The 72,089-nt window shown below is 34.4% G+C and overlaps 1 protein-coding gene across 1 annotated transcript; it reads left to right on the top strand.

The window, feature by feature from the left end:
• The first annotated feature begins 44,102 nt into the window (after window positions 1-44,102).
• Window positions 44,103-66,807, top strand: Rgs18 (regulator of G protein signaling 18). The gene is made up of 5 exons (XM_051185933.1): window positions 44,103-44,379; window positions 44,830-44,931; window positions 46,134-46,195; window positions 63,442-63,608; window positions 65,461-66,807. The coding sequence occupies exons 1-5, from the start codon at window positions 44,261-44,263 to the stop codon at window positions 65,716-65,718; spliced, it is 708 nt and encodes a 235-aa protein (XP_051041890.1). The 5' UTR covers window positions 44,103-44,260; the 3' UTR covers window positions 65,719-66,807.
• Window positions 66,808-72,089: the final 5,282 nt, after the last annotated feature.

Raw genomic sequence — 72,089 nt, 5'->3', positions numbered from 1 at the left:
TTTCAATAATTTTTAGAAATTTTATATTATGTGGAACCTAATTGTCTATTTTGTGTTTATCTCAAAGATTCAATATTAAGGTCTTTAATTTATGATCAATTTATATGAACATCAGACATCCTCTTACCAACTTTCAACTCATTATGCCAATAATTAAATGATCAAGAAAGACTTGGATTAAGTGACTCCTGGGGAATTGAAAGTAATGGTCTATCAGGCATAGTTGTATCTAATTACTTGCTATTAATTTTTGCAATAGACCAGAACTTCAGCTTGGATGCATACAGTGCTATGGGGATATTAAAGAAGAGTCTATAAACTAAGTAGGCTTGTATAATGTTGTACTAAGTAGCATTTTATTGTGGTTATATAAGAAAATAACATATTGTTATTGCTATTAGTGCAGTTATCTTGCAGATACAGACTTCTGAAATAAACCCTGATGGGGTGATCTCTAACTGATGTTCACACTTTGCTCTCAGCAATACATACTTACAAACAAAGCAGCATATATTTGCTATGACCCTAGGGAAACATCAGTTTCCTGCAGATAAATTGACCAACACATATAAAAGGCCCGCAATTCCAAACTAATCAAACATAAAACAACTTAAATAACTGGCATTCAGGAAATGAGCATAATAAAAAGACTGCAGAATCATGTCCTTATCTTGAGTTCCCTTTACAATAGCTTCAAGTGTTAGAATGATGACTATTGCTGGCACAAGTGCTTGAGTGGCTTTGGCTCAAGCTGTTCACTGCCTTTAGACATTGGTATCAAACAGAAAACTGTTCTACAGTGGATTCTTCTTATCCAGCTTTTGAGTGCTATCTCTGAGTGGGTATAGTATAGAAGTAACACACAAAGCCTATAAGAAACCTGTTAAACTTTGTTTAAAAGCTGATGAAAAAACATCCACTTGTCATATTACCCATGTACAAAACAAGATCAAACAGTAAGATGTAACTGACTCCCAACTCAGGTTCTGATTCTCCCTACTTTGTTTCAACCAAGACCACATTTGTTCTTGTGCCTTAAACTTACTCTCTGTTTTCTAATTAGGAAAACCAACCTTGCAGATTTTGTAGTAGTCAGTCAATCTAAGAAGTTAGAGCTTTTCAAGACAGGTTACACAGTGATATCAGTGTCATTGCCTCCATTTTGTTTTTGATAGCTCTTACAGAATATAATAAATATGGGAAATGTATTTGGTTAGGATATAATATGTTTACTCTTGATCATCCAAAATTGTAATGAAGAAAAAGATACCTGTTGATAAATGTGCTGATTCTGTCTTCAGAGAGTTACGAATAACCCCAAGGAAATGATTCTCTTTGGTCTCAAAGAAAATATTGTTTAGGAGAGTATGAGGTGATCCTACATTCAAAACAGCTGGACAAAGCAGCCTTACAGACTACAGCCAGGATTTCTGAATCTTCTTCGAATCCCCCATGACAGCGCCCCTTACCAGCAGGAAGCTGTTTGGAAAGAACAAAGCCCAAATTCCCAAATATTGTCTATAAATGTTTGTTTTCATTAAATGGACTTTGTTATATAAAATAAATTTAAAAAAAATAAAATTGTACCTATTTTATAAGCATTTATTTTTCATTAAGTCAAAAATTATCATTTGTAGCCTGATTGTGGGTGACATATCTCCCCAGAAAATTATACAGAATAACTGCTGATTGTGCAAACTATTCTCAGGTTTAAAGTCACACAAGAAAGCAGGTTATGCCACTGTCTGTATAAAAAATAACATATAATCTACATAAAATATTCAGAAACACCTAGAGTGTAAAATGAATGAGAATTAATACTTAGGGATGGTAAGTTTGTATGTACTCTGAAGGATATTTCAGTCATGTAACACATGTGCATAAAAATATTCTTCTGAGCATTGAAAAGGTTACAGTAAATTGTGTGAAAATATGTTAAATTCATATATGTTGAAATGCACAAAGTATTTCAAAACATCCAATTTTTGCAAAAAGAATCTTATACTGATATTTCTTTTCCTTTTTTTGTATATTTTACAATTATAAAACTAAGATCAATGAAATAAAAACTTTGCAAACTTAGTTCTCCCACTACTATCCTGTATACATTATTGGCTGCAGGGTACCTATGCTAATCATCATTTGCCTAATACCATTTCAGATTTATTCATGTATTCCTTTGATGTCTTTCTCTGATATTTCTTTCATTCCCTTAGAAACGTCTCTTGAATTCCAGCCACACATTACCTTGTAAAGCCTTTCTTTTTCTTGAGTAAAAGAAAGGACTAATTACCATTACATCATTGTGAAAAGCAAGGAACTGTGCCAAAGTGAACATTGATAGAGCCACACCATCCATCAGGAAAGGAAGGCAAGAAAAGAGTAGATTATGGAGGAGTATACTAATATACAAAGTGTCACTGAGCAGCATGTTAATTGGTCTCTCTGGCTCACAGTGCTCCAGAAAAACATTAGTTTTTGCTGTGCTTGTGTCTATCAATGTGGTACTTTGACTAGGACTGCTCCCCATAGGATTTTATATTTTTAAAACTTTGTCATTATGGAGTGCTACTACTTAAGAGAGATCGCAGGGTTTGGGATTTGGGGTTTCCAAAGTTCAAGCTAAGCCCAGTGTCGCTCTCTTCTTGCTTCCTCTGGATACAAATGTAGAACTCTTGACTCTCTTCTCCAACATGCTACCCACCATGACAATAATAAACTAAACCTCAGAAACTGTAAGCAAGTCCCAGTTAAATGTTTTTGTTGCTGTAGTTATTGTTGTTGTTTGTTTGCTTGTTTGTTTGTTTTTAAGTGCTACTATGGTCATGGATTTTCTTTATAGCAACAGAAAATTGACTAAGACATGGGGCTTTCTGTAGCCATGCCTACCAGATAATGGCAGCAGTATGTCTTAAGAGTTGTGAAGTTTTGTAGGTTGTACAAAGCAACAGAGCCTTAAAGCACTGAAGATTTTATGTGGATGCTTTCATGTAACTAGATTTTTTTTTTAGTTTTTTGAGTTTTGTGCTGGCAGATTATTTGAAATAATATATTTCCCAGCTAAAGGGAAGGAGAAGAAACAGAGAGAGAGTTGGGGAAAATAAATACACAGGGGCCAATACCCGAGGGCCACTTACACTTAATTTCAATAACACTAGAGGATAAGAAAAATTAGCTTTATCTCTGAAATCTATTAGTACCTAACAGGTCTAACACAGTCACAACATGTTTCAAGATGATTTTTTTTTTGTACCCTAAGTCACAAATGTAGAACAAAAGTAGGACAGGAAGAGTTAACCTAAGGCTGAGTAGTAAAGAGGTCTTAAAAAGTCACTGGTAAATGCTACAACATCTCCAAGGAGCTGGAGACATTGAAAACATGAAAATCGCTGTAAAATTGTCATTGTGCTTGCTTATTTGGTCAACTTTGTGGATACATTTGTTTGGTGATATACATAAATCTTTTTATCACTTTAGGCACTATAATTTCACTTGTCTTCTAGAAAAAAATTTAATTATTTCTTTAGGAATTACACACACACGCACACGTGTGTGTGTATTTTATAGTTATATATTTAAAATATATATTTAAAATAAAGGGAAAAATGAAGACATTTAATTTTATCATGGGGTTGGTTCTTTTACAAAGACCCACCACAAATTAAAAGTCTGTTTCTAAAGATAGTGACACAAATTTAATATACACTAGACATTCTAAAATTTTAAGCTTTGCTAAAGAGTGATTGCCTTCTAGAGCATGTGACTGATTCTCCCACACGTTGCCTGTCCAAATATAAGAGAAACAGTTCAGAGAACTGGGTAAGGAAAAGTTAAAATTTCAAAATTAAGAAGAGTTTCTAGTATGGATTTACCATCTTAAAGAGGAAAAAAGTAATAATTAAAACAACTTGCAAGTCCATGACATCAAGTATTTTTCTTGTGTTTAGATATAATCCTCAATGCTCACTTAGATTATACTCTGTGAAAGCTGTAGGATGCCAAATCTTGGGAACAACATAAAATAAAAGAAACAGTATTTTTCTATTGGACTATGCTATTAATGACTCAACCAGGACTTAGGTATGTAACTATGTCAGTAAACTATGTCAGACATGAGTGAACATATCTTTACATTTTCACAATGTCAAAATTTGTTGTGTAATAATAAATTCAAAAGTTTTATCAGGTTTGATGGCAATAATTCAATAGAGAATTTCAATAGTAAGCAGATTTCTTCAATCAAACACTACTTACTAATTTTAACTCTTCTTCCACATAGCATATAATAACTATATCTTTACATATATGTACACATATGTATGTATATGTATGTGTGTATGTATATGGTTTATAAAATTTATAGAATTTAAAGAGGCTAAAGGAGAGAAAAAGGGGTTTTAGAAATGAACAGTCAAAGGATTCTTTAATGATAAGATTACAAACTACAAACTACTCAAGAGTTTGAAGAGGCCTACTGCTTGAGCTGCTAGAATCAGGTTTTGGAATGAACCCTAGAGCCCAGTGTGAGGTAAAATGCTAAAGTGGGGTAAAAGAGCAAAGTGGTGGATTGTGGTTCATTCCAGACATGTGAGAGGTAGATGATTAAGAAAGAACCTCACTCAGCTTAAGCTTTAGCAACAGTCCAGGACTCATCAGTTAGTCAGTCCTTGACAACCACACAGTAAGGAACAGATACTAGGTTGCCATAAAGCTGTTCCATTGAACTGTTATGTGCCCCTCACTCTACATGGTCCTGGTGAGGGAGAGTTTTGTATGATCTGGCATGGCTATTAAGTTCTTAGGCCTTGTTTATTTTGTATCATTTCAATATGCTAATGTGCCTCTACAACTTATATTGTAACTTCCCATTCATACTGGCAGGAATAGGTCATTAATTAGTCAACTTTGGGTTGCAGAGAGATGTTGTGTTGTGGATGTGTTTAGGTGATGCAAACATATTCTCCCATCACTTTGAAATTTAAAGATGCTAGTGAAATGCAATCTCACAGGGAAACATATAGATGTGAAATTCCTGTTTTATATAATATGGAATAAGTTACAATAGGGCTTAGCCTGAACTCAGCATAGCCAGATTTGCAAGTGAAATATGTTACTGGTATTAATAATCCCTTGTATAGGGTAGAAGTTTCCCAGTCTTTTTCTTATATGTAGTTCATTTTTATTATTGCTGTTTGTTCAGGTCATTTTTAGGCAGTGATGTTGATAAGATTTTATGGGTATAGCTTTTGACATTCCTTTAAGACTCAATCTACAACAAACTCCTATATTTGGCCTCATATTTTGCAGTGACCCTGATCTTAGGACTGGGGTTGTTTTGCATATGTTTTAGTTGTTACTAGGCTTTAAAACTCTGCATTTTGATTGACTATGGTCTTTTAATTGTCCTTATATGTTGAAAAATAAAGTTACCTCGATGGGAGTAAAGACTATTTTATATGTTGGTGTAAGGATAAGCATGTAAAATGCAGTTAGAGATTATGCTGGTTTAGCAAAATTTCAGTTGAAGGTTTTCCTCCAGAATGTATGACTTCACTAGTCCTAGGAAATTGGCTAGGTTTCTGTTACCCACTGAAAAGCAGAGCAATTATCCAATACCAAATGGTTTTATCTTTAAGCATATATTGAAGTAACACAGTATAGACTCAGTGGACTGTGTTTGTGCATTTAGGAATACATAAATATAAACATATACATAGGCATATACATGCATATATATTCACATATGTAGCTCTATATCTCAGGTGATAGCAATTAATGAAAAAAAGAAGTAATGAATTTGAGAAAGAGAAAGGAAGAGTATATGGGAGGGTTTTGAGGGTAGAAGAAGAATGGGAAATTATGTAATTGAGCTGTTACTTCAAAAAAAAATAAAATTTTAAAAAGTGTTCATGGTATTTCTCTACCTTCACTATATGAAGTCCCAAAAGGTCTCCATCAAATAAAACTGAAAAGACACATGATGCATAGTATAGATGATAGATTTTATTATAGACCTTAGGAATAAAAAGCAGAATTTAATAAAGTGAAGCACTTTCAAGGAAGACAAAGGGCAATGGCCAAAGGGCCATTGCACAGATTTATAACATAAGTGGATTTGTGAGCTATATATTGAAGTTTCTGATGCAGCATCTTGTGGGTCAGTTTTTCTGGATTACAGCTTTAGTTGAATCCATCGCTGAGGGAAGAGAAATAACAAGTAATGCTTTAAAGGTTAGTGCCCATTATATAGCCATGTATCCAATACATGAAGCCAGAGGCAGAGCTAGAGCTCAGATTTCATTCCCTTGGCTAGAAGGAAGTAGCCTTATGTTAATCAACTCCAACAAAATTCTTACACCTCAACACTTCAATCTTTTTACACTACAGTTTAAATTTTGGCGATAATGGCAGTTTTACTATACTTAGTGTTTATGAGAAATTAGGAAATAGGGTATTATCCCTATTGGCCATCCATGCTTAATAATATGTGCCTAGTCATCTAACAAAAAGAACAACTATAATTCATACAGGATTAGTTGAACTACATAAGCTTTCTCATTGTAGGAAATCAGTGGTCTATACAGTAAAATGTTCTACATTTGTGTTTGTGTGTGCTTCCCTATGGCTTACATCTCTAGAGGGAGGTTGATGGGATCCACATTATTTTGATATAGATTATAAAAGAGGAGAGAATGAAAGAGAGGAAAGCAATGAAGGGAGGGAGGGAATGAGGTAGAGGGGAGAAAGGGGAGGGAAAGGGGAGAGAGGGGAAATAATTAATGATATATTGCTATCAGAATGTTGGAATTTTCTTGGATACAGCATTGTTCATGTTTTACTAATAGAGAGTCACCCTTAGTGCTAAAGCTTAGAAGAGGAAGATATTTGTTTCCCTGTTGTAAACATATGTTAAGAACTCATGTGTGTTTTTGTCTCTGTCTCTTTTAATTTTTTTTTTTTGAGGTCAGAAAGGAAAGGAATGAATGTTATCAGAATCATTGAAAAGAAAAGGATAATTTTTTTTGGATGTGAGGTACACCAGAAATGAAAGAAAAAGTTATCAGCATCTTTGTAGGTAAAGAAAGCACTGCCCCGATACTCCAGTGAAGCCTTGTCAGAGTATGCATCTATCTGGAATACAAAGGCATGCCAAGAGCTCCCCAAACAAGCTTGTCTAGATGTAAATGGTTAAACATAGTCATTTTCTTACTGTTCTGGTAATAGCTAGGATGTCAGTAGGGTAAGCATTTTCTGAGGTTTCTATGACCATCTTCTCTATCCATATCTGTCTGAACCTCTCCATCACAATCTCTTCTTCTAATAACTAAAGTAGTCACATTACATCTGCATCCATCTGTAAAATGCCACTTAAATGAAGGTAAAAGATCAAGCTGGTCAAATGTGTACTGGGGGAGCCCAAGGCAACAGTTCTGGGAATTTCCTTGGTGGGGCTAAAGTTATTTGTTCTTCTTATCCCTGACCAGGTTCCCATTCCTTCTGAAGGGGAATGAGGAGATCAAGAGATAGAAACTTTAATGATAGAGCAGGGGCCCCAAAGCAGCAGTTCTGAGAATGGATTTGTTAGAAGCCAGAAATCCCAAAGGGGAATTTCTTATCTTTTAAGCAAGGGCTTCTGCTTAGAGACTCTGTGATTGACTACTTCACTGAAACTGAGAATGGCATCTGAACATCTATCTAGGTAGATCTATGGAACTAACCAGTCATCCACTTTCCCAAACCACACCAGGTTCTGAAAAAACTTAAGACTACCAGCTCTATTGTACCATAATTCCTGGGACCACTCACTTTCTATTGCTATAGAACTCTCTCTCTCTCTCTCTCTCTCTCTCTCTCTCTCTCTCTCTCTCACCACACACTCACATGCACAAGCATGTGCGCACACAGACACTGTTTTTTTTAATATGACTGATTAAATCAATATTCATTTCTCTTTTTTATTAGAGAACTTATTTCTATTACCAAAGAATAAAATTTGCCATAACATCAACCTTCCATAATTTTAAAATGATGTCATATCACGTAGAACTGACAGTTATTCTCATTAGAGAAAACAAAGCCAATATATTTAATCTCTGATGGGAAAATATCCATTGATACCAAAATCATATGTAGCTGAGTGTAGTGGTTCTTGTAGATTATACCAAAAATGGCAGTTACAAGAGCACATTTGGGGAAACAGAAGGTTACAAATAACTGTTAACTGCAATAGGTAGAGTGGGATATAGCGGCAAGAGGCAGATAGAAAACTGGGAAGGGACTAACAAACAACCCTGAACACAATGATTCAGCATATAAACTTTATTAAGAAAACTGTTTTATTTTCTAAAATTAAATGCAAATTTCATTGATTCATAATCAATGAACATATTAAAGTATTTATTAAAGTCTTTATAGCTGACACCATAAGTAAAAAATACTATCACATTTTAAAATCTTCAAGTTCTTATAACATAAAATTATCCATAAATACCACATTTGCATTAGAAATACTTGAGTTAAATTATTTTACTTTTATAAGCAGAAGATACTAAAAGAAGCAAGATATTTATAATGCACTACAGAGTTATAATTTTCAAAGTTCAAGTTAAGACAAAATTAGTTGAGGGAAAATCTTTAGTGTTTTACAGTGTTTAACAGGAAATTTAGAAGGTAAGATACCACATGATATGTGATAAATTCAGACTGAGAATCAAATCAGACTATGGAGGTTACAACTTTGTTCGTAAGGTATTTATGACCCTACTTTATTCCCTGTGAGTGAAATGCTTCTGAGTTCATATCTTCATTTCTGAATTACCAAAGGGTTTTTCAGAGCAATCATTCTCTGACAGCCCTGAAATGTCGAGGTTCTTCTGTTTTTGCATCTTCATCCACTGGCTTCATCCACACTTCATTTATTTCAACAGAATGCTGACATTTGTCTAATATTACTTCTAGGTTATCCCTCCCAGACTTTTGACCTTTATCCTCCAATCTTAAATGTCCTTTTCATAGGTCATCCCTTTTATAATAGAAAAATCTCCATCCAGTAGAATCCTCCCTTCCACACACTTTCTTCAGTAGGACAGTGGAACGTTAGCATTCTCCGTGAGTTTACCAACTCACTGAATAAAGTGCTTGCATGTAAATGAACAGTTGCCTTTATGGTTAAAAGGTTTTACAGAAAGTTAAAGAAAAATTATTCCAGCACTTGTCAACAGTGTAAAGAATGTGCTATTAAAATGTCAAGCATAAGATAACCAAGCTTGTTACAACAGGGGAGAGAGACAGAGCTATATTATATCAGGAAGTGGAGATTCATAGCAAGTACAGAGAAGTAAGCCAGTGCTAAGAAGGGAAACCAATGGTAGAAGGACTTAAATCAGTTAGACCAGTTATCAGCACACTTATAACAGAGAACAACACATTAAGGGTAATGAAAAGCTCACTCACCTGAGCAAGCAAGATTCATAAAATTCAGTCAGTCTGGTGAAAGACAGGCACAAAGATGAAGTCCAGGTTAAAGTGGGCTGAAAGGAGCCTGATTAAAGTTAGACAAAAAAAAAAAAATCTATGTCAGTAACCTCTACCCATCCTTTTCTCTGAACTGAGTCATTTGTCAATTTTATCATCAAGCCTTTGGTGAAAACTCTTTCTCACCTGATGCAAAGTGAAATTAGGAACATTAGATTGAAATCTTATCCAAGTAGCTGATAACAATTTCAGATACAACCTTTGCATATTTATCATTTGGAACTAGTTTTTCACTTCTGTATACTCACCTCTGCCAAAAAATATGTGTGAATCTGTTCATTTACACTTGTTTCTTTTTCTTGAATTTTTAGTTTTTCCCATCTAAACATTGTTTCCCTTAACTCTTTATGCAGTTTCTCTGGCATATCCATATATATCTTAGCTCCTCAGATCTCAGTGAAATTCATGGCTTAGCTTTTTCATCTTCAGCTGATACCTCATACACATATCTTTGCTTATGGAGTATGTCCCTAAATTAAATGGGTAGATTTTGTGCGGGCAGCCCAGCTTCAAACTTCTTGCTATTTAAAATCCTTTCCTTATCACTTTCCTTTTTCTAAATATATATATATATATATATATATATATATATTGTTTTTATTATTTTACATATAGATCCCAGTTCCCTCTCCCTTCCTCCTTCCCATGTCACCGCCCCTCCCCTTCCCTCCCATTCCCCCAACCACTCCACAGGGAAGGTGATACCTTCCAGGAAGGATCAACAATGTCTGTCAAGTCATTTACCTTACCAGTTTCTGTCTAAATACAGGAAATAGTCTTTCTGTGCAATACAACTTTTTAAAAGCACTTTATTCCTAGCAAAGGATATTTTATGTAATTAAAAGAAAAATGGTTTGCCTGACCAAAAGCACATACTTTCCACAAAATTAAAAAATAAAAAAAAACCCAAAAAACATTCTACGCATACTTTCTGTCATTATTTTACTCCTGAAATTCAGCAAAAAAAAAGTAATCTGCAATTTTCTTTCTTTGTGCTATGCCACTAGGTTTGGTAAAGCCTGACCTATAATAGTCATGTTAAGCTATGTGGGAAAACTTCCATAAACATTTTCTAAATCAATGTTGCATAGTGTCAGAGACTATAGTTGAATACCCTTCCTTTACTTTTACAAAATGTCACTGTTAACACATTTTGCATCACTCTGTTGGCCATCTCTTCTTCGGCCTATATATCATGAAATCAGTAGGAAACATTTTGGGAAACCCCTAAAACTCTTTTGTTCATAAGAAAGTCCATTAGATAAAGAAGCTCCCTGCCCTTTCTTTTTCTTTCAAAGCTTGTCAGAGTGTTTGGTCATTTCTCCTTAGTCTGCTAATACAAGTGTTACTTCACCTACATATTTCTTTTAGCTATTGTAATCCAGCCTTCCATTAATTTCCAGGAATCACGAAAAAGTTGTTTTCCACTTCCCTTCCCTTCCTGTTAGAATCATGGTTAAATACATGAGCCACTAACAAAAAAAAAAAAAAATTAACTATAAATTTTCAATCGCTATTAAATGTAAATTCAGAAATGATCAGATGAAAATTATGTGGAACCAAGACTATGTTGTCAGAATTCTACAAAATTACAAAATTAAAGTTAGCTTCCTTCTAAGATCTTTTAGTGTTGTGGGTTCCCTTTTATTAGAAATCTGTTGAGTATCTTCTCAGTAGCTCTATATGGGGACTGGGTAATGTCTTATGCTTCTGACATTTGTACTCATAATTTCAGACCTTCCCACTATCCCTAACCCTGAAATTGTGCTTGAAATCTTTTGTTTCAACTCCAAAAGCTTTAATCCTTTACTCGCTTTGGTGCTTCTTAGTATCTTAGGAACACCAGAAATTTGGAGCTTGTTTCTGCATAGGATGTGACAATCTGTGAAGCTCTCCTTAGCACAACAATTTTCTTCACTAGTTGATACTCCATTAGTACTTTGAACACAGTTAACATAACAAATATGGAAGTTTACTAAGAAGAAAGACTTGGAAAGTTTGTGAATGAATATGAATGAGAAAATGGAGAAAAGGGGGAAATGAGGGACAGCTAAAAATGGATGAAGGAAAGAAATGAGGGAAGGGAATTGAAAAAAGGAAGGAGGAAGACAAAAGTAGGAAGGGAAACAGAAAAGGTAAATTGGCTATAGACTACTATGTAGAGAATATGGTTAGTCTATTTGGAGCAATCTACATACTTTCACCACAGACATTTTGCAAAAATGAAACACCCATGAGTGTAAATTCTCTACTCAATCTTCTCCCTCTTCTCATTCTTTGTGTTCTGTTTCCTCTTAATCCCACTTCAGGTCATTTGGAGTTTTCTTCTGTAACCTCTTCTGAAATGTCCTTTATTCTGTAATTTACAGCTTAAGTATCATTCACTTGCCTATCAAAACTTCATTGAGTTTGAATAAAAAGTGAAAAAAAAAGACACAACATCAGAATCTGCCTAATGAAAATATTATGAAGAGATTATCTGTAAATTCCTACAAAGAAGCAATAGATGAGCTCTTAGATATTCTAATGATGCATCATTTATTATGAAAATATGAGCAAGCCAAACACAAAACAATGCCAGTATAAAAAATGATAATAAGGGCTGGACAGATGACTCAATGGTTAAAAATATGTATTTTTCTTGCAGAGGACCTGAGTTCAATTCCCAGAACCCACATCACACAACTTTCATCTGCTTGTAACTTCATTTCCAGGGCAACACTCTAACCTCAGGTCATAAACATATATAAATATGTTCACATACAAACAAATATGTTCATATACAAACATGTACACAGAAATACCTACAATAAAGGTATTTTCATGAATATTAATAAAATATCAGAATAGAAATTATAGAACTGTTGGTGAAAAGTTACAATAGTGAAAATGTCTTTCAAAAGAAAAAAATCATAAACATTTATCCAATCTAAACAAAGTAAATTCAGAAAGAACATAAATAATAAGACTAGGAATAAAAACATAAATATTAAATAATTCAATAGAAACCTTTGAAATTAACTGGCTGACTAGGACACACTTTGTAAGCCTTACTCTTGTTAATTGGAAAATCTTTCCTTTCTGACTTTATTTCTTTTCTTATTTTTTTATTTTCTTTTTTAAATAGGATATTCACAAAGCAAAACTACCCTTAGTAGATATCAAGATCACACAGACCTTCTTATATCCAATGATTTCCAATGAAATAAAATTAACTAAAGCATCTGTCAGGGCACCAGAATAGTCATACTGGGTGTACATATACCCTAATTCCTGTTTCTAGTCTTTTGTTTCTTTTGTTTCCTTTGTTTATCACATACTTCTCAAATATATAAAATCAAATAACTTACTTATTTGCTTTAGATTCATTGTAGTTTCATCCACGTGGCTGTTTTCAGATGCTGAGTCTGCCTTTGATTTTATTATTTTGATTTTAATTCTTCATCTGGTTCCAGTTTGATTGTAAAACCATTTATTAATATTTACTGCTCAATCCACATTGAAATATTGCTATAATTGTATATTTTATTTTAAACAACTTTCATATACATAGGAAAATTATTTACATGTTACCCCATACCCATTAGTTACAAACCCTGGTAAGGGACTCATGTTCGTAATGTTGTCCCCCAAAACCACATAGAGGCCCAGTATCCATGTCCCCTATGAATGTGAAGAGTAATAAGGTTACTTTTGAGGTTACATCAGTGACTCTATACACACAGTTGAGAATGGGGGGACATGGAAGGCTTCTGTTGCCCCTCTCAACATTCGCCCAAAAGTAAAAGCCTAAACAGAAAGCATCAAGAGAAATCTTAAAAGTTATGATGGGAATGCTGAAGTGTACCTCTCCACAATTTATGGCTTCTATGCAGGAGAGAAGGACTAAGATCTGTTTAACGGACAGACCATTGACCACGATTCACTGAGTATACAGATAACAAAATTTGGGTGTTTCTCCTTAACTTATTTTTGAGATATGACAAAAGTGGGGGATTACATGATAAGTTGGTAGGGCTTGGAAGTAAAAATGATTCCTAGAGAATCAATAAAAATGTTATTTAGAAAAAAATGTAGCAGGGGATGGCATAAGGTAAGGCAAGAAACGTCTGCTATAAAAAGTTCACTTTAAGTCACTACCCTTCCATTGATAAATCATCCTGAATTAATTCACTAAATGATGAGCAATCCAATAATATCTCAATGGTATTTCATTTAAATACTATTAACATATAAGCACACAAAATTTGGGGAATGCATTTGTGCTGGCTAATTTTTTTTTTATTTTCTCTTCAAAATGTTTATTAAGTAGCCTATTAGTTGAAATTCATGAACAAAGATATACATGTCAGTTTTATTTCAAACAGATGAAATGTCAAGTCATTATGAGCCCCTGTCTGTGATGGATAGAGAGCTCAGGGGACACAACCAGATCCCAACTAATGAGTACAGGTGACAGCATTTGCATTTAAGGAGATGACAATGTGGGTCTCTGACTTCTCTTACTCCACAGAACAAAGCTTTGTCACATGACCTAACTCACCTGGTGAGAAACTCATTTCCCTGGTTGGCTGCACATGAAAATACAGAAAAAGCCATGGGAGCCATTTCTGAAAGAAAAAGCCAAGGTATAAAGGACTGTGTGTGTGTGTGTGTGTGTGTGTGTGAGAGAGAGAGAGAGAGAGAGAGAGAGAGAGAGAGAGAGAGAGAGAGAGAAACAGTATTACCTGATGGAATGGACTAGTGTGCTGGCTAATTTTATATCAACTTGACACATGGTAGTCTTCTAAAAGGAGAGAGCCTCATTTGAGAAAATGCCTGTATAACAGCAGGCTGTAGGACATTTTCTTAATTAGTGATTCTATCCACCACAATATGGGTGGTGCTATTCTTGGGACGGAGATCCTAGAGTTTGTAAGAAAGCAGGCTGACACTTTGGAATCGGTATGGTGGTTTCTTAGAAAATTGGGAATCAGTCTACCCCAAGACCCAGCTATTACAATTTTAGGCATATACCCAAAGGATGTGCAATCATACCACAAGGACACTTGCCCAACTATGATCGTAGCAGCATTATTTGTTATAGTCCAAACCTGGAAACAACCTAAATTTCTCTCAACTGAATAATGGATGAGGAAAATGTGGTATATTTACATAATGGAGTATAACTCAGCTTTAAAAAATAATGACCTCATGAAATTTGTAGGCAAATAGATGAAACTAGAAAAAAAAATCATTCTGAGTGAGGTAACCCAGACACAGAAAGACAAAAATGGTATGTGGTTATTAGGAGTAATGTATAGGATAACCAACCTTCATTACACAGCTAGAGGGAGGGTGTGTAACAAAGAGAGCCCAAAGAGGGATGCATGGTTCTCCCATGGAAGGGGAAGTAGAAAAGATTGCCTATGTAAGCCAGGGATGGCTCTAGGAGGGATAGAGGGACTGGAAATAGACGGTGCTGGTTGGGCAGGCTGTGTACACAAGGAAAGTTGACAGCAGGATGGAGCCGGAGAAAAACCAAAGACACTTTTTGATTGGGGGAGGGGGGTATAAGGAGAAACCTGGTGCCAGGGAAATCCCAAAGAACCCACAAGGATAATGCCAACTAAGACTCCTAGCAATAGTAGAGAGGGTGCCTTAACTGGCCCTCTACTATAAGCTATAAGCAAATTGGTAACTTCCCTAATTGTCATCAGAGATACTCTATCCAGTTACTGATGAAACCAGAGTCAGAGATTCACAGACACGCACTGTGCTGAGTTCCAAAAGTGTTGCAGAATAAAGGGAGGAGGGATAGTAGCAATGGCGTGGGTGGGGGTAGTCATGATAGAGGAACCCACAGAGACAGCTGACCCGAGCTGGAGAGAGCTCATGGACACTAGACCAACTGCCAGGGAGTCCGCATGAGAGAAACCTAGGCCCTCTGCATGTGTGTGATAATCACTATCTTAAGCTCTCTTAGTAAGGCTTCTTAAAGTATTTCCTTTGCTGGATTACCTGGCCCCATCTGGACTTAAAGGAAGTAGCTTGGTCATGCCTCAACTTGATGTGCCATGCTTTGTGCAAGCTCAAGGGAGGCCTGCCATTTTCTGAATGGAGACTGAAGAGGAATGGAAGGGAAGGGGAGCAGGGGAAAGGTGAGGGGACAGGACAAGAGCAGGGAGGAGAAACTGGTTGGTATATAAAATAAATGAAAAATATGTTATTTAAATGAAAAGAAGAAAGAGAGAGACAAAGAAAAAAGGAAAGAAGGAAGGGAGAAAGGAAGAAAGAAAGAACGAAAAACAAAGAAAGAAAGAAAGAAAGAAAGAAAGGAAGGAAGGAAGGAAGGAAGGAAGGAAGAAAGAAAGAAAGAAAGAAAGAAAGAAAGAAAGAAAGAAAGAAGCTGAATTTACCATGGGAAGCAAACGAGTAAGCACTGTTCTTTCATGGCTTCAGCATCAGATTCCACCTCCAGGTTCCTACCTAATTTGAGTGCCTTCCCTGATTTCATTCAGTGATGGTTTATCATGTAGAAGTGTAAGCCAAGCAAACCACTTTAATTCCAAATTAGTTTTAGTCATGGTATTTTAACAAAGCAATAGATACCTTAAGTAAGACAAATTATGGCAACATTCTAAGGCCTCCTTTTTATTTTCGTTTTTTTTTTTTTTTTCTTTTTTGGTTGTTCTTTGATTATATTGTAAATGGGCACTGGATATGTGACTTTCTTAGAAATTATTCGGTTATTAGTGATATCTTCATGAAATTAGGAACTCAACAGTTAAATTTAAAAAAATAAATTACAAATGTTGTTAATTAAGCATCTTTGCTCTTCTGCCAGTGTAATTCTTTTAAAATGAGATATTCATGTCTATTTAATTATAGGCAGTCCAATGGACCATAAGTTAAACTCAAAATTGATAGTGAAATCTACCTCTGCCTTAGTTCAACTATGATACTTGTGGAATTTGAATGGGGTTGCATCCCAGTAATCTTTTAAGCATCTGAATATATTATGAATAGAAAGGTATTTTAATTATTCTTCTTTCATTTCTGTTGATGTGATAAAATAATCTCACAAAAGATAACATGGAAAGAAATTGGTTTACTTCAGTTTACAATTCCATAAGTTACAGCAGCAGGAGTTTGAAAAATCTGATCACATCACATCCGCAATCAAGAGCAAAGAGATGTGAATATATTCAGCCTTTGTATTCAGGTAGCTTGCACTTAGCTCAGTTTCTTCAGCGAGACAGTTCAAGACTGCCTGCTTATAGAATGGTGCCACTTACAGGTGTGTGGGTTTTCCTATGTCAATTAATTTAATTTGAAATTCTCCTGTAGTCATTGATTCTCCATTTAGATTATCTTCCCAAGAGTCTCTAAGTTATCTGTAGCTTAAAATTAAAGCTAATAATCATTATTATCTAATAAATATAAAAAGGCTTGTGAACATAGTGCATTTGCATTTGTTGTTTCCCTTTTTGTAATTTGTAATTGTGCGGGTGACTGTCAACCATTTCCCTTTAACACTGACCATGGCACAAAACTGAGATTATAAAAGAGTCTATAAAGCTTTTCTGGGAGAAAGAAAAACTTGAAATACAGCTCGTACTGAACATCTTTTTTACACCATTGTAAAGTCAAAACACTGTTTCAACAAATCATCAGAAATCATATAATAGCTATTTAAATACCTTGATATCACAGGCTTAAGGAAAAAATCTATATTCTTCAACTACTAATCCCCATTTCTTCAACATCTTTATCCATTCAAATGTATCTACTTCTTATTACTGGGACTAAAAGGCAGTTTTCACTTCTGTTGTACCTGTTATAATATGTGATCAGTGATATTGGTATTATAATGCTAATTGTTTAGATTAGTCACCACCAAGATATATGTAAAATAGTAAAGTTTACTGGAAAATGTATGTGGTTAGGCTATTCACAACTTACCTGCTCCTTCATACCTTTACTTCCCTTTGGGCCACCTTGGTTCTTGAGACACAATAACGATATAGAAATAGAAAAGATAACAACCATGAAATAGTATCTAAGTATGGAAAGAAGAAGTTACACATATCTCATGTAAAATCAAAAGTGTCAGTGGTTAAGCATTATGCTGAAGGCATATCAAATCTGAGATAACCTGAAACAGAGATTGTGGAGGTCAAGCAAGTTATGAATGCAACAGAAATATTCTGGGAAGAAGCTAAGAGTGTACTCCATTCAATATATGAATTATAAGAAGATTAAAAGAGACTTGTTAATGATACAAAGAAACATTCAATAGTCTGTTTAGTTGATCAAAATAGTCTTAGAATCTCCACTAAGTAAAAATATAATCAAAAGCAAGTTCTTAACAGTTTAAATTTCTCTAAAACTGGAAAATATGAAGACACCAAAGAAAAGAAATTAAAACTAGCAAGTGATTCTATTGAAGGTGTTTTCTACCCGTGTTTAGAAATGACAGAGATTTAACACAGTTTATGTACTTATTTTGTAAAATATCAATTTTGAGAGAGTTGATACCAAATTTATAAGAAGCCCTGCTGTGAATGAAATGCTACTTTGTTGCATGCTATTAAGCAATAAATAATAATAATAATAATTCATAAAAGGCACATGAATTGCTGCAGAAAATTTCATTGTCATCTCATCCTAAAATCTTTTAAAGTCCACCATCCACTTTCATAAGGTGCTACCTTGATAGTCTATATTGATTAACATGAACACTAGGAACTTTACCTGACAAAATTAGGACTCACTACAGCCTCACATTACTCTTAGAAATACAGTTCAAACCTGACTCTTGCCATTGTCCTTGGGGGCATTATTACCTCAGCAGCATGATTCACTCACCTGATGTCTCATTTCTTAGCCTTATCAGCCTCAGAGACCATGCTTTCTGCTTGAGTTCTAATAGTCATCATATGTCTGTCTTGATCATTTAAAGGGTTTGTTCCTTAAACTTATTGAACTTTTTATTTGCCTATTAAATATCACAATGTTTCCTCCTAGCACTTTTCTTTCAACTTATAGTCCTCCAAAATATGTAGGTCTTTATTCTTTTCACTATTCACTCTCTGTATATATTTGGCCACTGAAAAATGCATAAATAGTTTCCTCTTAGGTGTTAAAAGAAGTTTCTTGTGCTCATTTTTCTGATTAAGTTTTTAACAGTTTTCAAAATCTAAATTATTTATATTTCACATTTGTGTCCTATAAAAGATGAAGTATTTTAATGTCATGTATTCCCACTATCACATACAAAAGTAGAAAACAACATATCTTGAATAAAAATTGATAAACATACCAAGTAAATGCACTATTTCTTGATTATTAATGTATTCACAGAAAAATTAATCAGCCAATAAAACATTAAAATATTTAAACAGAAGATGAAAGCTCTGTTTTCTGAAAAATTATACTAAAATTCCATATACATACTTACTGATAAAACAAGCAATTAAATAGAAGATATTTCTTTAATGAAAATTTTTATCAACAACGTTTTCTTTTTGAATCACCACCCAATTTAAGCTCTGTTATCTTCAAAATAAAATTACATAACATCATTGACATACATATTGTACATATTTGAGGCAGAATGTAGTATCATAGGAAAAATTGTTCAGAATTCACTTTTGACATGAAGCAACACTTATGATAGATCATCATCATGTGTGGGGAACATAATAAAGTACAGTGCCATGAAATTTATGCCAGGTGACATACACACTAGTCGATTCATGGTAGTAGAGGGCTCTAAAGAAAATAAGGAGAAACACAGCCCCAGGATGTTGCTAATATGAGAGGTTCTTGTGTTTTCTGAATGGGGAATTTGGAATAAGAGGTTCTTGTGTTTTCTGAATGAGGAATTTGGAATAAAAGACTCACAAAGTTGAAACAAAGAAAAGGAACAAGTGCGTTAAACATAACTTTTCAAATCTAGCACCACAAGAGCCAATTCTATGAATCATATGCATTACTGTACTTTGATTCTTCTATAGACTGCCTTTGTAGGAAGAACAACATTATGGAATTACATAATAACTGACAGTGGTCCAGAGCCTCATAGAAGCCAATATTAAAGTTACAAAGATCATTGTGTGAACAGAAAAGCCCTCATTTTATGTATACTAATGCGATCTTTTAAGTGGCAGGTCCTTTCATTGAGTGAACACTCACCACTCTGAGACATGGCAAGAAAACTAGGGAAAAGGGAGAGAGGTGCAAGTAGTCTGAGTCTTACTTGAGGAAACTACACAGAACAGGCAAGAGGAAAATATAATAACATGGCTGAAAATAAAGTGAAACCAAAATCCAAGCAGTGGTTTTCATAAAAACTAAATGATGGTGAAAATCCAAATCTAGAGCTGAACACAAGACTAAAGAGTTCCATGGTCAGAAAAGAAAAAGAAAAAGGACAAGAATCAAGGTCATTACTTTTTGTGTTATAGAAATGCATAATGCAGTTGTTAAAGTTATAAGATACTATTAAACTGATGAAGAACAATGTGATATTAAGAGAGTTTCATAGATAGACAGAACTTTTACTTTTAATGCTATAGGAAAACACATAGGAGGATATCCCAATATTAAAACTTAGCATTTCAGAGTGGGAAATATGGTGTTTTAAACTTTCATGCTTGAATTTCTTATTTTGCTTTATATTCAGCTTTCTAAACATAAAATTACAATAATTTAATACTGCATTGAACATGTTGGTCCATGTCTATAATCTCAGATATGGGAACAAGAGGTAAGTATATTCCTAGTTTGGGACAACCATGGTGGCTAAAGAAAGAGACTCAATCTCACAAACAAAGAAACAAGCAAATATGATGAAATAATATCTTCACTGTAATAATATTACATGTGATAGAATTATACATTATATCAACTTAATACTTTATTATTAGTTAATAGGATTTATAGTGACACTGGGGGGGGCAATAGCTTGTTTTGATTTCAGTTTTGTTTATTGTGTTGTAATTTTGAGGCAGGGGCTAATGTAGGTATTAGTTTGAAATATACTGAAAATTTAAGTGAATATTATACTTTGTGTACATTGGCATATCAAATCTCTACAATGTTTATTAATGTCAGATACATTCTAATGATTAGTTCAATAATTTACTCAAATAAAAGAATGAGGCAGGGTCTAGCGTCCCCCCCAGCCTCTAGACCATACTACAAATGATCCCTCCTGGAAGGCATCACCCTCTCTATGCTATGTGGGATGGGATGTGATGGGAGGGGTATCAGGAGATATGGGTAGGAGGGAAAGTGAGGGAACTGGGATCAATATGTAAAATAAGAAAAAAAATAATAAAATTTAAAAAGAAGAATGAGGCAGGATATTTGAGATCACTTTTGAATCATGATCTGTATCTATCAAAACCTGACGAATAAAAGTATCTCCTCAATCTTAGGATAATAGCAAGGAGTAATTTTACAATTTTGCTGCAAATAGAGTCTCTACATACTATGTGTGATTTCCTCAGTGTTTCTTACAAAGCCTTTGGAAAGCTTTAAGCAGATATTTTTTCTTCCTTTCATGGGAGGAGGAAAGGGGGAAAAAGTTTCCTTTTCTAAGAAAAGTAGAGCTTAGCTTGATAAATATGATACCCTCTCATTAGTGTAAAAAGATATGTGAGTTTATACAATTTAAAAATACTGCAGGTAATGTTCATGAATATCTTTTAATTCCAAACCATTTAACTTGTATTTAAACATGTCAGCCCTGCGGAATCATACTGGAAATTTCATTGGTAAAATTAAATATAATTAAGTAGTATGAGGTTTAGGAAAAAAAAGATAATTAAATTTATTGCCATTAGAAAAATAGACAATATTACAGCATAAGAAATATACATAGGCTAAAGTTTGTCAATCCCCTTTCTAAATTTAAAGAATTAGGATAGAGAGAAGTCCAGTGATTTTTCCCACTCATTATTCAGTAGATGACTTAGTGCAGGTCACATGGGCAGTCTCACCAGCACTTTGCTCAACTGCATATCAGAATGAGCATCCCATTTTTCCTTATATGATGTTTGTAGCATAAACACTAAAATCTATTGGAGTGATTGGCATCTGCAACATACATGATAGAAGCTACTTGCCTTCCTTAATGTGCATAGTCATCCTGAAATTATTATACGTATTATTAGGTTTGAATAGTTTAAACAATGCTTAAATAGTTAACTTCCAATTAGTTCACTCATTGTTGTTTTTTAATTATGAAACTAATATGAGAGGTAGCTGCACACATGTTTCTATCTTTCTGCTCTCTTGAACAAAGGTTAAATACAGCTAAATAAAAATTTCAATCTCTGACATAATTAAGGAAGGCACATGGTAAGGGTTTATTCCAGATGGGCAAAAGAAAAAAAGCAGTATATTTTCTGAGTTGAATCTTAAAATGAAACAAAAAGTAAGCATGTCTCACCTTTCATTACATGAGTATGAGGACCCTTGTTTCCCATTTATCAAACTACCATGAAGCTTTCTTCTGTACCTCCAATTTGACTGGGTTATGGCTATGAAAAAAACATAATCCCATGTTCAGGGACCATGGAAATTAAACATAGTACTAAAAGTCAATTTGTAAGTGTAGAACATATTTCATGCATATGACCTACTTAAACGGCAGGCCATGGTGGTAGAGATAGAGGCTATCACACACACACACACACAAACACACACACACACACACACACACACACACACACACACTGAGAAGAATTCATCAGCCTGTATAAAATTAGCATACATTGCAATGCTACATTCAATAATCTGTTTGAAAATTGTTGTTTGAGTTGCTGACTTAAATTTCCTTTAAAGTTTTAAAATAAATTTTGGCTTGGATTTAGGAAATATTTACAATAATTCCTAAAATGGTCTTAAGCATACTTCTGGTAATTTGTAATATGTATTTATGTAAAATAGTTTTCTCAGCAAAGATGATCAAAAATGAAAATATTAATCCACTCTAAAAAAAAGCAAATATTGAATATGCCCTACAGCATCATGAAGTATCCAATAGTCATCCAGAAATTAAATAAGCACATTATCTCATTGCTATTCAAATGAGATTTTTGTTTAATAGATTTAAAATTTTATGCAGTTTGAAGAATTGTTCTAAACTCATTTCTTTTATTTCTCTACAGCTTATTATTAATTTGCCTATCAATTATATATATAGATACATATATTTAACATATTTCATATTACACACAGGATATATATACACATATGTATATATATTTATATATGGATCTTTCCAAACTTTCTAATGGAAAATAGGATTATGACTCAAAAAGTTTACAAAGCTTTTAGCCCAGTCTTATATAACTAGTTATAATGTATAATACATCCTAAAGATGTATTGGATAAATGGTTTTTCTGAAGGATTTGGATCCAAGTCAAAATACATCTATTCTCTATAACACCTGGCTTCAGACATTCTCAACCTGCCACCAAAAAAAAAAAAAAAAAAAAAAAACTTACTTGTATTAGAATATTTTAGTCACAGAAGCAACATTTCTTAAAGAACTGAGAGGAAAACCTTAGTGCCCAAGATCAACAACAAAGGAAAGGAATCACAATTTATGTTGTGGTTTTCCTCTGTGTGTCAAAGCAGTTAATATCACTAAATAACACAGTGAAGAAGTCCTGTTATGAGTGATGTTCTAAGTTACCTAACGATAACAGAGAAAGAAGGAAAAGGAAGAATATTTTTAAACTACTTGCACAATTTCAAGTAAGTCTTTTTCCATTTGTTTGTTTTCCGATCAATTTAGCACAGGAAAGTCCTATTGTCAGAGGTCCCTTAGACTGCCCAGGCCATATAACTTAGACCCATGTTCAGGGGTTGGTCCAATGCTGGTTTCCCAGCTATCAATATGGGGGCCCATTAGCTCTTCCTTGTTCAGGTCACCTTTCTCTGTGGGTTTCTGTAGCCTGGTCTTGTCCTCACTCTCTACATCTGGATTCCACTTCAGCTCAGTGTTTAGCTGTGGGTGTCTGCTTCTGTTTCCATTAGGTACTAGATGAGGGCTCTATGATTGTGGATAAGTTAGTCATGAATCTCATTATCAGGGAAGGGCATTTCCACTGTTGCTCAAATTGTTAATTGAGGTCAGTTTTGTATGTCTCTGAACATTTCTGTAGAGTCAGTTTTCTCTTCAAACCTATAATGGCTCCCTCTTTTATTTTATCTTTCTCGTTCTCTTTTTTCTCTCAACTATTCTTTCCCTGACATAATCTTCCCAGTCCCACGAAAATTCCTCTGCTTCCCTTCTCTTTCTCCTAGTTCCCTTTCCACTCACGTCCCCCCCCCACTCTTCTTGTGTTCTGAAGATCTGTGAGGGACCTTATATGAATCTCTTAGAATCCTTCTTGTATCCTAGTTTCTCTGGCAGTGTGAATTATAGGCTGGTCATCCTTTTCTCTATGTCTAAAATTCATATATGAGCGAGTACATACCATGTTTCTCTTTTTGTGAGTGGGTTACTTCATTCAGGATGGGTTCTTCAAGTTCCATCCACTTGCCTGTGAATTTCAAGATTCCATTCCCCCCCCCCAGAGAAGTGTTTCATCGTGTAACTGTGCCACACATATTCTTTATCCATTCATCAGGTGAGGGGCATCTTGGTTGCTTCCATGTTCTTGCTATTACAAATAATGCTGCTATGAACATAGTTGAGCACATGTCTTTATTGCATGGATGTGTATCATTTGGGTATATGCCTAAGAGTGGGATCCTAAGAGTGGGTTTGCTGGGTCCTGTGGTAAACTGATTCCCATTTTCCTGAGGAACTGCCATATTGTTCTGCAAAATGGCTGTAAAACTTTGCACTGCCACCAACAGTGAAGGAGTGTCTCCCTATCTTCACATCTTCTCCAGCATAAGATGCATTGGTGTTTCTAATTTTAGCCATTTAGGCATTAGTAATATGATATCTCAGAATTGTTTTGATTTGGATTTCCCTGATAGCTAATGATGTTGAACAATTTCCTAATTGCCTTTTATCCATTTTAGATTCCTCCATTGAGAATTTTCTATTGAGTTGTGTACCCTACTTTTTAATTGGGATTATTGGATGTTTTGGTAACTAGCTTCTTGAGTTCTTTGAATATTTTAGAGATCTGCCCTCTGTCAGATGTGGGGTTGATGAAGATCTTTTCCTTTTTGTCTTGTTGAATGTGTCCTTTGCCTTACAGAAGCTTCTCAGTTTCAGGAAGTCCTATTTGTTAATTGTCGATCCCAGTGTCTGTGCTACTACTCTTTTGTACAGGAAGCGTTCTCTGTACCAGTTCATTCAAGGGTACCTCCTACTTTCTCGTCTAAAAGGTTCAGTATGGCTGGATATATGTTGTGGTCTTTGATCCATTTTGAGTTAACTTTTGCACATGGTGATAGACATGGATCTATCTGTAGTCTTCAGCACACCAACATCTAGTTATGCCAGTGCCATTTGTTGAAGACGCTTTGCTACTTCCATTGTATAATTTTAGATCTTTTGTCCAAATCCAGGTGATCGTAGATCTGTGGTTAATATAAGGTTTCCAGTTTGATTCCATTGGTCTACCTGTCTATTTCTGTGCCAATATCAAGCTGTTTTTAGGATTACAGCTTTACAGGATGGTGTTACCTCCTGAAATTTTTTTATCGTACAGTGTTGTTTTGGCTATGCTGGTCTTTTGTTTTTCAATATAGAGTTGAATATTATCCTTTCAAGGTCACTGAAAAGTTGTGCAGGGATTTTGATGGCGATTACAATGAATCTGTAGATTGCTTTGGCAAGATTGCCATTGTTACTATCCAAGAGCATGGGAGTTCTTTCCATTTTCTGGTATCTTCTGCTTCTGCAGTTTCTTTCCATAAAGTTGCAAAGTTCTTGCTATATAGGTTTCACTTGTGTGGTTAGTGTTACCCCAAGATGTTTTATGTTGTTTGTGGCTATTAGAAAGAGTGATGTTTCTCTGATTTCTTCTGATTTCTTTCTTAGCTCCTTTACTTTGTCTGTATACAGTAGTGCTACTGAGGTTTTGTTTGTTTGTTTTGTTTGTTTGTTTAGTTAATCTTGTATCCTGCCACTTTGGTGAAGGTGCTTATCAGGTGTAAGAGTTACCTGGTAGAGTTTTTCAGGTCTATCATATCATGAAAATAGTGAAAGTTTGATTTCTTCCTTTCCAATTTGTATCCCCTTGATCTCCATTTGTTGTCTTATTGCTCAAGCTAAAACTTCAAGTATAATATTGAAGAGATATAGAGAGAGTGGGCTGCCTTGTCTTTTCCCTGATTTTAGAGGAATTTTCTTATACTTCTCTCCATTCAGTTTGATATTGGTTGTTTCCTTTGAATTTTCTAATTTTATGGAGTACAGGTTTTCAAAGTATGAACCCAAGAGTCTCTGGATTTCCTCAGTGTCCATTGTTTTGTATCCCTTTTCACTTCTGATTAACATGTTCTCTTTCTGCTTTTTGGTTAGTTTGGATAAAGGATTGTTTATCTTGTTTTCTCAAAAAAAAAAAAAAACTCTTTGTTACATTGATTCTTCGCATTTTTTTTTCAGTTTTTACTTTATTACTTTCAATGATTTCCTGGTGTCTACTCCTCTGGGGTGAGTTTGCTTCTTTTTGTTCTAGGGCTTTCATTTGGGCTGTTAATTCTCTTATGTTACTATCCTCTCTTTTTTTCATATTCAATGTACGTTCTTAGCACTGCTTTCAAAGTGTCCCATAAGTTTGGGAATGTTGTGCAACCTTCTCATTGAATTCTAGGAAGTCTTCCATTTGTCTTTATTTCTTCCTTGACCAAGAAATGGTGCAATTGCACATTGCTCAGTTTCCATAAGCTTGTAGAGTTTCTACAATTTGTGTTGTTGTTGAATTCCAAGTTTAAAGCATGGGGGTCTGATAAGATACTGGGGGCTTTCCCATTTTTTTTTTTTAATCTGTAGAGGTTTGTTAGGTTGCAGAGTATGTAGTCAATTTTATTGAAGGTTCCATGTAGACCTGAAAAGAAGGTATATTCTTTTGTGCTTGGATGGAATGTTCTATAGATGTCTATTAAAATCAATGGAGACATAATTTCTGTTAGTTCTTTTGTTTCTTTGATCAGTTTCTGGTCAAAATTGCTATATTACCTCTCCCTAGCCTCATGACAGCATAGGTAGATGTCTACTATTATTATCACCCTTTTAAAAATCGGGGAACTAAATTGAAATTAGGTCAAGTGACCTCAGCCATTAACTTATGGGTCCAAGACTGAGCAAGGCTAGAATATTCCTCCTTACCTCCTGTCATTGTGTTTCTTGTTTTAAATATTAAATAATAGCATTGGCTGACTTAAAACACAAAAATACTTTATAATTTACTTTGACAACTCATCATCTGATATAAATTCTGTTTTGTGTCCAAAAGGTTTCAATGGATGGAAAATTCTTAAATATACATCATCATTTTTCTATCACAGGGAATAAACTATTTTAATTATGAACTAAATAACTCAGAATTTGCAAGAAACAAAGGAAGACATCCTTCTTAAATATCAGAAAATTACTCTAAAATTGTAGTTAATCCCTCCAAAATAAGATGTCCTGTTTGATTAATATATTTCAGAACATAGTAATCTTTGATAACTGCTACAATTATTTGCAAAGGATGGATGGTAAATATTAAACTCTCAGTATATTGTTTGAGTATGCAAATAAAACCAGAATATAAGGCTTCTAATGTATATCCAATTAATGGGAGGAAAAATTGTTAAATTTCATGGAACATGCCTTCAGTGGTGCTGCAAGCCATGTTTCACACTATGGGCAACATAATTTGTCCTATGGACAGTGGCTATAATAGGCATAAACTAAAATTTATGCACAATAATTCTGTAAATATTCTGTGTCCTTAACCCTTAGCAATTGAAATATGATGGTATGTTAATCTTATTTATTTATTTAGAGTAGTAAACTGTACATTTCTTTCTTTTTTTATTTAATTTAGAAATAATCTTATTTTACATATCAATCCCAGTCCTCCCTCCCATTCTCCTATATCCCCCACAGACCCACTATCCCACCCCCATCCACTTCCCTGGGAGGGTGATACTTTTCATGGGGGATCATCAAAGTCTGTAGCATCATTTGGGCAAAGGCCTAGGTGATCCCCCATGTATCTAGGATGAGAGAGTGTGTAACCCTCCCACATAGAAAATGGGCTCCCAAATTCCTTGCACTAGGGATAAATACTGGTTCCAGTGTCAGAGATCTCATAGACTGCCCAGCCCTCCTAACTGACTCTCACATTCAGAAAGCTAGGTTTGGTCCAATGCTGGTTCCTCAGCTTGGTGCCTGTTGTTGGTGTGCTCTCACTCGGTCAGGTCAGCTGTTTCCAGTGGGTTTTTCCATTATGGTCTTGATACCTTTGCTCATAGCCTCCCTCTCTATAACTGGATTCCAGTAGTTTGCCTTAGTGCTCTAGCTATGGTTCTCTCCTACTTCCATCAGTTACAGGATGAAGGCTCTAGTATGCATATAAAGTATTTATCAATTTCATTGTAGGGGAAGTGAATTTAAGGTAGCCTCTTCAATATTTTTTAGATCCCTAGTTTGGGTCATCCTTGTGGACCTCTGCACATTTCCCCAGTGCCAGATTTCTCTTTAAACCTATAATGTCTCCATCTTTTAAGGTAATTCTTTTCTTGCTCTCCTTCATTCTTCCTGCAACTCAACTTATTGTTCCCGACCCCTCATGTTCTCCTCCACTCTCCTCTTCCCTCTTCTCTTTTACTCCCTCCCTCACTCTCCCTACATGCTTCGAATTTGCTAAGGAGATCTTGTCTCTTTCCCCTTCTCCTGGGGACCATGTATGTTTTTCTTAAGGTTCTCCTTGCTTACTAGCTTCTCTGGAGATTCAGATTGTATGCTGGTAATCCTTTGCTCTATGTATAATATCCATATATGAGTGAGCACAAGCCCTGCTTCTCTTTCTGTAATTGTGTTACCAAACTCAGTTTCTTCTAGTTCCATCCATTTGCCTGCAGGTTTCAAGATTTCATTTTTTTTTTTTTTTAACACTGAGTAGTATTCCATTGTGCAAATGTACCACATCTTCTTTATCCTTTCTTCAACTAAGGGGCATCTAGGTTGCTTCTAGGTTCTGGTTGTTGCAAATAATGCTGCTAAAACCATAGTTGATCAGATATTCTTCTTGTGTGAATGTGTATTCTTTGCATATATGTGTAAGAGTGGAATCTCTAGATATTGAGTTAGACTGATTTCCATTTTCCTGAGAAACCACCATACTGATGTTCAAAGTGGCTTTCCAAGTTTGCCCTCCCTCCAGCAATGATGGAGTGTGATGCTCTTTCCACATCCTTTCTATCATAAACTGCCATTGCTGTTTTGGATTGTAGCCATTCTGACAGATGTAAGACGATTTCTCAGAATTGTTTGATTTGCATTTCCCTGCTAGCTAAGGATGTTGAGCACTTTTTTTTAAGCATCTTTCAGCCATTTTAGATTCCTTTATAGAGAACCTCTATTTAGTAACTGTACCCCACTTGTCATTGGATTATTTGGAGTTTTGGTAAATAGCTTCTTGAGTTTTTTATATATTTTGGAAATCAGCCCTCTGTCAGACATGGGGTTGGTGAAAATCTTTTCCTGTTCTATGGGCTGCCATTATCTTATATAATCTCTCTTCTTACAATAATCTCATATCTCCCTGGGAAATGAAATCTTATTATAATTATCTCATCACATAAGCTTCTAAAACACATCTAAAATATTGTTAAGCACAAGAAGATTGAATAAACCTACAATATAAACTTCTATACTAACTTTAAATAAATTAGCTTCCGGCCAAAACTTAACTACAAGACAAAGTACCTAGAATAATTAGTGAACAGGATAGTAAAATTTATTTTCTTTTTCTTTTCTCTCAATTTTTTTGTTTTTTGGTTTTGAATATACATATTACTTCACACTTATATCAGAGCAATACAGACAAAGAAGCAATGTCCTATGAGCCATAGCCACTAGGGTCACAATGGGGGTACCTGCCTTGTATAGGACCATGACTCGTGATGTCTCAAAATTCCTCTGGATTGAAGTGGAGAGTTCACTAACATTTACTTTCTTCATGTGATTTTTACTTTATACTGTACTAAATTTGGTTACATGGTTTGCTTTCCATATTGTCATGTTGTAACATTTTAACGGGCATATTTTATTTTGTAAATTATAATTTCTTTTGACTTTTCGCTTCTAGTACAGATAATAGTCATTATATTTAACATAACATGGAAATTTGAAGAAAAGTTCATACAAGAAGTGCTGTGGTCATAAATAAAATATACTATTTTGACTGAGTGTAGTGAACTTATGAATTGATTCATAGGAGTTCTTTGTAAGGCTGTTTGCCTGGTAAAGCTCCATGAGCTGCTGCTTCTATCCAGCATAGAGAGCTTGACAAGATTGCTTTTCAGAACTCAGTGATTAGTGTACCATCAGAGATGCTTAGCATCAATTCTCCTTGCCCCAAGAATATCAGTTTATCCCAAATGAGCACATGACATCTTCAAAGCTTAACTCAGAATGATTTTATTTATTAAAATATATTTACATGTATTGATTTAGTTAATTAGTACAGTATGCATGTGCATGTATGTGAGCCTCTGTGCCTCTAAATATGATGCTGCAGAATTCATATGGAGGTCAGAGGACAACTAGTGAGAGTCACTTCTCTCCTTCCACCACATATGCTCTGGGAATGAAACTCAGGTTGTCAGGAATAACACTGAGTACCTGCACACACTAAGATATCTCTCTAAAAAAGAAATGAGAATTTGGCAAAAATGAAATCTTTAAAAAATTTACTAAGAGAGATGCAGCTCAATTATTGACTGATTTTCAATGAATATACTTTATTTCTATAAGTTAAATTAACATAATGCATCTCTTTATGCTAAAGGTATAAATTATCTAAAGATATATCTAACAGTTAGGTAATTATATAAAACATAAATATACTTTAATATTTACTTAGGCTCACATGTAGATTTTAAGAAGTTTACATTGTTTCCTTTTCAGCATAAGTTTCAAACAATTAGGAAATTTTCAAAAACAAAATAATTGTTGATGGGTTAATGTTAATGGGTTAATAGTGTTAATGGGTTAGAATTTTAAGAAGGTAGCTTAAAATCTGATTTACATCAGATTGTTTTTTCAATTCCATATTATTACAGAGGTCTATATACCTGAATTTCTTTATGTACAAAGACATGTGCATAAATAAGTATATCCTATTGTAGCATGCATTAATATATTCTAGTATCTAAAACATATGTATGTTCCATGATGAATTTTGTACACACTCTCTGACAACCATTATTGAAATCACTGCAGTTTTCTCCCAATATATTTCTCACTCAGTGGATGATGCAATTACCACAGCTAAAATGTTATAAAAGCATATTTATTCTGAAGAAAAAATGTGTTCAAAACACAAAAGATCCATTGCTGTGGAGGGCCAGCTGTGATTTGAAAATTATTCAATTCCTCCACTCAGAGTATCTATCACCCATTTGACTGTGACTGGAACTGTAATTTTAAAGCATTATTTTATTACAAAAATAACCATTTTTATATAAGTTGGGAAGACAAAAGCAATAAATGGATTTTTAAAAACCCCAAGCTCCTATTCAATACATAATCACATTTTCATTAGTAGATCAAACTTAATGTGGAGGCATCTCTCAGAGACACCAGGGCAGGTAACTATCTGAACGGTAAAATATGTATGGGCACAAACTCATTCTTAATGGTGACAGGATATGTTGTCATTTAGCCAAACTCTTTAGTATCAGGATGATTTTATTTATAACCAACTGCTTATTTATGTTTTTTTCTGTTATGGTGTATACATGGTAGAAAAATGATACCTTACATATAAACTCATGTTCTAATCTCTAGAAACTTTTAATGTTTTACTTTACATAGTAAAATAGAATTAAAGCAAAAGATGGAACAGAAATAGTTGACCTTATAAAGAGGATATCAACTTGTGTTAGCCTGATGGGGCCAACATAACCACAAAGGCTACAAATATAAAGCAAAGAAGCCAAAAGAAAAAGAAAGAAAAAGTCAGACACTGATAATTCAGGAGTGTGATTTGAACCAAGGAATTCAGACAACTAGTACAAAGGATATATGAATATGATATATATGAATCTGTGTGATTATATGAACATATATATATATATATATATATATATATATATAATCGCCAACACTATCGACAGTTTTATTTTTTATTTCACATTGATGAGGCACATCTTAGAATTTCAGCTTCTGGAAATGTCAGATAATAAATCTGTAGTTTTACATTATAGCCATTATTTTTTAACATATATGCTAGGGGATGTCCTTCTGTATATATGTGTCTTTATTGGCCAATAGAGGCAGGAAGATAGAAGGGACTAGGAGGTGAGGAGAATTCTTGGAAAGGTAGGCAGAGAGAGAACACAAAGAGATTCCATGTAGCTGTGAAAGGCATAATAGGTCCAGCTATTATCCAGTAAGCCAAGACAACATATGCAAATACATACATTTATGGAAATGTGTTGATAATTAAAACAGGCTTATCCAATAAGAGGCCCTAACCATCAAGCACCTGTGGGACCAGGAAGGACAAGAAACCTCCAGCCTACACATATAAGACTGTTTTGTCCGTGTTTATATATGTGCCATATGCATGCCTGGGTGCCATGTAGGCCATATAAGAGTCAGCTTTTCAGGGACTGAACTTACAAATGGTTATGAGTTGATATGTGTTGAATTACTTGAGCCTTAGTCCTCTGCAAGAGCAGTAAGTGATCTTAACTGCTTAGTCACTGCTTCTGTCCAAAGTCATGGTCACTTTAAAAGCAGACACAGGAAATTAGTTCAGTATGCCAAGGTATAGGTGCCCAATGCATATGACAAACATGTAATTGTATGAATACAGAATGAATTCAAAGGAAATAATGAATTATGGTGGTCTCCTCTTTCATAAACACATAACTTTTATTGTGGAACCAAGCATGTTATAATGAACCTCATACCTGCCTTCTCCTAAAAGAACATTGTATACAGTAGGAATGCAGACATCTGAATCAGTCAAGTTGAAGGTATAAAGTACTCAAAAACAAAAAGAAAACAGTCTTTGAATTACTCATCACAACAAGGATTCTCTGTGGGGTAGGAAGAATAGCGTTGGAGAATGCATTGTCTTTAGACAAGTATGGTGGGAGATGTCATTCTGTAAATATGTTTCTCTTGTTGGTTAATAATAGATATAGGGACTTGAGAGAAGAGGTCAAGAACTACTCTTCCATAAGAAAAGACCATGTGGAAACACTTAGATTAATAGGAATGGGTTAATATTCAATACATAGTTAGCCAATAAGAAATGCTAGTAAAAAGCCAACGGTTTCATAATTAATACAGTGTCTCTGTGTGTTATTTGGGGGTAACATAGCCCAGGGACCTGGCTGGCAGAAAGCTTCTCATAACAGAAATATGACTAATTTGTGGATGAACTTTTACGTCTTTGGGAAAAAGAAATCCTGAAAGAAAACGATAAAGCTCCAAAAATAAATGATGACTTTGAAATGCAGTAGACTTGCTAAGACTACAGTTTTACTAGTAGAAAAGCCCAATCCTCAGGGTTAAGTGTTTCCTCTCATTTGGTGTTATATCTCTGTGTAGTCATGATGAATTACAGAGTAAGACCACAGAAGCTAAGCATCTGCATTCAACCAACTATGCTGCTATTAAAAACTGCTCTAAGGGGGTAATCCATGAAGAATCTTCAGGCACCTACAGACCTGGTGTCTGGTAATGGGCCCATCTCCAACAAACTGTCTGGTCCAGAAATCCTCACAGAGCAGGAAGCATTGGCAACCCCCCCCCCCCAAATTCCAGTCCTTGAAAAGGGCAGTGATGTATTTATTGATGTGGGGGGCAGAATCTTTATTATTTTATGACTATCTATAAGGCTCTACTGTCCAACACTTCTACAATATGGATTAAGTGTAGATACTTAAATTTTAATAATTATTCATATCACAGTATCCACACTATTTTATCTCTATCTTGAAATGGTTGATGAATTATCCTTACTCAAAGTCTAAATCTATGACCAGTGAGCTGAAAACGAATGTCATTTGAAATACTATTTCTCTCAATTTGTTAAACTGAGCTGGAATGAAAATGTCAAATTTTAGTATTCTAGTCATTTTTATGAACTTTATATGGAACACTTAGATACAAAGTTACTAAAAACACTTAAAATACAAAACACTATTTATTTGTTATATTCAATTTTTTACTATTTTTTCTTCCTAAAAGTAAAATTGGGGAACTTACAATTTGAGGATTGCCTATCAGAATTTTCAATAGTCATCAAAGCAATATTTTTTAAGTTGAAACATTTCCAAATAATTTCTGTTTCTCTGTTTCTGTACCTCTGAATATCTCTATCACACACACCACATGCAAATTCCCATATGCACACACATATACACACATATACACACACACATAACACACATATGCATACACATGTAGATACATCTTGCTTGTCATTTTCACTCTGCTAATATTTATACTAATTCCAATTTAGACATTCTTATTATTTTCCATTGTTGCTATATTTTGAAAAAAATTAAAGCATCTAGTGAAATGGTCAAATGTCTAAAATCTTTGCTGAATATACTTAACAACCTGAATTTAGATCACCAGCAACCATATAAAAAAGCAAAAAATAGTAGCATTCATCTATAATCACAGCATTAGTGGGGTATGGGAAGTGAATGACAGGGCCTGACAGCAAACCAGTCTAGCTGAAACTGTGAGCTTTGTGATATATGAGTCTTTGACTCAAAAAAAAAATGTAGTTGGCTATGGAAATGGCAAATTGCCAATCATGCAAAAATGAAGCTTCAGTTAAGATACCTATAGTCAAAGTATAGGCAGAGAGAGGTAGTGCATATCTGTAATTCCAATGTGTCTATGTTGAAATTAGAGATGGATATGTAACTGAGAAGTGAGGACAGTGCCACTTTATATTAGTACATCCCTAATACCTAATATCCTAATATCCATGGATAGGTGTAACTCACTCCTCATCAAAGAAGCTTCTTTTTGCAGCACAAGAAACCATTACAAACAGCCACAGTTGGTCAAGTGCAAAGAACTGACCATAGGGTGCCCAACCCCAACTGATATATACACAACAAAATCCCTACACATAAGTCTCAGAGAAAGTGACAAAAATGGAGGGGGCCAGAATATCTGCTATGAGATCATGTCTCCTTTATGTGACAGGGAAGTTACATCCACAAAATATCAACAGTATGGTCACCTAAATGAGATATAAATAATGGCAGCATGAGTTGACAGCAGTGATGGGGAAAATCTCACAATTCCCTACCTATAGATGCTGAGTTACAAGTGATTAACAACTTCTAAAACAAGGAGAATTCATATTTCTAAGAAAATAGATCCCTAATTTTTAAGCCAAGACCAAGTACTAAGTCCCAAACACACAAACATGGTGGTGTTCAATACTAAAAGGATTCATCATTTTGTATGTGTGCATTTATTCACACATACATATATGTGTTGGTATGTAGGTATGTGATTTATGTGATTTAAAATAACAGTTAAAGAAAACAGGCCAAGAATTTGAGAGACTAGAGAGAAGAAGGGAAGGCATGAAATTATGTAAATGTAGTACATACATATGAAATAAAAATAAATTTAATAATAATAAAAGAAATATTACTTAAATCTGGAAGGAAAAAACTGACATTTAAGACTGTCCTCTGACCTCTGACCTCTACATATGACAAGCATGTGCCCACACTCACACACAAAAACATGTAAGCACACAATAACATACATATAGAAACACACACACACACACACTCACACACACACACACAGAGAGAGAGAGAGAGAGAGAGAGAGAGAGAGAGAGAGAGAGAGTGCATAAACACTCCAAAGAGAGAAATCAGATACATTATTACTTACGGATATAGATCTTACAGTTAAATATTCAAACAACAGTTTTCACTGTCTTTTCTTTAAGATCAGTTCTTTATATACACTCCTTAAGAATAATCATGTTGCATACCAGAAGAAAACTCCAAATCATAGGTAATTATAATAAACATTGGCACAGTCAATCAAGAACACAAAGAAAATATAAAAGCATCACCAAACAGCAGCCATCTTTACATTTAAAATATATCAGCATGAATATTCTCATGTGGAGCTGGGAGGAGATTTCCTAATAAAACACTGTAGTACTTTGTGTGAAATGTTTGTAAAATTAAAAATAACAACAAATTATGCAAGATTTCCAACAGAAATGCATGCAATCACAGTATAAGCTTTGTCATTGTTGGAGTCTTGACTTGTCACTCATCTATAATAGCATGAAAAAATAACATTAAAAAGTATATATTTTAGTGCTCTAATGGGTTATGATAGGATTTCATTGGTTTTCTATAGTTCCTCTACATAATCTCATGATATGAAATGGTGAGTGCTCTACTTACAGACATCCATATTCATCAAAACTTGAATGGAAGCTACTCTTGCATCAAGCATGACAAATGTTTCCACATGATCCCTGTTCATGAAGAGTTTTTATTTTTTTTAATCCCTTCCTTAAGATGAAAGTCAAACCCATAGGATGACACCAATCACAGAGACTTAATTCAAATTTCTACTGGACTTGGCAGGTCTTTCAGCGATAAACCACTCTTATTACCATCTCCAATAGGTATAATGATAAACCATGAGAAAGAAAAGACAGCCTTTAACTTTTTTTTTATTTATTTTATTTATTTCATATAATCATGTCCATTTAAATGAAAACAAACATTTATAGACAATATTTGGGAATTTGGGCTTTGTTCTTTCCAAAGTACCTACTGCTGGTAAGGGGCGCTGTCATGGGGGATTCAAAGAAGATTCAGAAATCCTGGCTGTAGTCTGTAAGGCTGCTTTGTCCAGCTGTTTTGAATGTAGGATCACCTGGTACTCTGTTTCAGGTGGTCTGGCTTGATCAAACCACATTAGTTTGGAAGGAATCCACATCATTTCTTTTTCTGTGGAAACAAAAATAGAAATCCTTTTACCCAGTAACTTGTCCTTGAATGTAAATTTTGGAGTCAAAGCATTTTTTTTTAAAATTTAATTTATTTTTTACATGTCGATCCCAGTTCCCTTTCCTTCCCTCCCTTTGTCTCTCCCTTCTTCCCTCCCTCCTTCCCTCCCTTTTACCCCCCTCTCCCATGCAACAAAGACATCTGTTTAACTATGTTCATAGCAACACTATTTGTAATAGCAAGAACCTAGAAGCAATCTGGATGCCCCTCAATTGCAGAATGGTTAATGAAGATGTGGCACATCTACACAATGGAATACTACTACACAATGGTAACTTGAAATTCGCAGGCAAGTTGATGGCACTTAAAGAAACCATCCTGAATGAGGTAACCCAGTCACAAAAAGAGGAACACAGTATGTACTCACTCATATATGGATTTTAGCCTTAGATCAAAGGATCACAGCCTATAATTCACACCACCAAAGGAACTAGGATACAAGGTGTATTCTAATAGATTCATATAAAGTCCCTCACAGAACTGGGAAGGGACAAGTCCCCCAGAGCTCAGAGGAAGTGGGGGGGCAGCGAATGGAGAGAGAAGTAGGAGAAAATGAGGGGGAGGAAAGGAAAACATGTGCGACCAGGAAGATTGAGCCTGGTTAGGAATAGAAGACAGGAGAGAGAGCAAGAGAGAGAGAGAGAGAGAGAGAGAGAGAGAGAGAGACAACCTAAAAGAGGGAGCCAATATTGATTTGAAGATAAAATTAAACACAAAGAAAGGTCTAGAGAACTACAAGCCTGCTGCTTGTAGTTTGAGTTTCCCTGGAAAGGCTACCATAAATGCCAAATGCCCTTCCTGGAGAGTGAGATCAACAACTAACTTATCCTTGGAGCCCTCAACTAATGCCTGTTTGAAACAGTATCAAGCACACATACATAAACACTGAGTTGGACTAGAACCCAGATGCAGAAGGAGAGGACAAGACCAGGCAGCAGAAACCAATAGAGATAGATTACCTGAACAAGGAGGAGCTAACAGGCCACCAGACTGATAGCTGGGAATCCAGCATGGGACTGACTCAGCCCCCCCCCCCCGAATATGGGTCTCAGCCAGAAGGACTGAGCAGTCTAAGGGACCTCAGACAGGGGAACGAGGATGTATCCCTGGTGCACAAAAGGACTTTGCGAACACATCCCCCATGGAGGGATAACTGCCTTATTCTAGAGACAGGAGCGAAGCCCTAGTCCCTACTTCACATGACCTGTCAGATCTACATGACCCCAACTGGATGGTGTTCCCCTACATATGGAATTGGGGGGGGGGAATGGGAGGTGAGCGTGGTAAGAGTGCATGTGAGAGGGCAGAGAGGGTAAAAGGGAGGGAAGGAGGGAGGGAAGAAGGGAGAGACAAAGGGAGGGAAGGAAAGGGAACTGGGATCGAAATGTAAAATAATAAATTAAATTAAAAAAAAATGCTTTGACTCCAAAGTTTACATTCAAGGACAAGTTACTGGGGAAAAGGATTTCTATTTTTGTTTCCACAGAAAATGAAACGTTGTGGATTCCTTCCAAACTAATGTGGTTTGATCAAGCCAGACCACCTGAAACAGAGTACCAGGTGATCCTACATTCAAAACAGCTGGACAAAGCAGCCTTACAGACTACAGCCAGGATTTCTGAATCTTCTTTGAATCCCCCATGACAGCGCCCCTTACCAGCAGTAAGTACTTTGAAAAGAACAACGCCCAAATTCCCAAATATTGTCTATAAATGTTTGTTTTCATTTATATGGACTTGGTTATATAAAACAAATAAAAAATGTAAAAAAAAAAAAAAGTTTGGTACAGAACTGAATTGAGAACTCTCAATAGAGGAAATCAAAAAGGCTGAAAGACACTTAAGAGGGTGCTCAATATCCTCAGCTATCAGGGAAATGCAAATCAAAATAACTCTGTTATACCACCATACTCCTTCCAGAATGGTTAAAATTAAAAACACCAATGACAACTAAAGAGGATGTAGAGAAAGGGGAACACTCCTCCACTGCTGGTAGGAGTACAAACTTGTACAGCCATTTTGGAAATCATTATGTTAGTGCCTTAGGAAATTGGGAAACAGTCTACCTCAGGACTCAGCAATCCCACTCTTAGGCATATACCCAAATGATCCACATCCATCCAGCAAAGACATGTGCTAAACTATGTTCATAGCAGCATTATTTGTAATGGCAAGAATTAGGAAGCAACTTAGATACCCCTCACCTGATGAATGGATAAAGAAGATGTGGCACATTTACACATTGGAATACTACTCTGAGGGGAAAAAAAATAATGGAATCTTGAAATTCACAGGCAAGGGTATGGAACTTGAAGAAACCATCCTAAATGCGGTGACCCTTTCACAAAAAGAGGAACATAGTATGTACTCACTCATCTATGGATTTTAGACATAGAACAAAGGATCACCAGCCTATAATTCACACCACCAGAGAAACTAAGGTACAAGGAGCATTCTGAAAGATCCTTATAAGGTTCCTCACAGAAGGGAAAAGCAAAAGATCTCCAGAACACATGGGGAATGGGAGGGAAGTGAGTGTAGAGGGAACTAGGTGACAGAGAAGGGGAAGAAAGGAATGCTCATGGGCCTAGGAAGATCGAGTCATGGGACAAAAGGACAAGAGGAGAGAGTGAAAGAAAGAAAGAAAGAAAGAAAGAAAGAAAGAAAGAAAGAAAGAAAGAAAGAAAGAGTCAGAGACCATAAAAGAGGAAAGAGGGAGCCATTATAGATTTGAAGAGAAAACTGAACCTAGAGAAACGTGCAGAGACCTACAAGACTGACCCCGACTGACAATTTGAGCAACAGTAGAAAGGCTACCATAAGTGTCCTTCCCTGATAATGAGATCAACGACTAACTTATCCACCATCATGGAGCCCTCATCTAATAGCTGTTGGAAACCCAAGCAAACACCCACAACTAAACACTGAGCTGAACTAGAATCCAGTTGCAAAGAGGGAGGACAAGGCCAGGCTGCAGAACACATGGAGACAGCTGATCTGAACAAGGAGGAGCTTATGGGCCCTCAGACTGATAGCTGGGAATCCGGCATGGGCCTGATTAAAACCTCCTGAACATGGGTCTCAGGTAGAATGCCTGAGCATTCTAAGGGACCTCAGTCAGTGGAAGCAGGATGTATTCCTGGTGCACAAAAGGATTTTGGGTGCACATCCCCCATGGAAGGATGCCTCATTAACCTAGGGACAGTCCTAGTCCCCACTCCAAATTACTTGACAGATTTAGATTACTCCTCCTGAGGGCATCACCCTACACATGGAGTGGGGTGGGGTGGGAGGGGAGTGTGGTTGGGGGGGCATTAGAGTATGGGAGGAGGGAACGAGAGAAGGAGGGAGGGAGAAATAAATATTTAAAAAAAGCAAAAAAGAAAAGAAACAAAACAAAAAATATGTAAGACTCTGTCTTGGAGCCCAAAGATGTTTGTATACATGTACTCAATCCTATGTGGATTTCCAGTTACTTGTCATTAAACTTCCTTAATAGAGCAAAACTTACTATGTGATCTTATTTTTTTTATGTTAGTATTAGTGTCAAGAATTTTTAAAATTGAAATTATTGAGTTTTTTTACCAGTTCAAGTAGTAGTATATGTTGATTTTTAAAGGCAGAATTATAGTTCAGAAAATTTCATAATTCTATGTTATTTTGGGTGTACTTTACATTATGAAAGGCCAAATATTTGAACTGTCATTTGGGAGTCAAAAAGTAAACAAGTTATTATGAATGAGAATACTAAAAGTAGTTGCTCAAAGGGAAATGTAATTACTTTTTTAGTAGATGATTTCTTTTGAAGTTCCTGCCTTAATACTCTTGACACATTTAAATCTAAAAGGAGATTGTAAAATACGATGTTAAATTTGACCGATTTTCTAAAGCAGAAGATGGATTACATAGAAAAGTATAGACATTCAGGCTTTCAGGTAAAATCTCTTAGGCAAAATTCAGTCCTTCATTTGCAAAGATACATTTGAATTATGGACTTAGCTTTCATTAAACCCACAGAGATAGCTGATAGTTCTGTTTATATTAGTTACCTATAGAGTTCTTGCCTGAAATTAAAAGGTAAGCATAAGGCATGGTCTTGATTGTGTGGTTCTTTTTTCTCTTGGGTTAGCCAATCTATTAGGAAGGGCAGAAAGCGCTCCTGAGATTCTCTATAGTTTTCTCTGTTTTAACAAATAAACATCAATTTATCATTTATCTTGTGTCTAGTGTAATCATTATACCCTTGCCTTCAGTTACCTTTTCTTCCCACTCATTCTTATTGAAGAACTGGATGACTGAACTGAAGTTTGCCCACCGCTTGGATCTCAGACATTATTCATTCACTCTGCAGTTCATGACTCTCCTCTCTCCTGTTTTGTTCCTGGAAGCTGATGAATAGGTTTAGAGAATTACTCTGAATTAAATTCTGTTTCTTTAGCAAACTCTAGGCAGCATTGGCAAGGTTATAGAAATATTTTGATGCTGAAATATCTTCAAATGTAACAGCTAAAATAGCTTAGTACCTTTAGGAAACAATATGCTAGCAATTTAAAAAAGAAAAGAACAAGTTGAAATTTAAAACTAAAAATATGTTAAAAACAAAATATTTCTAGTACTATTTTTCCATTTCTATTTGTATTTAAAGACTCTTTCATGAGAACATTTCCTTTTGACTGTTATATTTTCAACTATGATAGAGTGAGCTACTGGAGAATGCCCAGTAATTTCCCTGAGTATTAACCACTTTTCATGACAATAAATTTATTACATAATCCATAATTAGACAATTCTCTTTTGTCATCATATTATATTCAGTGATGTAGATGTTTTATCTCTTTGATCAATCATTTTGGTTAATGAAAGATTCACAATTGATTTAAGTAATTTTAAATTGGTGTTATTAGTTTTTGATTATATGCATGCTTTTCAATGTTAAAAGATTTGGAGACTCAATATCCATGTTTCTTTTGCTAATTCCTATTATTTTCAAAAATTATTTACATTACTTACCTCTTCATTTTGCTTCTCCATAAACCACACACACACACACACAGAGAGAGAGAGAATATATATATGAATTCAACCTCACAGTCTGTAATGTTACTTATAGGTACACATTTTTCAATCAAATATTTAAAACAAATATACAAAATAAATTTGAAAAGCACCTTCAAGAGAAAAATATGACAAATGGTGTATAAATTATTATACAAAATGCAAAAAGTACAAATATGTAATTTCTTTCATAGTTCTAAAGAAGGAAAAAGATTGTCAAGATTGTCTTTCTGTAGTCTATTCCAGAAACTACTACTTCCCTAAATGAACTTAAGGAAAAGACACATCATATGTTCTTACAAATCTTATATATATACATATATGTGTGTTTGTATAATGATAAAAGAATAAATTTTACATATTGTTGAAAGAAAATTATGCATATGTGGTAATGCACATGTGAAATAGCTCAATTTAGCCATACCACAATGCAGACATACAAAGAGCTTCAGAAATTCTGAATCTGAGAAAATTTGATATCAGTAGACATTATACAAGGAAACCAGTCAAGAAAGGCCTTTAGGAGGTGATACTAGATGGAGATTCTTATCTACATGAAGGAGTGAATAAAGCAGGAAAATGAACTGTGGGCAAATAAAAAAAAATGGCTGTTCTTTATCTTTTCTACCAATCATATAGAATACATCTAACAGTATATAAAAGAGAGCAGACTAGGTAGAGTTATCAGTCAGTACCTTCGTTTTCTTCCTCACCAGCTCTGCTTTTGAAGTAATGCACTTGCCTCCATAATTACACAACTTCCTTTCTCAAAGTTATACCAGATGGTAGAGAGCTAATCTTGCACTCATTTCATATCTATCACATGTGTACTTACACACACATGCACACACTAACAGAGAAAGATATTCAAGTTATATCTAACTTCTCTTGATGTAGTACATTAATATGTTTTCCTTACCCAAATACCTGAATTAATTTTTCTCAAGACTTAGCCTCATATAACAATAGTGGACACTCATAGATACCAGAAGAAATCAGGGTGGAAATACAAATATTATAAACATCCACTTGCCATAAAATTATGTTGTATGCAATATATTTAGCAAGAGTTCTATTTACTTTTTATTATCATTTCTTATTTTAAAAACAATATTTGCTCATTTTACATATCAAACCAAAGTCCCACTCCTTTCCCTCCTCCTGATATTCCCTTCATCCCCTCTATCCCCCATCTAAGAGTTTTTAAGCCAATGTGAAGAATTTTAAAAAATGAACTTGAAACAAAAGTCATAGGTTGAAAGTTTTATTTGTAAATGTACACCAAATTTCCATAGTATCAAAAAATAAGTGTTTTGAATTCCAAGCTAGTCTTCTTATTAATATTGTCTTGTTAAATAAAAATTCAAATGAAATTATATTTTTTTGCATTTGTGTATTTTATTTAACATATAATTTATATCAAGTAAAAGCACTTAATCAAAAGTTGTTAGAAAGATTTACATATGCTGTTGATCAAACATTGATAACTACCATCTTTCACTGACCTCCTTAAGGTTTTAAGTCCTACATTCTTTTTATGTAAAACATATGTTCTGGGCTAGATAAATATTTCCCAGACTTTTAGAATCACCAAAGAATAAACAAAAATTGATAAATCAATTTTCTTTTGGAATAAGGGTATAAAATAAACCAACATAAAAATTTTCATTACTAGTTGAGCTATTTCTTTAAGAGGAATATTTTAACTATAACATGGCAAATTCCAAGGAGATAAATACTTTATATTGCAAAAATATAAGAATATAGTACTAAATTTTTTTATGTTACTTCTGTCATTTTTTTCACAGAGTTATCCAAATAATTCTAATTTTTCTCAAGTTACTTTATGGGTTGATGCTTTAAACATATTTTATTATATGAGTTTTATTTTCCCTTTCATTCACAAATGGTGACCTATTGTCTGATATTGATGCAATGTATTAAGCAACTATAATTAATCAACATTACACTGCATTATGTGATCAAATGTAATTTGAGTCAATTTATTAGAACTAAATAAATTTATAGTTTTAAAGAACAAAAATGAGCTGTTAATGCTTGATAACATGCCTTTCAACAAGATATATTCGGTCTTATGGGAAATGACAGCACTGTTCACTTTAGCTGAAGCTTCTCTCTGCAAGCTTAAAAGGGAAGTTGCAATGTGGTAATACTGTTTTTTATCTTGGAGGCCAAAAGTGGTTTTGAGAATGTGTGGTATCATTTCCTTCAACAACACAGTGCAGAACCAATCTTCAGTTCCTCATTTCTATACTTGCAGAGACAGAAACACTACTTACTTTCTTTCCTGGTTTTTTCTTCTTCTGTAACTCTGTGGAAAGGCTCCAGCTAGTGTATTATTCACCATGTGTAACCATGAAAAAGTATTCATCACTGGGAGAGAGGTGGACTAAGTGAACCTGACATCTCTTGATCTTTGGGACAGAATATGGAAATGTTACTGGTTTTCTTTGCTCATTTGAATATGTGTGAGTCTAAAGAGAAAACTTTTTTCAAAGTAATGCATAGGTCAGGAAAAGAAGAAACAAGCATCGAGGCCAAAATCAGGTAAAATTAGAAATGTTTAACTCATCCTGTACTTTAAATGCATGATTGAAGACTATTTGTTAGCTCTGATTTTTTTTAAATACTAGGTTGAAAATATGTTGATTGTAGTGCTGCAAATGGGGGAATCTATTATTTTTTAAATTATTGAGAATAAACATTTAGTCTAATTTAGTTTCGTTTTTAAAAGGCTAACAGTTTTAGCCACATATAAGCATTAAAATAATAACTAATGAAATTTACTCTCAAATACTTGACTGCCAAAGTAAAATAGAATTGTATGTTGTGTACTCTATGGTAAATTCTCTATTTACTATTTAAGTAAAACTCAAGAGTAAAAGAAGCTGCATTTCTGAATGAAGGTGGGTGTTTATCAATTCCAAATTTATTACATAGGTTAAATAAGACTTCTGTGGCATCAGAATTATCCTGGTTGTATTATTGTTTTCACAGAGCTAAAGACAAAAGAAATAGATTAAGTCTTCTCCTACAGAGGCCGGACTTCCATGAAGATACTCCTACCAGCAGATTTGCCCTCTTGGCTAAAGAACCAAGGTGGGGAACATGAATTCCTTGTGAGCATCCTTTTCTGTCTAGGATTCATGATTAAAATAAAAAAATAAGAATAAATATGCTATTTGAAATTACATAGCAACATGAACATAGTTCAACGTTTTATCTCCTGTAACAAAGAATAGTTCTAAGGTTCAACCACTTTCATAACCAAATCAAATAATTACAAGAACTTTTAAAAGTTTTCTCTCATAATTAATAGGTGTGTTCATTTTAAAGTGGGTTATAGCTTTCATTTTGAATTTTTTATTTCATTAGTTTTTAACTTCATTTTAAATTCCAGCAGAAGCTTTCCCCCCCACACCCTCTGACCTCCCCCACCCCAGCCCACCCCTTAGCAGGAGTGGATATGGACCTTCCTCTTTAAAAGATACATGTTATAGCCCATAAATTGAAGAAATGTTACATTGTTTAAATAATGTAAATTTGTCACCACAAAGGGTATTTATCTATTTCCTCAGAAGTTTATAAGAAAATAGCTTATGGATGACAACAAGGAATACACAAAGGAAGTTTTGTAATTTGATTAAGCATTTTCTTAACAAATAAAATTAGTCTTATATATTAGCTTACAACCATTCAAATTTTGAATATGCCTAGTTAAAGATACAAAAAAATTCAATTTATCCTTTATTTGCATCTCCATTCATATGAAATTAGCCTTAAACATCACCAAACTTCATGCATTTAAGAGAGAGAGAGAAGCAAAAAGCAAGCAAACAAATAAAACCCAGCACGTTAAAGTTACACATTCAAGGAAAATATATCTTTTAAAGAAATGACTCAGAAAGATATAGTTTATGCTTTCTTATTTTCTGAAGATGTTTTAAATGTAGTTTATCTGATCTTTCTGTTTCAGTCTCTCTGTCTCTGCCTCTGTCTCTTTCTCTCTTTCTTGTACTTTTGACTGGACATATGCTTATTTTTATGTAAAAACTATGACAATTTTGAGACTTTGGGAAAACCTGCAATATTTCATTGTTCAATGGGGAAAATCCAAAAGAAAACAGACTGATCTTGAAGATTCCACTGTCAGTTTAACTTGTGTTTAGAAAAGTAAAAGGAGAAGGTCTCTGGGGTTTCAGTAGAGAGCACCAGCTGCAGACCTGCAGCAGAGCCATTGCAGAGATTCAGAAGTGAACAAGCTGCTCACTTCATCATCACACCTTTTGTTTCCTGAACAGAGTCTCCCCTGAAGAAGCCGTGAAATGGGCTGAATCATTTGACAAACTGCTTTCTCATAGAGGTTAGTAGTATTTTCACCAAACCCTTATTCTATAATAAAATATTAAGAACAGATACCTGAAATTATGAAAGGCAAATAGTTGTCAGATTTTTATAAATAATTAAGTTAATTTGCATTATCTGAGTTTTATTGAACTGGGCAACTAAGGAAAAGGAGAAGCACCAAAAGGAAATTGTATTTTTAACTCTCTTATTTATTCAGTTATTCATTATTGGTGAAATCTTTATTTCTTTATTCTTTAGTTAACAACAACATTTAAATATTTATATTCTAAATTTCCAGATATTTGAAAAAGAATTATTTTTATTAAAAGTGTATCTAATACATTAAAACACATTATTATATTATTATAATCAAAAATTTGAAGTGGTTTCTGTGATAGACACTATGGAACTCTCATGAAGATAGCATTTTAGGAAAATTCCTATAGATTCATATAGGTAGTTTTATAATATATCAATTTTTAATTATTTATTTTATTTTTAATATGTTAATTACGTTATTTCACCTTCCTTTTCCTCCTTACAAATACTCCCTTTGGGGCCTTCATTGCTGTTTTTTTTTCTGTTGGATATTTTCTTTTTTTTTAAATGTAATTTATTATTTTACATGTCGATCCCAATTCCCTCTCTCTTCCTCCCTCTGTCCCTCCCTCCTTCTTTCCCTTTTACCCTCTCTGCCAACCTCATGTGCACCCTGACCACCCTCCCCTCCCATCACCCCAACCCAATTCCACGTGTAGGGCCATGCCATCCAGGTGGGGTCATGTAGATCTGACAGGTCATGTGAAGTAGGGACTAGGATTTCTCTCCTGTCTCTAAGTTAAGGCAGAATCCCTCCATGGGGGATGTGTTTGCAAGGTCCTTTTGTGCACCAGGGATACATCCTGGTTCCACTGTCTGAGGTCCCTTAGACTGCTCAGTCCTTCTGGCTGAGACCCATATTGAGGGAGGACTGAGTCAGTCCCATGCTGGATTCCCAGCTATTAGTCTGGGGGAGCCCATCAGCTCCTCCTTGTTCAGGTCAGCTGTCTCTATGTGTTTCTGCAACCTGGTCTTGTCCTCTCCATCTGCATTTAGGTTCTAGTTCGACTCAGTGTTTAGGTATGGGTGTTTGCATTTGTTTCCAACAGGTGTTAGATGAGGGCTCCACAGATAAGTTAGTTATTGATCTCTATCCAGGAGGGTAGCCTTTTCATGGTTGCTCAGATTGTTAGTTGGCTGAAGTCTTGTAGACCTCTAGACATTTCTTTGGGTTCAGTTTTCTCTTCAAACCAATATTGGCTCCCTCTTTTATGTATTCTCTCCTCTCTCTCTCTCTCTCTCTCTCTCTCTCTCTCTCTCTCTCTCTCTCTCTCTGTCTGCCTGCCTCTTTCTCTCTCCTGTCTTCTTTTCTGCCCTGACTCCTCAATCTTCCTAGTCACACATGTTTTCCTCTCCTCACCCTCTCTTTCTCCTACTTCTCTCTCCATTCACTGACCCCCCCCCACTTCCCCTGTGCTCTGGGGACTTGTCCCTTTCCCCTTCTGTGAGGGACTTTTTGTGAATCTCTTAGAATATACCTTGTACCCTAGTTCCTCTGGTGGTGTGAATTATAGGCTGGCGATCCTTTGCTCTAGGTCTAAAATCCATATATGAGCAAGTACATACAATGTTACTCTTTTTGTGACAGGGATACCTCATTCAGGATAGTTTCTTCAAGTGCCATCCACTGGCTTGTGAATTTCAAGTTACATTATTTTTATTTTCTGCTGAGTAGTATTCCATTATGTAGATGTGCCACATCTTCTGTATCCATTCTTCAATTGAGGGGCATCTAGTTTGCTTCCAGGTTCTTGCTATTACAAATAGTGCTGCTATGAACATAATTGAACAGATGTCTTTGTTGCATGGATGTGGATCATTTGGGTATATGCCTAAGAGGGGGATTGTCGGGTCCTGTGGTAAACTAATTTCCATTTTCCTGAGGAACTGCCATACTGATCTCCAAAATGGCTGTAGGAGTTTGCACTCCCACCAGCAGTGGAGGAGTGTTACCCTTTTTCCACATCCTTTCCAGCATGAGTTTTCATTGGTGTTTCTAATTTTAGCCATTCTGGCAGGAGTAAGATGGCATCTCAGAGTTGTTTTGATTTGCATTTCCTTGATAGCTAAGGATGTTGAGCACTTTCTTATGTCTTTCAGCCTTTTTGATTTCCTCTATTGAGAATTCTTTCTTCAGTTCTGTACCCCATTTTTAATAGGATTGTTTGGTGTTTTGTTGACTATATCTGACAAAGGGCTGATCTCCAAAATATACAAAGAACTCAAGAAACTAGTCATTGCTCTTTTTCAATTTATGAACTCATTTTTTTCACTAGTTCTTGTCATGTGCATATATATTTTTAAGGCAGAATTTGTAGAGAAGCTAATAATCAGGTGCTTACCAATGCTGAGCATTGTGTACTAGTTGTGGGGAAAGGAAGAATACCAACAGGCTTGATTCTTCAACTGTAAGTTTCATGTATTCAAACTGTTTTTTTCTTTTTTTCTGAACTCAGTTCATTTTTCTCAAGTTTCAGTGTCAACAATTTGCACTTACTATTTAATGGAAAAACAGAGTTTCTTTTCCTTACTTAACTGTTCAACTGTGGAAGTGAAACTTAATCAAAACGACACACATGGGCATTTGCAGCCACAGCTGTTCATTGTCTACTCATTAACATCTTACTTTACTCACTGGAACACCATCACTTCCATTCTCCATCCCCAAACTACTCCAAAAACAGGACAGCAAGCAACTTTACTCTTGAACATGGCAGACCCATTAGGTTTCCTCTCCTCATGTCTGTGCTGGAAGAAATGTTTCTTATGACCAGTAGAGGTCATAAGAAACTTGTAGAGGACAGCAGAAATTCTTTTTCACCACTAGGAACAAGCAATTTCCTTTGAATTTTCACATTTTCTAGCATATGCATAATGCTAAATATTTTCCTTGTTTATTACAAATATTTTAAATTATTTCTTCTGTGCCAAACATGGTGTCACACCCTATAGCTCAGTACTATGAAATTGGGACAGGAGGATCAGATTTCTGACCAGCCTCATTTACACAGTAGGTTTTTAGTCAGTCTTCAACCTATTTCAGGGCAGTATGATACCCTGATTCAAAATATTACAGTATTTTCTTCTAATAATTTGATAAATACATTGTTATTTTTATCAACATCCCACTCTGTGTTTAAAACATACAAGTCCTACTTATCCAACATAAACAAATTTATACTTAATCCCTAACCTCTCTTTATCTTCTATTCCTTGTAGACCTCTTAGTCTCTGTTTATTCTCTAAATTTCTGTTAGTGTGTGTGACAACAAATCAATATTCTATGAGATAATTTGTTTATATGCCACATGAAGCTCCTGTCTATACCTAAATTATTCAACATGACATCATCTCATTTCACACATATTGCCACATATTCAAAGACTACATACCATTTTTGGGATACACAATATTTCATTCTGAAGGCATAGCACACTTTCTTACACATTTCCCTATTGATGCATACCTAAGTTATTTCTGTATATTAAAAATTGTATGTAAGGTTATGTTCACTTTTTTGTTGTCAATATTTTACTTTAGACAAATACAATGCCCTGCATAATTCCAACTTATAAATTATTTATGTTTTAGAATTTTCTTTCAGTTAACATTTTGTACATCTACTCTTCAATATCAAGTAATGAAAATTATTTTAAAGAAAGATTCTTCTTTATAATTGAGTGATGGCTTGTTAGAATTAGCCATACATAGTTTCATTTCTGGAGCTTCATAGGAAAAAGTACCCTGAAAAACATTAAGAGGTTATATATTAATTTTGTTTCTAGAAAAGCTATGCAGGAGTTCCTTTGAGACATAAAATGTCTCTGTAACATAAATGGATGTATAATTTTAATTATGTCCTATAATTATTTTGGCTTTAAGCTCCCACAACTGTAAATTTAGTTGTTATTTTTCCCCCCAAACAACAGATTTTAAAAAGTATAAATGGCATGATGAAAAAGAAACCAACAAATAGTGGCAATTATACAAATATAAATGACTGCTGCTATAAAGAATTATAGCAATTATTACACTAAAACAATATTTTTCTATTTCTAGTAGTTTCTAAGAAGAGAACAGGGGGTTGAATTTCAACTGCAAGTGTTCTTTAAACTTGATTTGTTACTCTAACAAGAAAACAAGTTAATTTAAATCTGATGCTATTTCTCCTTTGTGGTAGAAATATTGACAAGCTGTAGGCTACCCATAAGTTAAGTTAAAAGAAAGTAATGTGAATTTTACACAGTCATCACTCACCTACATGCATATTAAACTAATGTCTTATAACCAAAGTACTAAATAATTATAATAAATTTACCATTTATGCTGCTAGTATTGCTTTACTGATTCAAACATTTTTCATCGTCATGATAATTGTAACACTAAATTATGAAATTTCAAATAATTACCTAAAGTACTCATAGTTACAATACTAAACTTATCCATTTCTAATAATTTGGGACTATGTCAGGGGAAAAGGAAATGAAATGAAAAGTTGAAAAGTGATCATATGTAAAAATGCATCCGCACATGCATAGACATTTCAAGAATGAACCCTATCTTCCCTGGAATTAAAGGGGTTGTTTACTTAAACCCATTATGTCCTATATGTATATACAGTTAATGAAACATTGCATTTAGTCAAATAGGAAAGTAAGTTACATATCAAACAAGGTGCAATAGGAATCTAATTACATTGTTTTTTTCATAAAACAAGCTCCTATGAAGACCATCATAGACTAAAGTAGCAGCTGAAGGAGAGAAAGGTAGATTCTCATCAATGGGGTACCTACAGGGACTTTTCAAATAAAATCTATATACTGAGTTAAGAACCATGTTGGAAGGAAATTTGATGATCTTGCTGAGATAATGACTGTGTATATATACTTTAGAGTGAGAATGTGAAAAAGAAAAGGATGATCCGGCAGTATCTAGCTTTTCCTCCTCATAAAGGAAAGATAAATTCCCTGTTTTAGATGAGAAGTGGAAGTTAAGCATATTGAGAGTAAGCTTATCTTCTAGAAACTGTTTAATTGACATAAAACGTTAACAGTAATTTTTCAGAGTTTTGTGGGCTCATACCTAGAATATGTAAGTGACTCTGGCATATAAATAGGCAAGTGACAAACTCTAATGGGGAATTACAAGAGAAAGGTACCTTCTTGGAGAAGCGTCTCTAAAGCATGGGAAATACGATTTACTGAACTCAGTATAGGTTAAATGAGGCTTATTTGGAGATAATTCACTTACACATGAAACAGATGACTACCACGGGTTCCTGCTCCACAGAAGTCACCCAGATTATTGCTGCAACCGTACCAAGAAATAAGAGGGTGAACCGGAGTCCAGGATCATAGACCTTGCCTTCCCAATCATGTGCGCACCTGTGACCACACCCATTTAGGCGTAGTTAGTGCAAGGGGTGCAGGCAAGGTGGATATCTCACTACAGGTCTCTATCAATTAGAAATTATTTTATCTGACATTTCCTAGTTACTACAATATTCACAATATGGTTAAATATTCTCATTATTATTAGTTTATTAGAGATTTTCATACATTTAGTTGTGGCTCTAGTAAGTATTTTGCTGAAAATCACTTGGAATATGTAAGGGTAAGAACAAAATATGTCACTCATCACTACTTGGATTTAAATATATGAACTGATTGAACAGTGAGAAATATTTTTACACAAAAAAGACCCAGAGACAGATATTGGAGTTCAAGTTTCAAGCTGAAGATCAGAGAAGCAAAGCAGCTGAGCCACTAGATCTTACCTCTAACAAGTTGAAATGGCAATCTTGTCTCCGCAAATCCTCAGATGCAAAAGGCTCTGAATTCCTGTCTCCTCCACCTTATATTTCTTCCTCTAGCCATTTCACTCCTATCTCTATCTCCCTAATGTCAGGATTAAAAGTTTGTGATTCCAGGTGCTGGGATCAAAGGCATGTACTCTTTTACTCTTCACTCTTATGTAGATCAGGGTGGCCTTGAACTCACAGAGATCCATATGATCCATCTGTCTCCTGATTCCTTGTATTAAAGGTGTATGCCACCACTGCCTTGCTTCTACAGCTAACTAGTATGGCTGGTTTTGCTTTCTGATACCTCATTCAATATTTATTAAATCATAATATCACCACAAATATTAGTTGCAAAATTTGAGTAGGGGCAACAAGAAAACCCATTCTTTACTTTGGGGGGAAAAGAAATGAGTATTTCTCCTTATATTTTCCATTTTGGGGTATTTCAAGTTATTCTTTGAATTTAAATTTGTACAAGTTTTCTATTCAATAATGGGCTCTAATATTCCACAGAATTAAGTTTCTGACTCATGATAACCAATGTCAATAGTTTTTTAGCTAAAGATTAGAACTTTTAAAAGTCCATCTTTAATTAAAAATGGATCACATGCCTAAATCATTATTGCAAAGTAAACAATGCTTTCTATAGCATCTCAGACCTATGAAGTCAAATATTAAAGGAGCAACCAGTCCATATGATACTTAGGATTTTATACTGTACCTAGACTTCCAGTTTTAGAGTATCTTAACTTAGTTCACTTGGTTTCTTCACATCTGAAAAATACAAGAGATACAAGAAGTTCAACTTAGAAACGTTGAATTATAATTATTTGGTGTTTGCATGACATGGAGGCAGCTTCTTCCAGTATGAATTCTGGACCCAGGTTCCATCAACCACTTTTGGCAGATGCATTCACCACTTCTGCCTTGTGGGTTTGATTTCAGCTTTGCTGCCTCTGAGGAAAAAAGTATTTCCATTGTGGTCTAACCTAGCACTGCTATCCAGAGTAAGAGGAACAGGATGTTCCAAGTTACTAACTTTGCTTGCATATAATAGTTAAACAAAATTCACTTAATTTTAAAACGAGAATTTTTCTTATCTTATTTATTCATTCCCTAAGTTAGTATTTGTTACTGTTATATTGTTATGTCACCAAAAGCCATTCACTTAAGTGATCATGGTATGAGCTCTCATAGCTCACCCAGCCAGGATTTTCCTTGACATTATTGTCATTTATTTTTGAATATTTATATAAGCTCAAAACTACTCAAAGGAATGAAGAGCTTTTGTGTATTGTGTCTGAGAACAACAGGTGACAGAGTCAAACTGCCTTCTTTGTGATCTAGTGAAGGACTATATGTGAAATAAACATTATGTTCTTTTTCTAGAACACTTCTGTTTAAAGATAATGCAAGCTGATTCTGTCTGCTAGTCCAAACAGAACAAATGACTCCTCAATTGTCCTTTCTTTATCCTTAGTACAATATGTCTGTTCTATATGCTAATTTTCATATTAATCAACTGGTAACCTTTCATTATCTTCATGACCATTTACTGACTAAAGTCATATAATATTACATAAAATAACTCCAACTTCAAGCTCCTGTGCTCTCCTTTCAGAGAAAATTAGGTGTCTGACATCCAGTTCATCTATAAGCACACAGGGTTTAATCATGCATGATTTTTAAGAAACTAAATAAAATCATATCAACAAAAGAAATACAACAGTACTTCAAGTCCTGAGCAATTACTCAGAACTTTTGCATATAATTAATATTGCTGTATCTGGATGGCTAACCCAGACATCAAGTTCATACTAGGTAGCTCTCAATTAAAATGGATCAAAGATTTCTTCCCATTTAATAAAAATTTTAATAAGTGATTCATGACAATTTTTAGATATCATTACAAATATGTTGCTATGATTGAAAACTATTAACATTAAAATTAATAGCTATGCTCTGAAATGAAGGCAATTACTGATTTACTGATACCATCAATGCTTCAAGTGTTCAATTTGTCTCTACTGACAAACAAATAGAATGATATTTTTTTTAAAAATGTATTAATCATTTACTGATGCCAGAGTGACTGATCAAAAAACCAAATGAACACACATTTGGCTTTTTATTTCCAAACTAGATGTGTCTGGAATAGTATTTTTTTTTTAATTTTATTGTTACAATATGATAGGCACTTATTTTTTTTACAACTTTGAGTTCATTTGTATTTAAATTGTAAGAAAAGAATAAGTGAGGTCAACAACCAAATAACCAAAAACAAAAAAACCAAAAACAAAAAAAAAAAAAAGAAAGAAAACCTTTTAATTCAAAAGAGAATAGAAAATGTGACATAAACAGAATATTCCTCAGTACATCAGGGGGTATATTTTCATATGGATATTCTGTTGTTTCTAACGATTAAAATTATCTAGAAATGTTCTCAAAATCGTTTTTGGTCTTGACTCCAATTATTTTCCAATATATATTTGAAAAGCTTCTACAGAAATTGTGTTTATCACAACTATTCAGATAAGTATATCACCACATTGAGCTTCAGTAAGAAATAAGAATTTTGTTAGATAATAAAAAGACCCTATATGTTCTGAAAGTACTCATTACAAAGAAATGAAGATGACTTGCTACTTGGAAGAAATGTCCAAATATTTTAGAAATTAAAAAAGGAAGGTAGTATGGGGTAAAAAACAAAAAGAAACAAAAAAAAAAAAGAAAGAAAGAAAGAAAGAAAGAAAGAAAGAAACAAAGAAAGAAAGGAAGGAAGGAAGAAACTTTCCATTGCCCAAACCCATGGGGCAGTCAAGGACAAACAGGTAAACACATAGGTGAGAATGGAAAACACGGGATACAAAAAAGGAGGACAGCAATACATTATTCTGATCAAGCAGACAAATTTTATTTTCTCAGGGCTGGCCTATACAGGACTGTGGACAGGGTGTGAGCAGGGTTTGCATGTAGCCAGGGCATAGGCACTGGCACATAGGCAGAGTGAGAAGGTGACTAGAAGGTTCAGCTAACCTGTAATTGGCTGTAAATTGCAGCAGGAGAGAGAGCCCTGAGCTATTCTTTAGCTGACTGTGAAACCACAAACCTGTACCTTGGAATGGTCTTTTGAACACTCTGTTTATTTCTTTAAGAGGCAGTAATTTTTTATCTCAGAGATCTGAGATCGTGAGAATAGTGATGGTCCCCAACATTCCATAGTATCAAACATTTGATACTAGGTGCTGAAGATGCTAGTTCATTTTTTGGTTGGTTGGTTCATTGACTGGTAGGTGGGTTTTATTTTAACCCTGATCATAGGGTGGAATAAAGGCTTTGACCTCAGTTCTAGCCATTTGATTCTTGGGTTATACTTTTGTAGTGATTTTCTTTTTATAGGAGAGATGTGTCCTACATTTGAAAATCAGCTTTAACTTAGCAGTTACAACTGTGCTTTGCCTTTCACTTCTTAGTTTCTTTAAAGTTCATTATAGCAGAAGATGGAGACCAAGCCAAGAAAATATGGTGTCAGTCACACAGATAAAAAAGGAAGAATTTTCTCTCTGTCATCTGAAGTATTGAAAGTTGTTTACTAATTAAAGGAAGTAACCCTTGGACAACAATAGTGACACAAATGTCTGCATAGAAGTACAAGAATTAAGATTCAGATGAGGAGGGAATTCACGCAAGAACACACTGCAGAAACTTCAAGCCAACAAGTCTACCATGCTAGTCAACTGCAGGGCTTCTGGTTCTTCTAGATCATTTTGATAGTTTTTAAGATTTAAAAGTATTAAATCCTGAGATCAATCAGTTTTGCTATGGAAACGTATTTTTTTCCTGTATTTGGATATAATGTACTGTTCATAAAAATTCAACTAAGAATCTTGTCCATTTATTTTACATTGAACATTCTGAGACAAGCACATTTCTCACTATGAAAAATAAACCTGTAAAATATTATACTGACTGGTTTAACAAAGCAAAATAAGAGTAACTAAATATCACTTGCTTGACACTAATGGCTGCTTCTCCACAGTCAGTTCGCTGACTCATTCAGAAAATGCTGACCAGTAAGCCTGTAAATAGAAGTTGTTTTTTAATTGATTATTTTCACAACTTTTAAGGACTGCATGTTCCTTCTGCACATTGCTTATAGTTTCAAGATATATCCTTAAGGTATTCTAATCTGGTCTTTCATTTCCTCCATACTTTCTTCATTAATGTAATTACCAACATTTGCTGTTCAGAATTGGTTTGCTACAGAAAAGTAGAACCATTCTTGACTAGTGAAAGAAGTGCAGAAAAAATGTCATATTTTTGTCATGAGTGTAGACAGCCTTTCGTTGCTCTAATGCTTAGTGATGTTGAAGTCTTTCAAGTATTTTTCTGACTACTTGTTTCTTATAATTATAATATTATAGGCAAATTAATTACAACATAAAACCTAAACACATAATGCAACATGACAATACATGTAAATTCTATATGTTGGGATATAAATGTGGGTATACCAAGCATAATTTAGGGGTTTAATTGTTTCCTGTTTTTGCTATATACATTTTCCAAACTAGTGATAACTAAATGCCAAATCCATTCTGACAGTTCTGACTGAGATGTCCAGTATAGGGTCCATGACAGTAAAACTAAAGTGTCATTAGGCAATCATTCTTCCTGGAGGATCTAAGGTGAAATCTCTTTATCAGTCATTTGGGTCATTGACCAAATTATTCATAGTTTCACACTAAGATCATTGTTCTTTCCTGAAAGCAAAGTAAAACCTCACCTTTCAAAATTGAACATATTCCTTGGTTCTTGGCTGCCACCCTCCAGCTTCAAAAGCATAAACAGAAACAAAAACCTGTTCTTCCTCCTACCTCTTGACTAGCTTGGATCTACCTGGTTAGTCTTCCCACTTCATATCCTTAACAAAGTCACACCTTCAGGATACCTTTGTTTATGTCAGGTTGCATATCTCCAGATAAGAGAATTTTTTGCATCACTTGAGATAAAACCCATAGACTTGTATATGACAAGCAATGGACTATCACTAACCTAATCAATACTAAAATATAAACCCTTTGAAAACTATTATGTTCATCTATATTTCAGATTATAATATGCCTGAATAATTTTATGCACTTGACGTTGTTTGATAGGTTGTTCTATAACTGCCAGTTATATTGATTTAGTGAACAATTTATATGTGTAAGTTTTGTACACTGTCATTGTCTACTTGATCATAACTAACAATATATCTATGGATATTTTTATATTTCTGGTGTCTGAGCATTCAATAATTATGAGATGGAAATACTCATGATTTGAAGTCATTTTAACTGACAAATATAATATTTCATTCAGCTTTCCTTGGCTTAACTTCTGCCTTGTATTCATCCTTTGTCTTCATCAATATGATTGTATATAATGGTTCTGTTTAGTCCATTTGAATATGATATCATAGATAGAGATGTAGTTTTCCCTCATATCTTACTATTTATCTTCACTCTCTAATGTGTTCATAAAACAAAGCCCTGTTCCTACACATAGTTTAATAACCATTTTCATATTTTCTATATATGGAAATATTCTGCATAATAAACTTGAATTCTAGTACCTAGAACACTTGCAGCATAGTTTGCAATTAACAGAAACAAATGCAGATCCCTAGCCAAACATTAGGTGAAGCTTGGGGAATCCTGCAGAAGAGGAGGAGAAAGGATTGTAGTGACTAGAGGGATGAAGGACAGGACATAGAGACTCAGAATCAGATTCACCAAGATTACAGGGGCTCATAGAATCTGAATTGACAACAAGTGAGCTTGCATGAGACTGACCTAAGTACCCTGAATATATGTCATAGCTATGTAGCTTGATATTTTTGTGGGGATCAGAGGTTGTCTCCAACTTCTACTAGCTCTTGGGACCCTACTGCTCATACTGTATTGCCTTACTCGCCTTATTACATTAGGTACATAGTCTTACTTCAATTTGCCATGTCATGTTATCTTAGTTCTCATGTGAGACCTGCCCTTCCCTAAAAAGAAATGGAGTAGGAGTAGATTACAGGATGGGAACATAAGGGGAGGTTGGGGGAGTAACATGGAAAAGAATAGGAAGGGGAAACTGCAGCAGGCTCATAAAATTAATTAATTAATTTAAATAAAAGAAATAAAAAATAAATTGCAAAGCAAAATAATTTCTTACTAATAAATGTTGAGTAGGAAATCTTGACTAGAAGTAAGAATTTTAATTGGTAAATTGACTATGTTTAGAATATGTTATAGAATTAGGAACATGTTTAAGTAGGTCCTAGTGATATGCTAGAGAAAATGGTATACTTCTGGGAAAATCTTCCAAATTGTTTAAAGAATCATAAATACTCTCAAAGGTGATTCTGTCATTGTGTTAGAATGACAAATATCTAGATATTAGTAAAATAACTCATTAAATGCATTCCAACTAAAGAACAGATTTAGAAATAATTATCCACTTTATCATATAACTCAAAGGGATGTCAAAATAAAGCAAAAAGAAAAACAATCATTCTCAAGCATGAAATTGGGATACAAAGAAAATGTTTCCTAACAACAGGTTTCAGTAAAGCTTAATCTCTGAAAGAGAGTAACATATTTGACTATTATATTCATCCATGGTTACAAAAATCAAACAATTTTGTTTTACCTTTTTTTCATGCCTCATGACTTTGGTTTGTCAATTTCTTGTTTTTTTGTTTTTTTTTTTAACTATTTCTTAATATCATATTTGAGCATAGACTCCAATAAGCATGCTAACATAAAAGGAGGATATCAAATGGGGCCCCAACCTTAGAAGAAGAATTATATGGTGATATCCAATTTTCCCGAACATCATTTCTTAAAAGGTGCTGTCTTTTCTCCAATATATATTTTTGGCATTGTGAACAAAAATCAGGTAGTGTGCATAGACTAATATCTGTGTCATCAATTCTATTCAGATGGCTTATTTACTCTCCCCTACAGACTAGTATTATGCTATTTTTACAACTATTGCTCTGTGGTATAATTTAAATCATGTATGGTGATACCTCCATCAGTACTTTTGTTGTTCAGTGTTGTTTTGCTTCTCTAGGGTCATTTTGTGGGTAAGATCCTCTGTAGAATTGCATTGGAATTTTGATATTAATTGCTTTGAACTATAGATTTCTCTGAGAATGGTGTCCATTTTACAATATTGATCATAGCAATCCATAAACACAGATGATTTCTTTATCTCCTTGTTTGTCTTCTTCAATTTATTACCTTCGAGTTTTGAAAGTTTTATTGAATAGGTCTTTTATTTCTTTTGTTAGGTTTATTTCAACATGTGTTTAGGCTACTATGATTGAAATTGATTCTATGAAGTGTTTCTCATTATATTTGTCTTTGGAACATAGGAGTACTGATTTGGGCCAGTCATTTTTTGTCACTAGTCTCTTTGATAAAAGAGTTTATTAGTTAAAAAGAACAATTTGTTGATGTTATTGGGATATCTCATTTGTAGACATGTCAGTGTAGGTAGAAATTCTTTGATATCTTCCTTTTCTAATTTATTTCTTCTTTTCTTATTGCTCTAGATAGGACTTCGAGCATTATAAGTGGGTACCCTTATCTTGTTCCTGATCTTAGGAGGAAAAATTATTCAACTGTTTCTCCATTTAAAATAATTGTGTTTGTGACTTTCTTATAGAGAGACTTCAATATGTGAAGATATTTCCCCTCCGTACTTTTCTTCAGGGCTTTTACCATGGAGATAGAATTTTGGCAAATGCCTTACTCTAGCTTTTATCAAGTTGATACACATAACCAGCCACTACAGAAGTGTTCCTCCCTTCTCTATTTCATGGAATACTGATGCTAGTTCTTTGTGAAATTTTGGGATGACTCCATCTGACTCCAGAATTTCTTTAGTTGGGAGATATTTAACTGCTGCTTCTATCTCATTGATCGTCAGTGATGTGTTTAAATAATTACATTATGTTAGTTTAATTTTGGCAGGTCACATGCCTCTATAAATTGATCCATTTTACATTTTAACATTTATTGAAATAAAAAGTTTAAATATGATTCTGTGATTTATCATATTTCCTTAATATCTGATGTAATATCTACCATTTTACCTCTAATTAATTAAATTGGGCCACATTTTTCTCTTTCTTTTGGTAATCTGAGTAAGGATTCACCAATTTTATTTACATTTAAAAAGCCACCTCTTTGTTTTAGTGGATCTTTTCATTAGAAGATTAATATCTATTCTATTATTTTTTCCTGACATTTGTTATCTAGCTATTGTTTTTTGTATTGTCTTGTTCATGGTTTTTGTTTATGCATCTTTATTATTTGAATGCCTAAAAGTTTGCCATCTGGTTGTTTATTTATCTCTTTTTTATGCAGATACTTAGCACTATAAACTTCCCTTTTGAACTGTCATTTTATCCCATATATTTAGGTTGCTATAGTTTTACTGCTATTTGATTGTAGAATATATTTATTCCCTTGTTGATTTCTGTAATTATCTATTTGTCACTCAATTGTATGTTCTTTTCTCTGTGGGAATGATTACTTTCTGTAGTTTCTCTTGCTGTTAATTTCAAATTCTACTCTATTTTGGTCAGATAGAATGCAGAATGTCATTTCAATTTCTTATGGTTTTTTAAACCCTAGTTTTTTAATATATTGTCTCTTTTAAAGAAGATTCCATTAGGCTCTGAGAAGAAACTGTATTCTTTGGTGTTTAAGTTGAAAAATCTATAAATGTTGGTTAGTTCCATTTCACTTTTGATATTATATAATCCACGAGTTATTATATTTATTCATGTTTTATATAGTTATCTACTATATGGTTAGAACATGGTACTGAAATTATACACAATTACTAAATTCAAAGTGATCTGTGATTTTAAATTTAGTAGTGTACACTTAAGAAAACTGTGTAAGTTTTATTTAGAAAACATATATTTACAAGGGCAATTTCTTCTTTCTGACTTGTTCCTCTGATCAATATGAAGTAACCACCATCTAAGTAACTATCTCATCTGACATGAATTTGTTTGGAATCTACCTGGTCAGATATTAAAAGAACAATACCTGCTTGATACGTGGTTGCATTTTCTTGAAATATGTTTTTCCATATTGTATTCCAAATCCCTTTTCCTCTGTTGCAATAAGGTATGCTTTTTAGAAGCAACAAAACCAAGAAATTTGTTTTCAAATTCAATGTGCTATCCAATATCTTTTGATAGGTAAAATGAGTCCATTTAAAGTTATTACTGAAAGGTATGAATTGCTTTTTGTCATTTTATTTTAGTCCTGTTTTTGTTTAATTAGTCTTTCTTGTAGTCCCTTTAGTCTGTTTATTTTTCTCTTTAGATTGACACATTTCTTCTTGTTTCTTCTGTAGAGAAGGTTTGGTAGTCAACAGTCCCTTTAGTCTCCTTTTATCATTGAATATTTTTATTTCATGATTAATTATGACTAATAAAATTGATGTGACTATTGTTTAAATTTTCAGAGTTTAAAAGCGTGGAAATTTTAATAAAATATTTTTTTGTTCAGTAGAAGAAAACAGATTATTAGCTAAAGGAATATTTAAGTCAAGAGAATTTTCTTTTGATAATTTCTTGTGATAAGATACAAATCTTTTAATAATATTAGCCCAAGGATGGTTAAATGTTTTCTTAAGTTGTTTGTCATCTATTTTCTCTCCTGAAAGTTCAAATAAAGTATGAAAAGTACAGAAATAAAGAGAAGTTTCAGGTCAAAAATGTTGACATGCAAGAAAAAAACTAGGAATAAAGGAGAGAAAATGGAGGAATATAACATTCTGAATTCTTTAGTTGAGGGGTACTAGAGAACAGAGAAAGATAAAACATCAGAGACAGGTTCAGAGAATTGACCAGACACTGGACATGCAGATGTTTTAAAACTTTATAAAAGTGGATTATATTTTACTAATAATTTTTATTTAAGGAGATTATAATTACATCATTCCCCCTTCCTTTCCCTTACTTTCTCAAAACCTTCCCATGGGCATTCCTGAAAATCTAAATACAAGTGCCATTATGAAGACTGAGCCTGCTGCATGTGTATATTTAGGAATATATGCATAAAGATGTTCTATGTGTGACTGTGTGTCTTGTTTGCTGTCTTAGTTAGGATTTCTGTTGCTGTAATGAGACACCATGAACCTGGCAACTCTTATAAAGGAAAACATTCAGTTGTAGCTGGTTTAAAATTAAAAGCTTTAGTCCATTATTATAATGGTAGGAAGCTAGTTGGGGTGCAGACAGACACAGTGCTGTAGAAGGAACTGAGAGTTCTACATCTGGATCTGCAGGCAGCAGGAAGTGACAATGTCATATTGGCAAGGCTTGAGCTTTTAAGATCTCAAATCACAACACTTAGTGATGCACTTTGACCAACAAAGCCACATATCTTAATGGTTCCAATCAAGTAGTTATCACTTTCTTAATTTTCAATAGTGAGAAACTTAATTGCATAAAGAAAAAAAAAACATCCATTCAGGGACACGTGGGAAGTAGGAAAACACAATATTGTATCCAAGTAATTTTTATAGCTTTTTAACTGTTCCAAGCACTTATGGGTAACAAGGCAAAAAGACAAAAACAGTCTCTTGTGTTTAAATGTTTACGTAGTATAGTTCAAGTTGCTACTTTACAAATGTATCATATTGTTTTAATTTTGAAACATAAAATTAAAATATTCAGAAGATAGTATTAGATTTTATATTCCTCAAAAATTTTACAATTACATGACTAAATATGCTTTTTTCATTTTCTTTCCAACATGAATTATTCCCTCCTAAGCATGTGAGAAGTCCCCTAAAATATGTAATGTCTGACGATTTAAGCCTGTTCATCCTCAGGACTCATAGGCAGTATGATTTTAGTTGGCAGTATGAATTTTGGAAAAGAAGACAGTGTGGAACTTGGAAATAATGAAACAATGGAAAGAGAATTTGAAGGTCTCCAATAGAAAAACCATGATCTGGTAGTGGGCAGAAGACAATCCAAGAGAAAGGCTACAGAAGTTTATAGAATAATCACTCTGAGATGTGAATAGAAGAGATGTAAACTGAGCAATTCGGGATGGTCTTTTAACTCTTATATTTAAGGATTTAGATCAAAGTGTGATTTATTCTTTTTTCAAAGAAACAATGTCTTCCTTTTATTTGCTCAAAAGGTTATTTTATATGATGTTCCCCACACATACTGGTGGGGCCATGTAGAATTAGAAGGAAAATCACTTCTACTGTTAGTTCTTGTATATATTTTAATATCAAGTGGAACACCATAGTAACAAACTATTATTTACTTTTGGTAGATGGACTGGACGCTTTTACTAGATTTCTTAAAACTGAATTCAGTGAAGAAAACATTGAATTTTGGGAAGCCTGTGAAGATTTCAAGAAATGCAAGGAACCTCAACAAATCAGCCTGGAAGCCAAAGCAATATATGAGAAGTTTATTCAGAATGATGCTCCAAAAGAGGTACAGTGATGATTCAAAACACATTAATTCCTTAACACTTTCATGGGGTTTGTTTTCCCCAATTTGGCCACCCCATGGAGCTCAAGATTTTGTTAAAATGAAACTGGTTAACTGCAGACTTCTACTTATTGACAGAATATAATATAATATAATATAATATAATATAATAATGGGTTAAAGAATAAGGTCAATCTTCAGACTTAGACCAAAAGTGAATAAAGTTGCAACATTTGTTTCTGCAATTTTTACTGACCATATTACCAGAAACAACTACTTATTAAAACTAAAGATTTCTGAAGGGAATAAAGGCAAAAAAGCATAAATATGTTATGTACCACATAAAAATCATGCAACACTTTACAAGTTTATATTGAGCCAGTAGCATTAAATATGTTTAAGGATATTCTAAGCTTGAAGACCTGAGTTCAATGCCACCCCCGACAAAGTGGAAAAAACAAACAACACCCTAAATATGTTCTCTTCACACTATTCTATGGCATGTATATCCCCAAATAATAAATATAAGTTAAAAAAGGATTTTATTTTATCCATCTATGTAAAGTTTAATCTGCCCAAAAGAATTATTTTATTAGTTTAGAATAAGCTAAAAGAAACTTTTGCAGTGTTTCAAGTGGCAAACAATTGCTCTTTTGATTACAACTGAATGGGCTAACCCTATGGAACAGTCAAAAAGTTGATTATGAGTTTAGCAGATATGATTTTACTGCAACAAAATATTTAATGGTTTGATATTTCTATTCTGTATTTAATAGATAGTATTTCCACTTACAAGGTAGCACATATACTCTCTCACTTTTCAACTATAAATTTTTACTATAGTGCTACCTTTTGGTTATAAGACAAATACTTACTAAACCCATTCAAATTAAAGAAATAAGAAAAGAAAATGTTTTTTCACACATTTGATTTGAATACTATTGCAAATCTAAATGTAATGGCAGAGATGCATAGCAGAGAAAGTACTCACTTTATGATTGCTCTAAGTAAAGAGAAAAAGGCACGAGATGAAAGAAGATAGAAAGGGATAGAGAAAAAAATTCTAAAGCAGAACTTCAATAACCTAAGTTCTTTAAACTAGAGCCTAACTCCTAAGTATTTCATCACTGTCCATTATTGCTACAGGGCGGCAAACAAATCTTGATTATTACAATTATGTTAACAACTCTCTGAAAATCTTTAGGACTGAAACTACTACATAGAATATAAAGCAATACTGTCTATATGGATATGTTGCTCCAAGAAAGGGTCTTTATTTATTTATGTAAAAATATAGCAGATTATATGGTTATCCACAAGTGGAAAACAGGATAGATTCCTGAAAATATGGTATTAGTATCAGAAACATCAACAGGAGTATAATAAAATCAACTGAATGATATTATACATTTAAGACACATTCATCTGTTGTCACAGTTTTGCTTGTAGAAAAAATAATGATGAATAAAATAGCTACTTGAACAGAAGGGTCGTACTGATAATACAGCCAGGCCCAAAACTTCTCATTCCTTATAATTTAAACACTTCAACTTTTAAGATATTTGTTCTTCACTATGAAAATGAGTGAGTTAATGTGTTGATTCCATGAAAGATACCATTGCATTATCCAATTATGCTGAGTTAGAATAAGCCTAACTCTTAACACAGAGGTAGGGAAGCCAGATGAGATAACACCCTAGAGTATACCATGGTATCCTTAGACCTGGGGAGGAACTACCCCAGTATCCAAACATACCATAGCTCTACCATAGCTCCTCCAGCACTGTAAGAATAGATGTTCTCAAAGACATTGTGTTAGATCAGCTATGATTGTACCTTTTTCCTATTTATGCAGGTTAACCTTGATTTTCATACCAAAGAAGTAATTACTAAGAGCATCACACAGCCAACTCTCCACAGTTTTGATGCAGCACAAAGCAGAGTCTATCAGCTCATGGAACAAGACAGTTACACACGCTTTCTGAAATCTGAGATCTACTTACATCTGCTAGAAGGAAGACCTCAGAGACCAACAAATCTTAGGAGACGATCACGATCATTTACCTATAATGAGTTCCAAGACGTAAAATCAGATGTTGCCATTTGGTTATGAGTAAAAGTAATTTTACTTATTTTGATAGTAAATGTGTACATCTGCTTCTAAAATACAGCTTGTGTATTTTAGTAAGAAATTGTTACAATTTTAAAATAACCAGGCAAAAGCATTTTTAAAATGTAAGAACTTTTATACTCAAATAATTCAAACTCTATTTTCAACCATATTTTATTAAAACCTATTTTGATATTCTACCAATAATAAAATACCTTTTTCTCTTCAATAACCATTAGTAAAAAGATATGAGCAATGCCTTGTAAAATATTGAACTAAATGAAAACTTTATAGTTACATCATCTTTCATTTGGATTATTTTTCTATGTATAAATAATGTACTTAGATAACTGCATATTTATATTGCACATGGTCATTGGTTGCAGCATGTAGAAATGGTCCATTTCTTATAATGGGGAAGGATAGACATCTGTAGTTGTGCACTAATTCTAATTCCAGAATAGCTGCCTTTCGCTTCCAAACTTAAGCCAGCAACAAGAAGCTATATAAAGACATGCTTCTCCATACAGATTAAGCTGATTAATCATAACCTAGGTAGATATGTGGGACTAGACTGTGCAGTCATACTCACTCTAACTGCTGAAAATTCCCATCAAATGGAGCTACACTCCTGGTCACTGAAGCACGCTGATATTAGCGTACGTCTATAAATCTGCTAATTGTAGAACATTGCCTCCTAGGAAATGAATATGCCACTGAAATAACACCAATAAATGTTTGAATGATGATGACCACATGCTTCTACAGAAGTATTTATTTCTAACATTTGGAATTTTAAAGTTAGGGTAGAAAATTAAAAAGTGATGCAGTGGAAAAGAAATCTACAAACTTGACAACATTGACATCTGCCAATTCTGTTTTCTCACTATTATGTTCTTAGAATCCTTACCTAATAGTGTATTATGCTATAAGATTATACTAATACATTAATGTCTCTATATTATAGAAATATTTTATTATAATTTGTTACATGGTCTATAAATGTGTGTATTAAAGATGGCGTATTAAATGCTATTATTTTAGTCAAAGTGTAAAACAAATTCTATCACCTATAATAAACTGCTCAAACTTGTCATTAATGTAATTTGTTTCACAAGCTCTTTCTCTCAATATCTTCATGTTCTTATCTTTGAATGGCATTGACACAGAAAATCTTATTCAACTATAGTGTCATTAATATTAAACTTAATAATTTACACTTTTAAATATTTAATTTAGAAAATCTTATTTTACATATCAATCCCAGTTTATTCTCTTTACCATCCTCCCATGTCCACTACAGACCTCCTCACCCCACTCCCTTTCCACTCCTCAGGGAGGGTGAGGCCTTCAATGAGGAATCATCAAAGTCTGTCACATATTTTGAGGAAGGGCCTAAGACTTCCTCTGTGTATCTGGGCTGAGAGAGTATCCCTCCTTTGGGAATGGGCTCCCAAAGTCCATTTGTGCTGTAGGGATAAATACTGTTTACACCATCAGTGTTCCCATAGACTGCCCAGGCATCCTAACTGGCACCAACATTCAAAGGGCTTGATTGGTTCAATGCTGGTTCCCCAGCATTATGACTGGGATCTGCGTGCTCTCACTTGGTCAGGTCAGCTCTTTCTATGGGTTTCTCCAGCATGGTCTTGACCCTTTTGCTCATCCCTATTCCCTCTCCACAACTGGATTCCAGGAGTGTGGCTCAATGCATAGCTGTAGATGTCTGCTTCTGCTTCCATCAGCTACTGAATAAAGACTTGATGATGACATTTAAGAGAGTCTTCAATCTCATTATAGGGGTAGAGTATTTAAAGTATCCTCTCCATTATTGCTTTAACTCTTAGTTGTGGGTCATCCTTGAGGATCTCTGGACATTTACAAACATACCACACTGAACGAGCCCAATCTCATCTAACTTATACTTTTTAAAGTATTAAAACAAACTACCACATATTTCAAAGAGCCACTGGTAAAGGTAATTTTTAGTTTTTCTTAGGATGATTTATGTTTCTTATAGGAAATATGTCTTTTCCATAGAAAATAATTGTTTTATATGCTTAACCAAGATGACACATGCTTTCTATTCTGATCATGAATATATGGATTGGTTTTACTAGCATGATTTTTGAAAGCATACACACACACACAAACACACACACTTATGCATAATTCATAATTTCATAAGTAAACTTTAAAATAGTCATAACAGCTCAATCAGACCTGAGCCTGAGGACCTGACACTCTATCTTTGAGGCTGGGAGTCTCAATGGAAGTAGTCTCAGAACAGCTGTTATCAATATAAAGAAATAAGAAAATAAAATGTTTTGTTGTACTCTGCTACTTCCTGTGTTTCTCTGTCTGTCTTCCTGAGTCCTCCATACTCTTTTGGGCTCTCACTCTTGTCACCTAGTTGCTGTTGGTTCTGTTCCCTGCCCCAAGGTTAATACTAACACAGTTTCAGAGTTTGACAGTGTGATCAAATATCCCACTAGAGAGCAATAGAGAGACAGAAAGCAAGGGAGGGTGGATGAAAGGAGAGAGAGAGAGAGAGGGAAGGAGAGAAAATGAAAGAAGAAAGGAGTTAAGAGTATTTGAAATGGAAGAAACTACAGAAAATACAACTTGACTATTTTAAGAACTGAAATGAATGACAGGATGTCTTTAAATGTTTCACATACAAATCATTTCTTAAACTTCTTGCAGTTATTGATAATAAAGTACATGTTTTGATTGCTTCTTGATTTAAAAAGAATGTCTTTAAATATGAACAAATAGATTTGTGTTTAATTATATAATTTTCAGTTCTTAAAGACTTAAACAAAAGTTAATTCTGAGGCTGTTAATTGTATGTATAATGGGTCAATTATTTTCTAGTCAAATGGAATCAAAGAAGTTTTATGTAGAAATCAAAGCAGTGTTTCCAAAAAGAATAAAGATGTAAAATGAAGCATGTTTAAATTCAGACTCTAGCTGTGCCATTTTTAAAGACACAATAATAAGAAAATTTACAAAATTTGTTATTTTAGTTGTAAATTAGAACAAAACATTATCAGTGTTCTTACTATAATTAAGATTGCAAATATTTGTAAAGTACTAAGTATAGAATAATAGATGTTGATATGTAGAACTGATTATGATCATTATTTTCTGATGTCTTGTTTACACATCAACAAGTATTCTTTGTGCAAAAGGAGTTATTCATTAATAAAATATAAAGAGAGACCTTGCTTAAAATAAAACCATTTATGATTTTTTACATTACATAAAAAGTAAATAATGACATTTTGTTTAAATAGGACGATATAAAAAATTTGAATCAATATTTTATGAAAGGTTAGATAAAACAATTACTCAAATTTTGCTATATGATTTTTTAAGAACTAATGAATAAAATACATTGAAGATATATCCCAACAAAATGATCACACTTACCTGTGGAACTAATTAAAACTAATTGTGTTAATATTATTCCTTTTTTGGTATCTTATTTTGTCTTATATTTACCTTCCTTATTTCTTAATTATTACTAGTCTAAAACTCATTCAAGGTGTGTATTATTATATCAACTGAAGTAAGTTCAACAATAAAAAGATTAGTTCTGGAGGATGTCACACTCTACAAGTCAAAATGGGGACTTAGTATCTACTTCAGCCCAGCAGGATAGAGAGAAGTTCCATAAGAATATGACTCAGATGTCATTCAGGACTCACTCAAATGACCTCAATGTTGGATTCTTGATGACTAGGTACTCTCTAAATTAGCTTTAAACAAAAATATAACTGATTATTAATACAAACTGTACAAAATGATCACAAGACTTACACTATTTGCTCTAACAGAAATTAAATTTCAGCGAAACTCAACAAGAAACTTTATTGTTGCTTTGAAAAATGTAATTCCAATGTATGTTAATAGACATAAACTCATATAGTTGGCAAAAGAAGAACTATAGTGAAGTCAACTGTGTGGAATTTATAAATGCTAAAAATAGTACCTGTGTGAAGATATTTAGAGCAACGTAAACTCAGAAAAATTTACTTTGTAAAAGAATTTAATTATATTTATTAGTATATCAAATACTATACATAACACATATACGTAACAGTACAAAATTATATGTATGTACATATGTATGGACTCACATCCAGAATTTTTGAAGGTTGATACTCCATACCACGATTAATAATAAAATTATATACTTTATTAAATAAATATGTATTAAATAACTGAAGTCTTGACCTTTAAAAGCACATTTAGCACTTAATTTTTCTTTTTTTAATGGTGGAAAAACTGAATCACAGATTTATTTCTTATCTACTTGGGATCTGCTGAGATTTTACAATTGATCAAAGTTTCTACGTTTGTCTCAAGACAAATAACATAGGGGTGGTGAGATGGTTCAATGAGTGAAGGTGCTTGCCATCGTGCCTGATGACCTGAGTTCAGACTCCATGTCCCATGTGTTAGAAGAGAACCAACTCTTATAAATTATTCTCCTACCTCCACATATGTGCCATGGCATATCCATCCATCCAATAAACCAACATCATTAAACATTAAAACAATATAGTTTATTGTATGTATTATATAATTTTATTCATACTATATTCATTGAAAAGCAGAAAATGTCTTTAACCTCTTGAATATTTTGGACTTATCTTACTATAGCGCTTGACGGCATATGCTTCTAGTTCCTTAAATTATTATCACATTTCTTTCACTTGCAGAATATCAGAAACCTGCTCTAGATTTTATGTTTGTTTGTCCTGGAGTGAAAATACAGCTCTCTGGGCCTACACTGGCCAATCCTGCAGCCTCTAGCCATGTGTGTCTACTTAAATATAAATTAATTAAAATAAAGGACAATTAACAAGTTGGTTCCCAGCTACAATAGACCCAAGTGGTCAACAGTCACATGTGGCAAATGTCCCTGTGTTGACGCACAGATAACCTGTCATGCTGCTACGTTTTTGTGAACTTCACACAATCCAAAGGTCATTTGGGAAGAGAACCTCAGCTGAGAAAATGTCTCCATCAGATTGGCATAGGCATGTCTGTGGGCAATTTCTTTCATAGAATGGTTGATGTGGGGGCATCCTGTCCACCGTGCTCCCCCTGGGCAGGTCACCCTGGGTCTTACAAGAAAGCAGACTGAGCAAGGCATGGAGAGCAATCCAGTCAGCAGTGTTTTTCTATGGCCTCTGCTTCAGTTCCTGCCTCCAGTGTCCTGCCTGAGTGTCTGCCCTGACTGCCCTTCATGGTAGAGTATAAACTGTAAGCTGAGGTAAAGCCATTCCTCCAAAGTTGCTTTTCCTCATAGTGTCTTATCACAGCAATAGAAAGTTAACAAGGACAACTGCCAATCAGAACAGAAAGTTCTCCTGGGCAGTTTTGACCTAGCTCATCTGCTTCCAAGCAAACACAGCAGGTAGCTTACTAATAACCCTCTTCACTGGTCACTTGGGTCTTCTATCATCTTAATTTTATAATAACGATAACGGTCGTGATGGCAAATCAAGAGGGACAAGCCCTCAGCTCTCTCTGGTTCCTTTGATTATTCTCTAATGGAAATTGTAAAGATGGAGTGCAAGATAAAGACAAAATAAAAGAATTCACTATGAAAAAAGATCTAAACCATAATATGCATTTGCTGTATGCCATTAAACAAATAAAAACAGATTCGGAGAGGCTAAAAATGAACAGACAACTGACTCGAATTAGGACAAAGCTGGCTGAGAACACTGAGAGAAATGGAGAGTGAACTGAGCACAATAAAGAAATAATGAAGCTAGAAAGATAAAGTACAATTTTTTTATTTTTTTAATTTAATTTATTATTTTACATGTCGATCCCAGTTCCCTCTCCCTTCCTCCCTCCCTTCCTTTTACCCTCTCTGCCCTCTCACATGCACTCTGACCACCCTCGTGTCCCATCCCCCTCCCCAATTCCACATGTAGGGCAATGACATCCAGGTGGGGTCATGTAGATCTGTCAGGTCATTTGAAGTAGGGACTAGGACTTCTCTCCTATCTCTAGGTTAAGGCAGTATCCCTCCATGGGGGATGTGTTCCCAAGGTCCTTTTGTGCACCAGGGATACATCCTGGTTCCACTGTCTGAGGTCCCTGAGACTGCTCAGTCCTTCTGGATGAGACCCATATTCAGGGGGCCTGAGTCAGTCCCATGCTGGATTCCCAGCTATCAGTCCAGTGGCCGTTAGCTCCTCCTTGTTCAGGTAAGCTGTCTCTATGTGTTTCTGCAACCTTGTCTTGTCCTCTCTGCATTTAGGTTCTAGTTTGACTCAGTGTTTAGGTATGGGTGTTTGCTTCAGATTCCAACAGGTGTTAGATGAGGGATTCATGGATTAGTTAGT

This window comes from Phodopus roborovskii, unplaced genomic scaffold (assembly GCF_943737965.1).
Source record: "Phodopus roborovskii unplaced genomic scaffold, PHOROB, whole genome shotgun sequence".
Taxonomy (NCBI): domain Eukaryota; kingdom Metazoa; phylum Chordata; class Mammalia; order Rodentia; family Cricetidae; genus Phodopus; species Phodopus roborovskii.
The sequence above is the reverse complement of the archived record's forward strand: the minus strand, read 5'-3'. Positions and strand labels throughout refer to the sequence as shown.

Excerpts from the sequence above, each read along its gene's own strand:
- Rgs18 (XM_051185933.1), top strand. The coding sequence starts at position 44,261 with ATGGAAATGTTACTGGTTTTCTTTGCTCATTTGAATATGTGTGAGTCT. Across the intron at positions 44,380-44,829 it reads AGCATCGAGGCCAAAATCAG|AGCTAAAGACAAAAGAAATA; the intron begins GTAAAATTAGAA and ends TTGTTTTCACAG. Across the intron at positions 63,609-65,460 it reads AGAATGATGCTCCAAAAGAG|GTTAACCTTGATTTTCATAC; the intron begins GTACAGTGATGA and ends CTATTTATGCAG.